The sequence below is a fragment of the Ictidomys tridecemlineatus genome, chromosome 6, assembly GCF_052094955.1.
Source record: "Ictidomys tridecemlineatus isolate mIctTri1 chromosome 6, mIctTri1.hap1, whole genome shotgun sequence".
Lineage (NCBI taxonomy): Eukaryota > Metazoa > Chordata > Mammalia > Rodentia > Sciuridae > Ictidomys > Ictidomys tridecemlineatus.
Window position 1 is genome coordinate 65,428,070 of NC_135482.1, and position 70,927 is coordinate 65,498,996.

Below are 70,927 nucleotides of genomic sequence, written 5' to 3' on the forward strand. Positions count from 1 at the left end.
TGTTGTCCTTTGGGGGAATGCCAGGCACCAGGCTGGCACTAAAGAAAGAGCAAAATAGAGTTCCTGTTTAGTCAAAGAAAATAGTTGCCCTCAGTTGCAGTCCAAACAGGCTGGATTTCCTTAACACCTCTCATCCAAAACCTTCTTGAAACATCAGGCCACATATTACTGTTCTGAGGTAAACATTAAATCGTATTTTCCAGCAAGCTGTTGAATGAGGTCAAGCCCATTGCTCTCTGCTGCAGTCAATGCTGGAATGAAAGAATTTGCTGAATTCATCCTTAAAACTGCATAAATGAGTCATTTCTGCTGATTCATCACTGAGTTCCTATGAGCAACATCTTTCCTGAGGCATTAAAAATTGAAGCAGAAATCTTTCCTTCTCACATGCTACTGGCCATGAAAGAGATCCAGAAAGACCAGAAGTGATCATTACCAAATAAAGTCTTCCACTTAACTTTGATCCCTATAAAGGAAAATAGACTCCAGTGTTTGTATTTTATTTGTCTATGGTACTAAATTCTGCAAGTGAATTTTGCACATAATGAAAAATTTTTTTAAATAAACATAATGACAGAAGTAATAAAAACTTTCAAAAGAGAACCAATATCCATGAGCCCACTACCATCTCAATAACTAGAACACTGTAAGCTCATGGTGTTCCCTTGCTTCCTCCTCTGTGGCATCCCTGTCTCCCCCACAGATGAATGTATTTATTACTGTTTTTCTTTTCCATTTATTTATTTATTTATTTATTTATTTATTTATTTATTTATTTATTTATTTGGGGGAGGTACGGGGAATTGAACCCAGAGGTACTTAACCACTGAGCCACATCCCCATCCCTTTTTTAATATTTTATTTAGAAACAGGGTCTTGCTGAGTTGCTTAGGGCTTGCTAAATTGTTGAGACTAGCTTCGAACTTGTGATCTTCTTGCCTCAGCCTCCCTAGCCACTGGGATTACAAGTGTGTGCCACAGCACTCAGCTTTCCATATTTTTTTACTGGTGAATTATAGTTGTATGTAATGATGGGGTTTATTATTACATGTTTATATATACACACAATATAACAATATAATTTGGCCAGTATCACCAGTACTTTTTACCTCTCTCCCTCTCTTCCTTTCATCCCCTTCTTCCTTGCTTTTTTAATAGTTTTGATTTATTATCTATATAAGTTGGTTAGGGTTGCCATAACAAAGTACAACCAAGTGCTCTGAATAATGGAAATGTATTGTCTCACAGTTCTGGAAACTAGAAGTCTGAAATCACAGTGTCAGCAGGGCTGGTTCCTTCTAAGGGCAATGAGGGAAGAATATGTTCCAGGCCCCTGTCCTTAGCTTATAGATGGCTATTTATTTATTTAGCATCAGGGATAGAACCTAAGGACACTTAGCCACTGAGCCACATTCCTAATCTTTTTTCTTTTATTTAAAGTAGGCTCTCACTGGGCTGGGGTTGTGGCTCAGTGGTGGGGTGCTTGCCTAGCATATGTGACATACTGGGTTCAGTTCTCGGCACCACATACAAATAAATTAAAATTCATCAACAACGAATATAAATATTTTTTTAAAAAAGTAGGCTCTTACTAAGTTGTTTAGTGCCTTGCTATATTACTGAGGCTAGCCCTGAACTTGTGATCTTCCTGCCTCATCTTCCTGAGTCATTAGGATTACAGGCCTTCCAGCAACATAGGAGATTTCTGTGAACAGATGTGTACTGGGGATGGCACCCAGGAGTATTCCATTACTGTTATATCCCTAGCCCTTTTTATTTTTGAGTCAGGGTCTTACTAAATTGCCTAGGCTGGTTTCAAATTTGTGGTCCTCTTGTCTCGGTCTTTCCAGTAGCTGGGATTACAGCAAGGCACCACCATGCCCAGTTTGTTTTCCCCTTTTTATAAGGACACCTTTCATATTGAATTAGTATTCACTTCAATGACTTCATTTTAACTTGATTCCTTCTGTAAAAATTCTGTCTCCAGATAAAGTCACATTTGAGCTATTGAGGGTAAGGATTTCAACATATGAATTTTAAAGGAAACAATTCAAACCATAAGATTGTCACAAATAGGATTCTCAATATTTTGATTAAAAAAAGAAAAAAATGAATAAAAAATAAGGTTCTCAGGAAAGCAGACAGTAAAATGGAGTTTAGCATATACAGTATTTATTAAGGCGTATCCTTAGGATCAATATCTCGGGGAAGAAGGAAAAGGACACAGAACATAGGCAGAGGGAAAGTTATGTGACGCAGGCCCAACAACTACTTTAGCTGACCCCACAGGGAATCTGAAGCAACAGTGGTCCTTCAGAGTTGTGTCAAGTTGGGCCAAGATAGATAGGCCTTCATACAACCACATAAATCAGTGACTGAACTTGGTCATTGCTTGCCCAATGCAGTTCTTTGCAGCTTAGGCAGTCTCTGAAGGGGCTGACAGCTGAAAGCATTTGCCAGAAGCACTTCAGCAGCCAGGCAGCAAGTCCCTGAGTAAAAAGAGATATGGACAGTGAATCAAGGTGTCTATAATGCTAGCTTTGAATTGTGGAAAAATGGAGGCTCGTTATATGTCTTCTGTAACTTGGTTTTCAAAAATTTTTATGCAGATATTCAGAAACCCTCAAAAGTAAAATAATACAGTTAACCTTCATATACTCATCATCTAGATTCACCAATTACCAAAAATTGCAACATTGATTCATATCTCTCTCTCTCTTTCTCTCTTTCTCTAACAGGGATTAAATCCAGTGGTGCTTAATCACTGAGCAATAACCCCAGCCCTTTTTAATATTTTATTTAGAGAAAGGGTCTTGCTTCAGGACCTTGATAAGTTGCTAAGGCTGATTTTGAACTTGTGGTCCTCTTGCCTTGCCCCCCTGGGCCACTGGGATTACAGGCATGTGCTACCAGGCCCAGCTTGTCTCTCTTTTTATTATTTCAAATCATATTTTATGTTATTTCAGCACTATATGCTTCAATTTTATGTACATATATATGTATGTATTGGGGATTGCACCCAGGAGGGATCTACCACTGAGCTACATCCCCAGCCCTTTTTATTTTTATTTTGAGGTAAGTCTTGCTAAATTGCCCAAGCTGCTCTCAAACTTGGGATTCTTCTGCCTTAGCTTTCCTAGTAGCCAAAATTACAGGTATGTACCCTTTGCATCACAGTGCAGCCTACATACTTCAGTATTTATTGTTAATAATCATGAACTTTTTTTTACATAACATCTATATCATTATCACATCTAATAAATTAACAACAATTTTTTGGTCTATGTTTAAATTTCCCTAATTATTTACTTATTGATTTATTTTATGACACTGGGGATTGAACTCAGAAGCCCTGTACCACTGAAGGCACACCCCCGTCATCATCGTTGTTGTTATTATTATTATAATTATTATTACTATTTGGTACCAAGGATTGAACTCAGGGGTGCTTAACCACTGAGTCACATCCCCAGCCCTTTTATAATTTTTTATTTAGAGACAGGTCTCTGCTAAATTGCTTAGAGCCTCAGTAAATTTCCGAGGCTGGCTTTGAACTTTCGGTCTTCTTGCCTCAGTCTCCCAAACCACTGGGATTAAAAGGAGCGCCTGATCCCATTTCTTTTTAAGCATTAACTCATCTTTCATCTCTGTTGCTTTCCATTCCATATTCCATGTTAGGAAATATTAGTAGTAAATTTCATTAAATGATTATAGATTATTGCTGAAAATATCTCTGAAATAGTGGAAAGAGTATGAATTCTAAGTTTAAATATATTCAAATCAAGAACTTTTGTGGGTTTCTGTCTTATGTGACAATATCTATTCCACATAGTTGTATAGATTAAATAAGGTAATAGATGTGAAACTCTTTGTAAAAAATAAGGCACTATACTAGTCAACATTACCAGTCAAAAGCATTTGGAAAACACTGAATTAGTGGTACTATATTTTCTTTTTTTTAAAAAAATCACTGGACGCTAACTAAATGTACATCTTGATATATAATTCTAAGAGTTGTAGTGAAGAATAAATGAGTTAATACAATTAAAATGCTTAGAACAGAGACTGACATATAGTAATAACTTAAGAAATGTTAACTATTTTCTTTCTTTTAACAGACATTTTACTTTTCCTTTTTTTTTATAACTTTTTATTTATTTATTTATTCATTGTTATGAGGTGCTGAGGATCGAACCCGGGGCCTTGCACATGCAAGCAAGTGCTCTACCACTGAGCCCTAGCCCCAGCCCCAATGTTAACTATTTTCATAGATATCTTCAAATCATTTAGCTATAGGAGTCAGAATTTTTAAATATCATTTTTCAAATAATTACCATTTGAAGTCAAATCATAAGACTTCTCATATGCAGAGACAAAGCCAATTGTTAATAAAGATTCTTTAGCTGATATCCCAGAATCCAAATGCTACCCATAGATACTTTAATGAGAAACATGTGCTGTCCCTGTGTTATGATTTAGGCATGAGGTATTCCCCAAAAGGTCATGTATGAGAAAATGCAAGAAAGTTTAGAGGTGAAATGTTGAATTATGAGTCTTAACCTGATGAGTTAATTAATATACTTGATGGATTAACTGGATGGTAACTGTGGGCAGGTAGGGAGTGGCTGGAGGAGTAGGAGCACTGGGTATGCATTTTGGGTATATATATTTTGTCTCTGGTGAGAGGAGATCACTCACTCTCTGCTTCCTAGTGGCCATGACCTGACCTGCTTTCCTCCAACACACTCTTTTGCCATGATGTTTGGTCTCACCTCAGGCTCAGAGCAATGGAGCTGACTGTGGACTGAGACCTCTGAAACCATGAGCACCAAATAATTTTTTCCTCCTTTAACATTGTTCTTGTCAGGCCTATTGGTCTCAGTGGAGGAAAAACTGACTAAAACACCCTGCAACCTACATTGCATCTTCTCTAGTAAGACACTCCCAGATATAGAAAACCTTCTGAGAAGACCTGTATCATATTACAGCTTGTTCTGTGTTAAATGGTGAACACAATTTTTATTAAGGCTGGTGCTTGAAGGTTTATGCTTACTTCCTTGCTTAATAATACTTGTATTAGCACACATCACTAAGCAAATGACTTCCTTCATTTATATGATATACAAAGTCCAGCAATATGATGCCAAGTGTCACAAAGATAGATGACTTTTCACTGAAGTTATACTGTTGACACACTTTTTTAAAAATATATTTATTTAGTTGTAGATGAACATACACTATCTTTATTTATTTTTGTGTGGTGCTGAGGATCGAACCCAGTGCCCCACACATAAGAGGCAAGCACTTTACCACTGAGCTACAGCCCCAGCCACAACATACCATTTTTTAAGAACCCCTCTCCTAGTGATTTTCTAACAAGTGATTAACAAGTAGCAATGAGAAAGAGAGGGGAACAGAGGCTTGATTTGTAGCATTTATGAATTTCCATGGTGCAAATTTCCATCATGGTCAAATTCAAGACACCAATGTGATGTCACTGAACACAGAATTGGGAATAGGTACATAAGGTTGGTTCTCAAAAACACAATCAGGGCAGGGATTGTCACTCTGTGGTAGAGTGCTTGTCTGTTACACATAAGGTACTGGCTTCAATCCTCAGCACATCATAAAAAAATAAAATAAATATACTGTGTCCATCTTCAAGTAAATATATATGTATATATACACACATATGTGTGTATATGTATATGTGTATATATATATATATATATATATATATACACACACATATATATATGTATCACTTACAATCAAGCTCTAGCATTAATCACCTGTATGTGACTATTTCCTGTTTTCTGCCCAGTGTGCATGTAAGAAGAAAAGTATTTTTAAAAAATATTTTCATTAGATTTTAATGGACCTTTATTTTATTTATTTATTTATTTATATGTGGTGCTGAGAATTGAACCCAGTGTCTCATGCATGCTAGGCAAGCGCTCTACCACTGAGCCACAACCATGGCCCAAAAAGTATTTTTTTTTAATTTAAATTTTTTTAGTTTTCGATAGACCCTTATTTGTTTTATTTTTTATTTATACAATGGTGCTGAGAATTGAACCTAGTGTCTCACACATGCCAGGCAAGTGTGCTACCACTAGCCCCAGTCCCAGCCCCAAGAAGAAAAGTTTTTTTAAAAATTATATATATATATCAACTACTCAGGAAGGAGGCAGAGGCAGGAGGATCATAAGTTCAAGGCCAAACTGGGCAATGTAATGAGATCTTGTCACAAAATATAAAAATAAAAAGGGTTGGAGATATAGCTCAGTGTACAAGGTCCTTGGTTCAATCTCCAGTACTTCCAGAAAATTAAAAAATTAAATCAGTCTTTGTTCTAAATATATCAACTAAATGAACTTTTTAATCATGCAAAGGAAATGCAAGGATTTTATTCTAAAATGAAGATTTTGATTCAGTGTGGCTCTCAGACACTGAACTAAGCTCTGGTTAATGTAAAACACTGTAGTCCTTCAGACTAATCTTTTTTAAAAATATTCTTTCTAAATTATAATTTAGACCACATGGTCGCTCGTTCCCCCAAATGATCTCTTGTTCTTATTCAATAAAGAAAGGAGAAGAGGAGAGGAGATGAATGCAGGGTGACTCTAGGGGCAAATAATTGTCTAAAAAAAAAACCCCAAACCTATCAGGTTGACTAAACTAGGATTCCTTTTTTTTGGAGGGGGCAGGGTACATGGGATTAAACTCGGGGTACTTGACCACTGAGCCACATCCCTAGCCCTATTTTGTATTTTGTATAGAGACAGGGTTTCACCGAGTTGTTTAGTGCCTCTCTTTTGCTGAGGCTGGCTTTGAACTCGCAATCCTCCTGTCTTAGCCTCCTGAGCCACTGGGATAAACAGGCGTTATGAACTAGGATTTCTGAGCCCAGTAGGAGCCATCCATCTATAGATCCCACAGGGTGTTATTCCAGATTAAATAACCTAGATTTGAGGAAATCCAGGGAGGTAGAATTTTTAGACTGTAAAGGATTGTCCTGGTAGGGTCCTTTGGAAGGCCAACCTTAGACTAAGCAGACATTTTGGCACCATCCCATCCTATAAAGCAATAGAGGGATTCCACAGCCTGTGCTCTTCACCTTGATACAATATTGTACTACACAATATATTTTCATATTGAAAACATTCTTCCTTAAACAAAACAGAATAATTGTTGAGAGTTAAAAACTGAAGCCAGACAGAAGCAGGTTTAAATGTTTGCTTTGCCATCTATTAGTTGTAAGAGACTTTGGGCATATTATTTAACTTCTCTGAACCTGTTTCCTCAACTGAGGAAAATAGTGAATACAACTGTACCTATCTCCTAGAATTATTTTGAGAATTAAATTAGATAATAAATCTTAAGTACTTAAACTTCATTAGGTATTCATAATACTCAAAACAATCAGACTTTCTTTTAGAGTCTAGGTGCCAGACATAAGTATATGTTTATGTCATCTCAATATTAATCTTTTCTAAATCTGAGTTCAGATTTGTAATTGTTTCCAAGTTCAGAGTTGTAACCATCTATTTCTGGGAAGGAGACATGCAAGAACATAAGTCTGTGTTTGTACAGGATGGCTTGAGTAAGTGGGTTGTATTGATTTGTGGAGTTAATCTAAGAGCCAAGATGTCTAATTTTGAAAGATAATGTCAGTCATTTCTGAGGAGGACGATGATATGGATCTTTAACTAGTATCTTCGGGAATCCTATTATGGAAATAGTACCATCAGTTGTACCATTGTCTTAGTGTACATTTAAGGTGATCTCAAGGTGTCAGCAAATGTTGAGGACCACACTGCTTGAACTGGAAGTCACCTAAGTCTGATAAAATCTTTCCTATTTGTGCTCTTGGCTTTAGATTCTCCCCCTCCCCCTGCCTTCCTCCATACTGGGGATTGAATCCACTGCGTTACATCCCCAGCCCTTTTAATTTTTTAAAAATTTTATGCAGCAAAAAAAAAAAAAAAAAAAAAAAAAATTGATGCAGGATCTCACTAAGTTGCCCAGATTGGCCTCAAACTGATGATCCTCCTAACTCAGTCTCCCGAGTCACTGGGATTTTAGGTGTGCACCACCATGCCAGGCTCAGATTCTTTTTTAAAAAAATTTTTTTATAACTTTATTTTATTTATTTACTTTTTATATGGTGCTGAGGATCGAACCCAGTGCCTCACCCATGCTAGGCAAGTGCTCTACCCCTGAGCTATAACCCCAGCCTCTCAGATTCTTTATTATACATTTACTTAAAGCTGGAGACACCAGAATATACATCTTATTTTCCTATTTCAATTAAACTATTCCCTGATATCCTCTCAGTGTTTTACACTGGAGAACTGAAGTTCACAAATAAGCTGAGGATAAATTCTTTGTGTGAAGCTTCCATTTTACACTCATTTTCAACTGAGCACAAAATGGACTGTTTGCTGTAAAACCAGTGGGGATAACAGGAGTGGGATTTTTAAAAAATATTTTTTAATTTATGTATTTTTTTCAGTTTTAGGTGGACATATTATTTTGTTTTTATGTGGTGCTAAGGATCAAACTCAGTGTCTCATGCATATTAGGTTAGCATTCTACCACTGAGCCACAACCCCAGGCCCCAGGAGTGGGATTTTTTGCAACGATTTTTATCTCTGGTGTTTCTGGCACTAACTTAAGGTTTCAGGCAAATAGGTCTATGAGGACCTAGCAACAATCACTGGGGAGTTTCCTGGTTGCTAGAAGTAGTAAATACCACAGACACACAAAGACACAAAGACTCAGCCTTTCACATGCACACAACAAAACCTGGCACCGGGTTTTTTATGTAAGATATCCCAAAATTCTACAGGTACAGCATAGAAGATAGCTTATATGACCATCTTGCTTCTAAATTTGAATACTTACATTCTAACTTCCCTCAGAACTGCTACTTTTTTCCTATTTTAAGGAGAAAATGGAAGAAAATAGTGTTGTATATCTGTCTTCTGAATTTTAAATGTGTGCCTTGTTTGTAATTGCCATCTTCTATTGGAGTTACTATTGATCTCTACACTTCTGGATATATTTGTGAATGCTGAAGGATCTTCCTCTCCAATTTGATTTGTTTTTAGAAAAGATAGAAGCATCCAGAATATGAAATTCAGCACTAGCAATTTAAGGTTTTTCTGTGACTCATTCAGGAAATTGCATAATAGCTTTTTCCCTGCCAAACTCACATACTCTTTTCAAATACCTTGCTATTTTCCTTATTTTATTCCCTTATTCCAAGCCTCTGGCTCTCTATCCTTTCTATATACTATTAACATTTTTTTCTCTTCTTTAAAGCTGTAAAAGTCTCTAGGATATAACTGTGAAGGAGATAACTGGAAACCAAAGTACCCCCCACCTTGCTAGTCTGTCTCCTAGCAACTGAATGATAGGTTGCTTAGTAACATGAGGGGGAGGGTGTAATCTCTCTTACACATCTAAAAACACTGAAATCATTTTTAAAAGATTAAGAGTGGATTTATTTATTAAAATTTACTATATCCAGAGACAATCCTACAAAAGAGGGGACTTATTTCAGGCCGTGTTATCTTGAGTAAACCCCATAGCTCTTATAAACTGTATACTAGGGGCTGGGGATGTGGCTCAAGCGGTAGCACGCTCGCCTGGCATGCGTGCGGCCCGGGTTCAATCCTCACCACCACATACAAAGATGTTGTGTCCGCCAAAAAATAAATATTAAAATTCCCTGTCTCTCTCTTTAAAAAAAATAAAAATAAAAAAAAAACAGATTATGGGCTGGGGATGTGGCTCAAGTGGTAGCATGCTTGTCTAGCATGCATGAGGCACTGACTGGGTTTAATTCTAAAAAAAAAAAAAAAAAAAAAAAAATAAACTGTATACTAGAATAACAGACTATAGCCAGGCACAGTGGCACAGGCCTGTAATTTCACCTATTCAGGAAGCTGAGGCAGGAGGATCATGAGCTTCAGGACAGCCTGGACAATTTATTGAGACCCTGTTTCAAATTTTAAAAATAAATATATTAACTAAAAGAGTTGAGGATAAATCTGCATCAGTTCAATCTCCAGTACTACCAAAAAAAAAAAAAAAAAGAATAACAAATTGTTGTGCATATAAACAGGTGAAGGGAAGAAAGGAAAAACCTGCAGCCTTTTTCTTCTGCAAGGTTTCACACATGCTAGCAAAGCACTCTACCATTTTGCTACATTCCTAACCCTATTTATTTATTTGTTTTTTGAGACAGTGATCTCTCTATGTTACCCAGGCTGGTCTTGAACTCCTGGGTTGAAAAAATTCTCTGTCTCAGTCTCTGAAGTAACTTGGATTACAGATGGGTGCCACTGTTCCCCAGCTAGAAATCTGTATTTTTAACTATTACTACAATTACTTTAGCTAGTATATACTGACCTACAGAATCATTCCAACATGTTTCAGAGGGGTATCTTCCATTTTGAACTTAGATTAATACATGTAATGCTTAAAGATAAACCTCAAAGACTGAGTACTAAATATTCTGCTACATCTTCCCCTTGCATTAGGTCCTTTGGCTAAAAAAATGGTCAAGCTTTAGATTTCTAATTTTTTCATTCTGCAAATGCTTATTAAGATAATTCTGAAAAATAAATGGCAGAATTTAATGACCAATGGAATTAACAATATGAATTAACATACATAAAATACTTATAATAGACCAGCAAGATGATGATAACAAACTGATACTGAGAATAGAAAATATAAATATAAAATGCTGAGGAGAGTAATGGGGGGGGTGACCCTAATTCTCTTTAGATTTATTTAACTTGAGATGTCTACAAGTCATCCAGGGATTAAAACCAGTATCAAATATAAATCTTGAATATGGAGGATTTTTGTATAAAACATTTAAAAAATGAATTCTGGCTTTTTATGTGTTTAGCTATATATTGTTTTAAGTCAAGCCTAATGCATCAATAAACACTTTTGCAAACATTAAATGTTTTTTTTATTCACTGGTAAGTCAATCTCACCCAGGTTTATCTACAAGATGGAATTAATTAAGACAAGGATTTGAAAGAAAAGAAAGAAACCTACATTTGGATGGTTGGGGGAGGGGACTCTGGAGCTTCTTTTGATTACTATTAAATCTCTGTAGCCAGTGCACCATGGCAACCTTCCAAATCTGCCACCTAATTTCCATCTGCTTCAGGAAAGGAAAGGGCCTGGACAGAGGTGGTTCAATGTGCATTCTTGTAAGTGTGTGTAATTTGGGTCAATGAAATGTAACCATATTATAAACTGTTTCATTAAAACTGATATTATTATCTTCGCCATTTCCTTTTCGTTCTCTTCTCAGAATGTCTTTGAGCCTGTTTAAGTTTTGTTCACTTTCTCAATGTCAGATTTCATCAGTAAGCTTGGGTAAATCACTATCCCAATGTACCAGAACAACATTATAAATTAAAATGTGTATTTTAGCTCATAAATGTTTTGTTAAAAAGAGTAGTACAGTAAATGACTAAACATTCATGAGTGACTTCAAAGCATTATATTACAATCTGGGAGGTACATTTTTATACTACAGAGTACAGTTATATATTGTGTTATTTAATTTTTTGTCTTATTTCTCAAATAGAAATTTATTTACTATTTATTTTTTAAAAAATATTTTATTTGAACACAGTAGCTTTATTATTTATTTATTTTTTTAATGTGGTGCTGAAGATGTTAGGCAAGTGTTCCATCATTGAGCCACAACCCTAGCCCCTCACTAATATTTATTTCTGTTATACACATAAAAATCCTTCCCTAGCAGAATACAACAGTTACTAATATGGCATTATGTAACCGAAGTGATTCTGCAATCTGTATACGGGGTAAAAATGGGAGTTCATAACCCACTTGAATCTAATGTATGAAATATGATATGTCAAGAGCTTTGTAATGTTTTGAACAACCAATAAAAAAAAAAGAAAAGAAAAATCCTTCCCTAAATAGATAAAGCTCAGTAACCAGAATGACTATAGATAATTCTTTTTTGTGGAGAGGTACCAAGGATTGAACTCTGGGGCACTCGACCACTGAGCAACATCCCCAGCCCTATTTTTATTTTATATATATATATATATATATATATATATATATATATATATGTTGTTGATAGACCTTTATTTTATTTATTTATATGTGGTGCTGAGAATCGAACCCAGTGCCTTACACATACCAGGCAAGTGTGCTACCTCTGAGCCACAGCCACAGCCCCCAGCCCTATTTTGTATTTTATTTAGAAGCAGAGTCTCACTGAGTTGCTTAGCTATTGCTGAGGTTGACTTTGAACTCTCAGTCCTCCTGTCTTGGCCTCCTGAGCTGCTGGGATTACAGATGTGAGCCATCATGCCTGGCTAATAATCCTAAAATGAAAAAAAAAATAGTAATATTTTATTGTGTTGACCAGGGTTTGAGGGATAAAACAAAACAAAACAAAACACGCTAAGATTGGGGCTGGGGTGTGGCTCAAGCGGTAGCGCGCTCGCCTGGCATGCGTGCGGCCCGGGTTCGATCCCCAGCACCACATAAAAACAAAGATGTTGTGTCCACCGAGAACTAAAAAGAAAATAAATATTTAAAAAAAAAAAAAAACACGCTAAGATTGAAATAAAATTCTGAATTCTAGATTTTTAGCATTGGAATTTGGCCAAGGTGAATTCAGTAGAGAGTCTTTTAAGGGCACACATAGTGAAAGCCAGTTCACTCAACACATTTATGGTTACTGGACCCTGAATTGAAGGTAAATGTAAATTCATTGTGTTAGAATAATCATGTTCATTCCCTTGTTTAATTTAGAGTTTGAGATATATTTTGTTAGAGAATTTTAAGGGGTACTTAAACATGCATCAGGAAGTGGGTGTGAGATGAACACATATGGTCATTTCACAAAGGACGCAGAGGCGATGATGAGACAGTGGGCACCACAGTGGAATGAAGTTGGGAAATGTAAATCCACAGCATTTCAAAAACCAGGCAACCAGCCTGTCTTTGTGTTTGGTTGATCCTGCTCTGATCTCTATCTTACTACATTCAACATACTGTATTTTTAAAAAATATTTTTTAATTGTCAATGGATCTTTCTTATTTTATTTATTTATTTATATATGGTGCTGGGGATCGAACTCAGGGCCTCACACATGCCAGGCAAGGCTCTACCACTGAACCACAACTGCTGCCTCAACATACTGTATTGTAATAACAGTTTCCATCTTTGGGTCTTGAACAACTATGAGACAGTATACATTTTTTATATCTTTCATGACAAGTCCTTGCTATTTCCTTTACTGATTTCCTTGTTGCTAAATCTAATGAACACTCTTCTGTCCTTATTTAAAAATAAGTATTTTGGCATTGGAATTTGGAGTATCCAATCCAGTATGAAATCTGCAGTATTCAGAAATATTCACCTCTTGCTGGGGATTGACCTTGAACATGCTAAGCACACATTCTGATGCTGAAATACACTCCCCGCCACAGCCCTCTTTGTTGACATTCGCCTTTGTTTCTGTAATATCAGCATCTGCTGCTTTTCCTCCTCCTTCATTTCCTTTTCTGACACTTCTTTTTTTGCAGTCCTTTACTGTTTTTATTATCATCATTGTCATTATTTTGGTGCTAGAGTTTGAACCCAAGGCTATGAGCATGTTAAGCATGTACCCTACCACTGAACTTTACCCAGCCTCTATTTTTAATACATATTTTATATTCTATTTTTAATAAACATTTTTAATATTTGTTAAATTTTTTTTTAAAATATTTATTTATTTATTTTAGTTTTCGGCAGACACAACATCTTGTTTGTATGTGGTGCTGAGGATCGAACCCGGGCCGCTCGCATGCCAGGCAATCACGCTACCACTTGAGCCACATCCCCAGCCCTATTAAAATTTTTAATAAATAAAATTTTTAATTAAATTTGTTCCTAAATCTGGTAAATCAACATCCTAAATATTACCTGAATCTATCTCTTTCCCATTCAGTGGCATAAACTGAAATTCTGGATTACATTTGGAAAAAATCTGTTTTTTATAACATATCACCAGCATTAATTAGAACAATGCAATTGTCATTTAAACTCCAAATACACATTTCCAACCCTCCAGTCCTGATCTTTTGTTGAACAGTGCCAATTTCAGATTCTCAGTGGCTTCCAAGTCTTCTGGCTTTAACCCCTCTATGACTTCAAATGGTATAACATAAGACTTAATTGTCATGCCCTCAACACCCTTCTCTCAATACATACACAAACACGTTTCCTGCTCAGACTCGAATCCCTTTTCAACTTCCATTTTTCTATCTGCCGCACCTTTACCGTGTCATTCTTATAGTGTTCTAGGCTAAAAACTTTAAGGGTTAATTTTGACTCCTACTTCTTTGCCACATGTCCAACCAGTCACCATAGCGTACTTCCTTTGAATAGCATTTTCTATTGTCCTTTTATATCCATTTTCACTGTAAGTAATGATGATCTGAGGCCTTTTGCTTCGATTATTCCAATAACCTTATGGTCTCTTTGTCTCTAGCCTTTTCCCCTACTTCATGCATCTGTCAGATTAATTTTACAAAAATGCTTTTTTTTCACACAATTTTTCATTCTTTTCGATTAGAATGTAAAGGCTTCACATTTTATGGATTCATGCTCAAACTCCTTTAGAACAAAGTTCAAAATACTTTGTCAGGGTCTGGGGTTATAGCTCAGTGATGGAGCACTTGCTTAGCATTCATGAGACTCTGGGTCCTATCCGTAGCATGGTAAATAAATAATAATTTTAAAAGTCCAAAGAATTTACCATATGATCAGGACCTAAGAAAAGATACCAAGTAATAGCATATAAAAGGATTTTGAGCTTGGGAATGGATGCGCTTGCTAGCCACTAAGAATGGACGAGATCATGTATACAGTACAACAAAATGAAGTAAAGGTCTGAACCTTGAAGAATTTCAACATTTGAAGATTAGGGAAAGGAGGGAGAACGAACAGAGACTGACTAGAAACAAAATGTGGGAGGAAAACCCAGAACACAGACTTTGTTTTGTTTTTGTGAAGTAGTAGATTAAACTTAGGGCCTCGTGAATGCTAGGCTCTACTACTGAGCTATATATCCCCAGCCCTTTTTATATTTTAAGACAGGGTCTCACTAGATTGCCCAAGCTGGCCTCAAACTTGTGATCCTCCTGCCTCATCCTCCAGAGTAGCTGGGATTACAGGCATACACACATAGGTTTTCTTTTGTGGTGCTGGGGATTGAATATCCTTATACCTTTTTATTTTATTTTTTTAGTTGTAATTGTATTTTATTTATTTATTTACTTAATGTGGTGCTGAGGATCAAACCCAGCACCTCCCACATGTTAGGTGAGCGCTCTGCCACTGAGCTACAATCCCAGACCATCCTCAGCCCTTTTTCTTTTTCTTTTTTTTTTTTTAGAGAGAGAGAGAAAAAAAAGAGAGAGATAATTTTTTTTAATATTTATTTTTCAGTTTTCGGTGGACACAATATCTTTATTTTATTTTTATGTGGTGCTGAGGATTGAACCCAGCACCCCGCACGTGCCAGGCGACTGAGTTAAGGCTTGAGCCACATTCCCAGACTCTTTATTTTTCATTTTGAGAATAGGGTCTTGCTAAATTGCTGAGGCTAGCCTGGAACTTGCTATCCTCCTGCTTCAGCCTCTGGAATGACTAGGATTACAGGTGCATGTCAGCATGCCCAGAAAGTTTTTGAGGTCAAGGGAAGAAACTGTCTCAAGAAAAAGAAACTAGTGGACTGTGACAAAGGTTATCATGAGTTAACAAGAACTAAAAAGTATACAGTGAATTTAGCAACAAACATTGGAGGATTTTGGTTTCAAGGAGTGGTAGGAGTACCATCAAGATGGAAATGGGTTTAGAGATGAATAAGAGGTGAATAAGTAAAGCAAGTCTCTTGCTTCCTATGTAAGTTATGATATGTGGGGTCATGTAATGAATCTGACAAAGTCCCTCTTCATACACTTACAAACACCTTGTTCTCAAATCTAATAAATGTATATTCTTAATTATTTCCCTAGTTCAGAAGATTATAAAGAAAAGAGACCTAGCACCTAGTGTGGTGGCACATGCCTATAATTCAGGAACATGACACAGGAGAATCACAAGTTTGAGGCCAGCCTTGACAACGTAGAGAGACCCTGTTTTAAAATAAAAAATAAAAAAGACTGAGGATGTAGCTCAGTAAGAAAGTACCCCTGGGTTCCCTAGTACTGAAAATTAACAGCAATACCAAAAAACAAAACAAACCAAACAAAGAAAAAAGAGACCATGCTACTACCTCTGAGTTTCCCACTAGTAAAGATGGCCCTGGGTTCACTACAGAAATGCAGTAAATGCTTGTTACATATACACAGTAAAATACTTTATTAAATTACTAGCCATGAAAATGTTTAATTCAGCAAACATTGGTGGGCATGTTGGTATAGGCCTGTAATCCCAGCAACTTGAGTGGTTGAGGCTGGAGAATCTCAACTTTGAGGCCAGCTTCAGAAATTTAGTGAGGCCCTAAGCAACTTAATGAGACCCTATCTCAAAATAAAAAATAAAAAGGACTGGGGATGTGACTCAGTGGTTGAATGACCCCGTTCAATCCCTGATACCAAAAAAAAAAGCCTAAAACCATAAATAATGCCTAATGTATGCAAGGCATTTTAGCAGGAAGTAGGACTTACATTTTAATGGAAGAAAGGTATAGACATGCAAATAAATAATTAAAATTCCACAATAAAAATATTTTGTTTATACTGTCTACAGAATGAATCTGTTAACATAATACTCATGTATGTATATGACATAAATTAAAGAAATTAGTCATAAAAATAGGATAATAGTAATTTTTTTTTTTTTACTTTCCATAGTTTGAATGCTATTAAATCAGATGAGGACTAAAAAGTACAAATTGGGTAAACTGGTTATTTCCTTTGATCTTCCATTTATATATTTGTGGATTATCAGTGCTTAAATAGTCTATTTCTGACCTAGATCTTATTGTTACTTATTTCCAAGGGGAGGAAAAAAATCCTCATTTACATAAGGAACAGAATGGCTCTGAGATAGAATTACAAAGAATCAATTGCATGAACCCTCCTCTTATTTAATCCTCTGTAAAATGCATAAAGAACTCACTATTGGGGAAATAAATGAAATATTCCTTATTTAGTCTTTTATATCATAAAGAACACTATATTCAAGACTGTGCTTCTCTTTCCAAAAAAATTCCTACATTTTACCATGGTCCAGTACTGTCTGATTTTTTCATTATGAAAATTGTGAAGAAATACTTTAAATGATCTGCTTGTTAATGCTTACACTCTATAGGGCAATTAATTATTATTTTTGTTAAATGTATTTATAAGTTAGAAAGAAGTATTCAAATCATCTTTAATCTTCCTCTTTCCTGAAATATACTTTTATTTGCTAGAGAGGATGGAGATTATTTTCCCCATGTAATATCCAAGAAGTAGAAAATTTGTGTATTGGGTTTTATTTTTTTCTAGAAAAAATGATTGCAGCAAATTTGAACAAGCAAACCTGAGCTGGGATGGTAGGCTAGAAAAATCCATGGCTGCCATTGTCACACCACAACCTGCAGCAGCTGTCTTCTCAAGTCCCTCCCTCCCACACCCTGCACTGTCTGCCAACTAAACGGGAATGGATGGGCTCTGCAGAGCATTGTAAATGGTGCTGCAGACCCTGAAAATGCTGGTTAAAATCAAAAGGAAAAATGTCGGTCAAAATCCAAATTTTCAATTTTGGTGGTCAAACAAACCTCATTACTTCTGAAATTTCTTCAGCGATGTTAAGTGGTCCACAGTTCAGAGCCTTATTCTGCATAACCCATCCTTGCTGATAATGGAGCCTTTCTAAATAGCAAAAGAATGTTACTGCAATCCATTTCCTAGGGGTGAAAGCAAAGCCTTTTTGTCCCAAGGGGCAATTGAGCAACCATTGCAGTCTCTAGTTGAATAGCAAGGGTGTGAGGCAGCTACAATTCCCACAGTCAGAAGCCCAACCTCAGAAGAGGCTATTTACCAAATTCACATAGGAACTGCATAAAAGTGAAATGCAGCTCAGCTGAGGTTACACAGTGGTCTGTGGATGGAGACAATATAACAAAATAGTCTTCCTTTTACTTTATGTTATATAACTCTTTAAAATTTGGTGCTTCGAACGTTTTTGTTTGATATTTTCTAGAAAAGAGAGTAATGCAGAAATATAACTAGTACTAGCTTCTGAACTGAATTCCTTCTCCTTGTATTTTCCCAATTCTATATCAGGAAAGATGATTCATTTATAGGGACAATGCACCACACAAATATATTACATAGAGTTCTGGTTAAGGAATATCTCTGGTAAACTATTTACTGTATATACATTAGCTCTTATTATTGCATATTAGAACAATTTGCATTTTCTAATTATCATATTCTTTCCATTTTTCACTTTTTTTAGCTATTTGGTGCATGCAAAGGTCTGAAAATAAATTATTTGAACTTGAGAAACCATTTTGAATGACTATGCTGCATCCTTTCTAAAAAAAAAAAAAATCATATTCACCCAAGTCATTTTGACCATCACTCCCATCTTCTAGTCTTTATTTTTAAAGCAATTGAGATCTTTCATCTTAACCAAATATAGTCGAGTTTAATATACTATGAGGAAAGGCTGGCAGTAATTTTCCATAATTATTTAATCTCAACATAAATTCTGTGACCAAATGTAGGGAAAATACGTAGATGATTTTAACTGTAGTTTAAGGTTTAAGCAAAAAACCTTCAAATCCAACCCGTTTTCTTTCTTCCCTTTCCGCCCCTCCCCAACCCCACCCCATAATGGATGCTCGGTTGACTGCCTTTGCACGGTCTCTTTGTCTGAAGGATGCAAACAGTCTATGGATGCTAGGGAAAAAGGGGTGGGGGAGAGATTACCTCATCCCATGTCGTTTGCACCAATCACCACTCTCCTGTCGTGGCTTCTCTGGGCAGATTGAGGGGTCTGGACCAACAGGAAAAGGCCCTGGCCCATCCCCATGGTGACTGAGTTGTATATAGGGAGCCGCATCCGCCTTTGCGCCGCAGGTTCTCTTACATCGACCGCCTAAGAGTCGCGCTGTAAGAAGCAACAACCTCTCCTCTCCTCTCCGCCATCTGCTCTGCAGCCGCGAAGCAGCAACCATGGTAAGAATGTGTTTTTTCCGGCTCTTTTTGGCCAGTGGGTGGAGTCAGAACCCTGGGATATTCTTGGAAAACCTTAAGCTCTTTTCTTTTGTAACCTCTTTGGGTCCTGGTAGTCTTACGCAGTGTGAGGTTTAGCTTTGTTCTACCCTAAATACTTAAGCCCCGCCGCCGACGCAGTGCGGGAGCTGAAACCCGGGTAGAAAAGTGTCCAGGACGCTAGAGAATCATGGTGAAGAGCAAAGGCGGCGCGAGGGGTTTTTGAACCCTACGGGACCACAAGCAGTCCATCTGCATTGCGGGAAGGGTCTGGGGCCGGAAAAGGCGGTGGTTGTGTCCTGTACTGGGCCCTTGCATTTCTGAGCCAGGATTCGTTTAATTCCAAGAATCCCTTTTCTTTCTCATTTTGCTCCCAAGAGCAGGGAGGGGAGGAGGAGGAGTCTAAAAAAAGAGGAAGAAAGAAAGAAAAAAAAAACCTTCACATACCAAACGGGGCTGGCGAGTGGTGTGGAGCTAGGAGATTGAGGGGGCAGGAAAACAGACAAAACTGAGCCTTGAGTTGTACAGAAAGATCCCTCGCGGGTTGTTGGCATTTTAGTAAGAAACCCATGTATTAACGGGAAAATAAATAATAATAATAATAATGATAAAAGGTTTAGTTTTCTGTTTGAGCCCTTGGCAGCCGGTGTCAGGGAGGCGCAGGGGCGGAGTTGTTTGTTTCTTGCTTCCCTGGCGTTGGGCGGGGTTCGCCTCACTAAACCTCTTCTGTCAGGAAAGAATTATAATAAAAGTCTTTCATCATTGTGGAACTGTGGGCTTCAAAAGGTATTTTAATTCACTATTAAAACTTAGATGACGTTTTTTCTTGAGCAAAAATTCACTTGACAATGAGGATGACCCGCCCTGAGAAAGAGAGACAGAGATCGAGAGACCTAAACTGTAGAGGCTGCATGGATATAGAGGAGAGAGAAAGCCCACTTTGTGAAGCCCGGGGTATCCCAAGTGTCCAGACTAAGGGAAACGCCCTTCCCCGCTCCCCCGCCCCCTTAAGTCAGTGAATAGACAATGAAAGTTGTAGCCCTTTAGGGGCTATAATCTTTAGATTATAGAGAACGTTTCTATAGAATATGAATGTTAAGGGGAGGGTAGTGATTCTCAGAATGGAAATACTATTTTGTTTTAAATAAATATTTCATTATCTTTTCACCGGACTTTAATTTCTTTTGTTTGGTAGCATCTTGTGTGAACTTAGGAATTGTTTCTTAAAAGTACTAATAATTTTTCAGTTTTTTGCAGTGGAGAAGATTCAGGGAAATTTTTTTTTAAAAGAAAAAAATTGCTGCAAAGGAGAATTATACTTCATCCAGCTGTCTTTTGTTCTAGTGCATCTTTATTAATTCATTTCAATTCAGGAACACGGTCCTAGGCTGGGTCAGAGGAGGAACACTGGCAAAGCAGCACAATGAGATCATGTGGGCAGTTGCTGGAAATAGAGCTGTTCTGTTAAATAATGTAGCAAAGAGTACAGGCCAGCACCAGGCACAGCAAATACAGCAATGCAGCAGTACAGCAGTGCAGGAGGCCAACCTTGTCTTTCTTCTAACCCCCTAATGTTGATGGATTCCGATTCCACAGACAGACTGCATAGGGTGTGGCTTCTAGCCTCAGCTGTAGTACAGATGTCCATGTTGAAATATACTAAGTCCTATTTAGAAGAAACCTTCATCTCTACTTAAAGGAAAAGAAAGCAATGAATTCCAATTACTATTTGAATGCAATTTATTTCATTTTACAAAATTTGTGCTTTGACTATTTTTTAACATAAAAAATCTTCCATTCAACCATAGCTGTAGGAACAATGGGCTTGCACCATGTGCTAAATTGCGCCAAGGTGACATTATTATTCAGACCACACATATTTGCAGCATTTGTAGCAGGTGCTTTTCATTAACCGTTTTTCTCTTATGACTCAAATAAATTTGAAAAATACCTGTAAATTACTAGAAATAATTTTTTAATTTACTGAAAATTCAAAATGCTAATACAGCTTAATTTTATAATTTTTCTTTCTGTCATAGCGTGAGTGCATCTCCATCCATGTTGGCCAGGCTGGTGTCCAGATTGGCAATGCCTGCTGGGAGCTCTACTGCCTGGAACATGGCATCCAGCCTGATGGCCAGATGCCAAGTGACAAGACCATTGGGGGAGGAGATGACTCCTTCAACACCTTCTTCAGTGAGACAGGCGCTGGCAAGCATGTGCCCAGGGCAGTGTTTGTAGACCTGGAACCCACGGTCATTGGTGAGTTGATGGATCTGTCCTGGGTTCTCCATTGATCACATAAACATATTGTCTTTCTTACCTCCCATCCCCTCACCAGAGTTGAGCAGGCTTGTGCAGGTTATTAATGAGGAGTGACTGGTTTCCTTTCCAGATGAAGTTCGCACTGGAACCTACCGTCAGCTCTTTCACCCTGAGCAGCTCATCACAGGCAAGGAAGATGCTGCCAATAACTATGCCCGAGGCCACTACACCATTGGCAAGGAGATCATTGACCTTGTCTTGGACCGAATTCGAAAACTGGTATATTTATCCTTGATAATATAGTAAATTAATGATCATAAGGAAGACATTTGAAACAATGCTGTTTATTATAAAAACAAATGTAGTGGTTAGATAAATTATTCCTTTTTAAAAAAATTCAATTAAAACATGAACTGTTTAGAATCATTTTGTAAATATTTAGGTTTTTCATTTAAGAAATATTGAGTAATTAAGAATGTCTACATTTTTCTTTTCTTTTTTTTTTTTAATGGTGCTGGGGGTCAAGTTCAAAGCCTTATACATTTCAAACAAGTACTATATCACTGAACTACCACCACAGATTCTTTACACTGTTTAAAAAGCATTTGTCAATGGGGCTGGGAAGTAGCTCAGTGGTAGATGTGCTTGCCTAGCATGTGCAAGGCACTGGATTCAATCTCTAGTATGGTAAAGAAATAAAAATCATTCTTCAAAATAAGATCTAAAATAAAAGTTTATTTACTATGATTATAGCACAAAAATTAAAAATTTATCTTTTCTTTATTCTTCTCTTTTCTAACAGGCTGACCAGTGCACAGGTCTTCAGGGCTTCTTGGTTTTCCACAGCTTTGGTGGGGGAACTGGTTCTGGGTTCACCTCCCTGCTGATGGAACGTCTCTCTGTCGATTATGGCAAGAAGTCCAAGCTGGAGTTCTCCATTTACCCAGCCCCCCAGGTTTCCACAGCTGTAGTTGAGCCCTATAATTCCATCCTCACCACCCACACTACCCTGGAGCACTCTGATTGTGCCTTCATGGTAGATAATGAGGCCATCTATGACATCTGTCGCAGAAACCTTGACATTGAGCGCCCAACCTACACTAACCTGAATAGGCTGATAGGTCAAATTGTGTCATCCATTACTGCTTCCCTCAGATTTGATGGAGCCCTGAATGTTGATCTGACAGAATTCCAGACCAACCTGGTGCCCTATCCCCGCATCCACTTCCCTCTGGCCACATATGCCCCCGTCATCTCTGCTGAGAAAGCCTACCATGAACAGCTTTCTGTAGCAGAGATCACCAATGCTTGCTTTGAGCCAGCCAACCAGATGGTAAAATGTGACCCCCGCCATGGTAAATACATGGCTTGCTGCCTATTGTACCGTGGTGATGTGGTCCCCAAAGATGTCAATGCTGCCATTGCCACCATCAAGACCAAGCGTACTATCCAGTTTGTGGATTGGTGCCCCACTGGCTTCAAGGTTGGCATTAATTACCAGCCTCCCACTGTGGTTCCTGGTGGAGACCTGGCCAAGGTACAGCGTGCTGTGTGCATGTTGAGTAACACCACAGCCATTGCTGAGGCCTGGGCTCGCCTGGATCACAAGTTTGACCTGATGTATGCCAAGCGTGCCTTTGTTCACTGGTACGTGGGTGAGGGGATGGAGGAAGGAGAGTTTTCTGAGGCCCGTGAGGACATGGCTGCCCTAGAGAAAGATTATGAGGAGGTTGGTGTGGATTCTGTTGAAGGAGAGGGTGAGGAAGAAGGAGAGGAATACTAAAGTTAAAATGTCACAAAGGTGCTGCTTTTACAGGGAAGCTTATTCTGATTTGAACATTGAAAAGTTTTGGTCTGATCAGTTAATTTGTATGTAGCATTGTATGCTCTCATATATAATTACTGACCTATGCTTTAAAACATGAATGCTTTGTCACAGACCCAGGCTGTCCATTTCTCTGATGGGTTTTGAATAAAGTATTCCCTGTCTTAAATGAGTTGTCTTGTGTTTTCTATTGGGTGTCTGATTTTTTTTTTTTTTTTTTTTTTTTAACCAGGAATAGAACCCAGAGGGACTAAACCACAGAGCTACATTCCCAGCCCTTTCTATTTCTTATTTTGAGACAGGGTCTCACTAAGTATTTAGGGCCTCAGTAAGTTACTGAGGCTGGCTTTGAACTTGTGATCCTCCTGCCTCAACCTCCCAATCCTCTGAGTTTATAGGCATGCACCACTGCACCTAGCTGAAAAATTTTATGTGTTCAGTACATTGAGAACAAAGGATACCCTGCTAGTGGTTTATGCATATACTATTAAGTACCTTTATTTTATTTTAAATTATTCTAGAATATTATAACTTTTTTCCTTCCTGAAATTTTTATTTTTAACTGATAGACAAAAATAAAAGTTGCAAATATTAATGGGTTATTGTGTAATGTTCAATATGTGTATACACTGAGTAATGTTTAAATCACATCTTTTATCTTCTCATTTATCAATTTCTTATGGTGAAAGCTTTCAAAATCCTTCTTCTAGTTTCTTGAAATATACAGTACATAGTTATCTATAGTCACAATACTAGTGCAATAGTAACCCCAGACTTTCTGCTTATAACTAACTGTAGATTAGTACTCACTGATCAAACTTTTCCCAACCTTCTCAGGATTTTAAAACTTTTTAAATAAAATATAAAATGTATATCTATAGATTACCATTAGAGAGTCAGGTGTGATGGTGTACCCTGCAATCCCAGCAAATTAGGAGGCTGAAGCAGGAAGATCACTAGTTCCAGACCAGCCTCAGCAATTTAGCAAGACCCTTGTGGTATGTGTGAGGTGGGGTGGGAGTGGGAGGCATTACCATTGGATAGCATCGCATACTATTTTTTTAAGTTTTGACTTCAGTATAATAAAATTAAACTGATAGTACTTTTTAGAATTTAAAGTTGCTAATACATAGCCAAAGTCATCTTGTTGGCTACTGAATCTCTTATTACTAACAGATAAATAGTGAATATTTCAAATATATCTAGTCATAAGCTTTTCATGCCCTTTCAATTCCTTGGCATATGTGTATGACATATGCTTTCTCTGCCCAGGGGTTCTCAGAAGAAGTCCTCTCTCTCCAAGTAAGGGCCTCCTATTTTAGACGTAGATGTTCATCTATTTTCTAAACCTGCTTTTGGCTGAATATCATGTTGTAAAAGCTTAATAAATTTGTTCACTCTACTGTGTTAATTACATATTTGAATGTTAATTTGCCAAGGATATTCTTATTTTAATATGAGCTAAAGAACAAAGCTCTAATAGTGCAGTTGCAGACATCAGTACCAACATTTAGAAACAGTTTTGGACTGAGAATTTCTCCAAAAATAGACCTTTGTTGCCAGTCCAACTGACTAAAAGGCTTTTTCTTCTCAACAACAGCCAGTTGTCTTCCACCTCATTTTCTTTTTTTTTTTGTTTGGGGTGGGGGATCTGGAGATTTAACTCTGGGGCACTTTACCACTGAGTTAATCCCAGCCCATTTTCCTTTTTTTGTTTTTTTAATTTGGAGACAGTCTCACCAAGTTGCTGTTTAGGGTCTTTCGAAGTTGTTGAGGCTGACCTTGAACTTGCAATCTGTCTGTCTCAGCTTCCCCAGCTGCTGGGATTACAGGTTTGTGCCACCATGCCTGGCACACATTTTCTTGTTCTGGATGAATATCGAGTGGTAATGTAATAATTTGGGAGGGCTGGGGTCCGCCCAGAAGTTTTGTTTAGTGGGCCCTGGTGACCACAGGTGCTGGTTTCATACATGATTCCTTTGAAGCTAAAACTTCTTAAAAACACCTGCCTCACAAAGCAACAGTGCTGTGGTACTGTCCCCTCTCCTACCTGGCCTGAGATGTTTACCTCCTGTCACTCCCTAGTGTGCACACACACATTACAAATGTAAACTCCATGAGGTTATACACTACTGTTCGCTAAGTATATGGAAGAATGTCTGGCCCATTTTATGAAGGTCTTCAGTAATTGCTGAATGGATTAACACAAGAGTAATAAATAGGTAATTCTTCTACCCTTAAAAAATTCATTGTCTAGTGAAAAAAGAGGAAATGTAGGTATTGATTCTTTTTTTTTTTTTGGTACCGAAGATTGAACCCAGGGGCGCTTAACAATCGAGACACATCCCCAGCTCTTTTTAAATATTTTATTGAGAGACAGGATCTTGCTGAGTTGCTTAGGGTCTTGCTAAATTCCTGAGGCTGCCTTAGCTTCTTGAGCCACTGGGATTATGGACATGTGCTATTGGGCCTGGCTTGATTCTTATTTATTGCCCATTAACACATTAAATCATCCCTTTCTAACCTGATGGTCACTTGGTGGAGAGTACCAAACAACCAAACACTGCATCATATGGGATAATTTCTTTAGTAGAAAATTATCCAAACAACATGATGAAAAATCTAGACTAGGGTGACATTTGTGATTCTCACTTTATGAAACTACTTTTTGGAACAGAGAAAATAGACACAGTGCTACATTTTGCTGCAAAAAAACCACATGTAGATCTGTTTGTCTGGGCTTTTGAGTTTATATATATTAATGTTCTCATGAAGCCATAATGGAGAAGTTTATTTATGCCAGCACAGATGAAGTTTATAGAGATAGTCTTAATAATTTTTAAAAATATTTATATTTATTTTTTAGTTGTAGGTGAACACACAATCTTTATTTTATTTTTATGTGGTGCTGAGGATCAAACCCAGTGCCTCACATGTGTTAGGCAAGCACACTATCACTAAGCCACAATTCCAGCCCTTGATAAGGAATTTGATGAATCATCACCCAAACACCTATAAATCATCATCCAAAGGAGCTCTGAGTGTTTCATAGGACATTACTGGGAATAATACAAGTAAATAGGAAAAGCTGTATTCGTGGATCAGGGCTTCAACCAAAAAATTTCCTTTATGCTACTGATGTAGCTCTCCCAAAAGCATTTCTTACTGTCCTTAAAAGGAGAAAACAAGTGAAATTTATAGCATCAGAACCAATTCTGAAATGTCAGTTGTCCAATTTGCCAAAGAACTAATACAACTGATAAGAGACCAGTTCATTGATTATGTTATGAGTTATTGAATGAAGTCAGAAAAAAATCATATATTTGAATGAAAACCTAAAATGTCTTAGAATAAAGGAATAAAAGAAAACAATTGAGTGGTGCAGAGAACATTTTCACAACTGGAAGAATACAGAAAAAGCATTAGAATCCTTTCCAATACAACTACCATTTAGATAATCAATGTAGTTTCCAAAGAAGAAAATTACCCTACCTATGAATCAAGTGACCAGGGCTGGGGTTGTACCTCAGTGATAGAGTGCTTGCCTACCACATGTAAGGCACTGGGTTTGATCCTCAGCACCACATAAAAATTTTAAAAAATATAAAGGTATTGTGTCTATCTACAACTAAAATATAAATATATTTTTTTATATTTTTAATATTTATTTTTTTTTAGTTTTCGGTGGACACAACATCTTTGTTTGTATATGGTGGTGAGGATCGAACCTGGGCCACACGCATGCCAGGTGAGCACGCTACCACTTGAGCCACATCCTCAGCCCTAAAATATAAATATTAAAAATAAAAAAATAAAATAAAATAAAGACATGTGTCTATCTACAACTTAAAAAAAAAAAAGGAAAGAAAAAAGAAAAAGAAATCAAGTAACCAAATGAAGAGCTGTATTTTCATTTGGAATTAGATTAACGACTTTATTATTAAATTAAAGTGCAAAGTACCATAAGCTTTGGAAGAATTTCAGTATTGGCACAGGATTTAAACGTCAAAATTCTTTCAGAAAATTTCTCTGGAAATTAGAAAATAGTATGCATAGACTCTCTTCAAGGGTGGGCCAGGAAAGAATCTCTTGGTTCTAAGATCAAAGACAGATAGTGGTGCTGGATGGACGGATGGTCCCAGTTTCCCAGCCTCTCCCAGTGCCTAGAAAACTGCTCAAGTTTTCCTTTTTGGGCAAAATTGGATGAATATTATGCTCTATTTCAGCTCTTTTTAATTTCGATTTTTTTTTTAAGTTGGACACAAATCTTTATTTATTTATTTTTATGTGGTGCTGAGGATCGAACCTGCTGCAGTCTGGCTAGGCCCAAAATCACGAGCCACTCAAGCAGGAACAAACTTTATTTTTTTTAAACTGCCGCCAATGCCTCGTTCACCCCGGGAAGAATCCCGGAACCCCAAAGGAAGTTCCTCCTCTGGAATTCCCTCCTACTGTACTTCCCCAACCAATGGGAACTCTCCAGGAGTCCCGTAGCAGGCCCAGGTGAACAGCAGGAGTCCAATATCCATATGAATGCAAATCTTAACATAATCATATCATCTCAATGGCTAGCTGGCGTCACCTTTCAACTAAAAATGCCATGCATCATATTACTTGGCTGTGGCTCTTAGCATTTCCCCCCTTCTGTTTAATTAAGCAACAAGCAATGTGGCTAGGGACCGTTCCTGTTAGGTTTGTCCAATTCAACATATGGTTCTTACCCATCATTGGAAAACTGACCTCTAGGCGTTAGCCTCCTGTCTTAGGTTGATACTACTGCAATTGGATCATACCCGTCACTGACTACGGGTCCAGCATATAGCCATACCTGTGGATAGGGCTATGCACCAGGGGGGTGCTGAGGTTCTTTGCCTCACCTCTGTTGGCCCCCAAATTTGGCCTTGGTGCCGGTGGGGGGCTGAGGTTCTTTGCCTCACCTCTGTTTGCCCCCAAAATTAGACCATCACTAGTAGAAGGGAGGAGGATACAGAAATGCCACAACACTAAGTCAATTGACGGCTCTTTAGGAAAAATTGCAACACTGGTGACACATCAGCAAAGCACTACCATAATTCGCTGCATCAACAGATACAGCACAATGCATACAAGTGATACATAGTCCAGGCAAGTTTTGTAAGCAGTTCAAAGCGGAGGAATCTATCAACATGTCCATTTCCTCCCAAAATAAATCGACTCAGTAATTAACCATTACTTGTTGAGTTATTATTCATTGATGCACCAGTTTATACAGTTTGTTGTGATAACTATCGAAGAAACTGTAGTTTGGTTTCATCTTGTCTTCACCGGCACTGGCATGAAGATAGGAATTCTGACAATGATGCTAAAAAAAAAAATTATGTAACATTCCAACAGGTACTAAGAAAACAATTTTTTGAACAATTTACATTATCCTGAACAGAATTATTAAACATAATGAAAAGGAAAGGTGAAAGTAAACAAACAGATCTGTTAACCTGCTTATTTGTACACATATTAAAACAATCCTCAACAGCTGTTTACTCAATTTAAATTAAACCATTAAAATCACGTGAATAATAAAAAAAATTCGGATCCATTTATTCATGAGTGTTCCTCATATATGATATATGGACATACGCACATACAGACATACAACACAAAACAGAAGTGTGCACATGTAATATACAACACATAAGACAATAGTAAAGGCCTTGTAGCTTTACCTAGGTGAAATCTCCATTGCAATGTTTAAAAACTCCATAGTCAAAAAATAAAACTGATCAGAAAAACATTAACCTAGGTCTGTATGAGCTCAAAAATAAAATAGAACTTTATGATGTGGGAAAAACCAATAATAAAATAGATATTGAAAAAAGCATCCTGGTTAATCACTGTCACAGATGTAAGAATAGCCAAGCTGGAGTTCTGGATATGTGCTAGGCGAGGGCTCTACCGCTGAGCCACAACCCCAGCCCCTAATTTTGATTTTTTTATTAATTTATTTTTGGTAAGCCATATCCCCAGCTTTTTTTTTTTTTTGAGATAGGGTCTCAGTAAGTTATTTAGGGCCTCCCTAAGTTGCTAAGGCCGGCTTTGAACTTGTAATCGTCCTGCCTCAGCCTCCTGAGCAGTTGGGATTACATGTGTGCTCTACCACCTACCATGCCTGTTTGTTTTATTTACTTTTATGTGGTGCTGGGGATGGAACCTAGTGCCTCACATGTAAAAGGCAAGCACTCGACTGCTGAGCAATAACCCTAGTCCCTATTCAGTTGTTTTTTTAAGGGTCTAAAGTTATGCTATAGTTGCTTCCACAGAACAAAATGGAATTATATCTAGCACTTTTTAATTTTTGATAATTTTTAAAAATTAAGTAAAATGTTTTTTTAAAACAGTACATAAATTTTCTCTATATATTTTTAGTACTGGGGATTGAACCACCAAGTTATATCCCCAGTCTTTTTATATTTTATTTTGAGACAGGGTCTTGCTAAATTGCTTAGGGCCTCACTAAATTTCTGAGGCTGGTGTTGAACTTGTGATCCTCCTGCCTCAGTGTCCTAGGTCAATGGGATTACATGTGTGTGCCACTGCACCTGCTAAGTTTTCATATTTTCAAAATCAGTTGTTGACCTTTATATGACCTTTGCCAGAGAAATTTTATCATGTATTTTTAGTTTTAAATGATTTTACTTTAAAATTGTCAGTATTTTAATGTAGAATTTGACATTTTAATGTGTGTAATATATTTTTTTTAGTTGTTGATGTACCTTTATTTTTTATGTAATCATTTGTATGCTGTGCTGAGAATTGAACCCAGTGCCTCATGCATGCTAGGCAAGCACTCTACCACTGAGCTGCAATCCCAGCCTTAATGTTTGTTTTTTATTTTTTTGTAGAAAAAAATTTTTAAATACTTGTTTGTTTATTCTTAGTCTTTGTCCTAGAGACTGTAAGATGATTTGGAAAAGTAACTGGATATTGGTTTCAGAAATAGAAAAAAGCTGGTCGACCCTCTGATTATTAAGAACATATATTTCAAAGCTGGCAGCCTTGGATCACAGGACACATGGGCTGGAGCAGTAAGCCTCAATGTGGAATGTATGGCCACTAGAACTCAAAGAGGGGGCTGGGGATATGGCTAAAGCAGTAGCACGCTTGTCTGGCATGCGTGCGGCCCGGGTTCTATCCTCAGCACCACATACAAACAAAGATGTTGTGTCCGCTGAAAACTAAAAAATAAATATTAAAAAATTCTCTTTCTCTCTCTCACTCTCTCTTAAAAAAAAAAAAAAAACTCAAAGAGGCCTACAAAGCACTGCTTCCTTCTTTGTGGAAGAGGATATAAGAAACAGCAATTCAACTTACTTTGGGGGGCATGTCCTTGCACACCCTGATCATTAGACTCCTAAAAACTTTATTGAAATGGCAAGTCCTTGAATCATCATTGGATTTGTCTTCTTCCTAACTTCAGTGATGAAAATGAATTATCAAGACCACCCATATACCTCCTTTTAATGCTGCCTGGTGAGTACAATGCCATCATTATGATAGATCCATGTGATGTTCTACAGGATGTTCAGAAGATCCAAATCTCCTAGGAAAACAAAGCCAGTTCATACATTCCTGAGGTGAAACTAAGTCCATCTGGCTTTTTTTGTTTGTTTGTTTTAAAAAAGAAGGAACGCTTTATTTGGGGCTCACAGTTTCAGTGGTCTCAATCCATGGTCAGTTAACTCTACTCCTCTGCATACAAGTAGAGGCAAAACATCCTGGCAGAAAGGAGTCATGAGGGAAAACTGCTCAGCTCATGATGGCCAGAAAGGGTTGCAGAGGTTTCAGTCTACAGACAGACAGCTTCATTCACCAGGGCTCCAGATGAGGCTGAATATCATGGTGAGAGAGTGTGGCAGAGGGAAGCAGCTCACAGGATGATCAGAAAGCACAGAACACATCTGGCTTCTTATCTTTCATGACCAAGTAGAAAAGTACACATTCACCAAATCAATGGTTGAATACCATGTTCCAGGAGCCTCCTAATATGCCTCGCTAAAAAGATGCCACATGGGCACAAGAGCTGCCATGAGAGTAGCTGCTTGATTCAGCTGGCAGTTGTCTGCAGTTGTTCTCCAGGGTTTACCCAGTTTTGACAGGGACTAGATTAGTGAATTTTAAATGGATATATGGTAGGTAAAAGCAAATGAAAGAGAATACAGAAAGTAAAAGAAATGGAGGCAGACCTCAACAGATCAGAAATGCTTTATTAAGCAGCAGAGGGGCACATTTTCAAGAGGGAAAATGGAAATGGGCTCTAATAAGGATCTGAGTTTTATAGGGTTTAGAGGGGCTGAGTCTTATTAGGAAATATGTTGGTTATAGCTGGAGGAAGATCTTGGGCAGTCAGGAAACAGTCGTAGATAAAGTCCATTACTCTCCCTTTCTCCTAGGGGTTTGTTATTTCCATATTCTTCAGTAGAGACCAACCTCTCCATCTTTGGAATCCTCAAGGGTGATCTCATCCTCACCATCTCCAACATGCAGTTTGATTTCCATTTACTGTCTTGGCTAGGGGAGTCGCCCAGTTGAGAAAGCTCTGTTAAACTAAGACACTGATTGGAAAAACCTAGGACATGTATATAGGAGTATGTGATGAATGTCTTTAAATATCTTAATGCTAATATTTTTAAACTATTAAGTCTTGAGTTTGGTCTCAGGCCTTCTATTTTATTTTTTTTAAATCTAACTCAGGTGATAAGGTGCTCAATTAGTTGTCACTTGTTTGTTATTATGCTCAACTTCTCCTTTCCCTTCTGTAGGTGCCATTACAATTTAGTAAAAAACAATCAATGCCATTGCCCTATAACTTGTTCCCTGAATTTTTCATACTCAAATTACTGCAACAGCCATGGCAGTATGGTCTTCCCCACAGGAACACTCTCCCTAGTCACTACACATAGTTTTAGCTATAGACCCCATTTTACATAGGGGTCTATTCATGCCCCACAACCTATTCAGAATGATCACCTATTCTAGTGATCAGCCAGGCAGAAAGTGATCCAGCTCCAAACTCATCTTACCACCTGCCCTGTTGGATCATTCTTGGAATCATCTATGTTGGATCCTCTGGGAAGCAGGACTCAGAGTTTGAGGTGCAATTAATTTCTTAAATGGGGAGTGGGAATGGTAATACCTGTGAAATACAAGGAAGGAATGTATATGGGCAGGAGAAATCTTGAGGTTGTGATGCAGATCTAACAGCTTTAAAAAAAAAAAAAGAGAGAGAGAGAGAGGAAGAAGGGCTGTTAAAGAAAGCTTCCAGCTATGATGCAGAGCCAACAGAATAGAATCTCAACTAACTCAATAGGGAGCTCCAGAACAACATCACCTGTTAGAGAATTTCCCCACTGGGTAGAGATGGCCAGGCTCTTGGATGTGCTCATTCAATTGGCTAGGTGAAACAAGAGCCAAAGACAATCTGAAGGCATTACCAGGTCAACTAACTGCCCTCTTGGCAGCAGAGCGGCAACCTCTTTCTGGAAGGGAAATCCAAGGGAGATCTTCATAATTGCCATTTGGGGGCCTTGGGGTTCATTTGCTCCCTATACATACTTTTAACCAAAAAAAAAATGATTTTTTGAATCAGTTGCCTATTTAATCTATTTTTCCCTTGACATTGACAACTAAGGGCGTATAACCACTGAGCTACATCCCCCCACCCTTTATTTTTCTTTCTTAATTCTCAGTCAGGGTCTCGCTAAATTGCCCTGGTTGACCTCAAACTTGTGATACCTTTGCCTAAGCTTTCCAAGTAGCTGCAATGCATGTGTTGCTGTGTCTGACTCATAGTGAGATATCTTAAAAGAAAAGTTAAAAAAAATGTACAGTTTTTAGTAAACATGGTTCTAGTAATTGTAGTGAGCTTATTTAGAAGCTGTTACATATTAGAATAAATCAAATAAGTAATTAATTAATGTTATTGGTATATAAGAACCTTGAACCAAGGCACGGTGGTGCACACCTGTAATCTCAGCAACCGGCAGGAGGAAAGAGGCTGAAGCAGAAGGCAAGTTCAAAGCCAGCCTCAGCAACTTAGGAGGCCCTAAGCAACTTAATGAGACCCTGTCTCAAAAAATAAGAGAAGGCTGGGGGTATGGCTCAGTGTTAAGCCATCTGAGTTCAATTCCAAAAAACAAACAAACAAACAAACAACAACGACAACAAAACACCCTTGAAAGTTACTATATTATAGATGGTCAAGAAAATAAAGAGTTGGGGTTATAGCTCAGTAGTAGAGTGCTTGCCTAGCATGCTTATGTACTGGGTTCAATCCCCAGTACTCCCCTCCAAAAGAAGAAAATAAATTTTAAGTAATGATATAAGGGGGAATGATTCAAATCAGAAGTTGGATATGGTGGCATAAACCTGTAATTCCAGCTACTCAGGAGGTCAAGGCAGAAGGATGACAAGTTTGAGGCCAGCCTGGGCAACTTAACAAGACCCTGTCTCAAAATAAAACGAAAAGGGATGGGGATGTAGCTCAGTGATAGTGTTTGCCTACCATATTGAGGCCCTCAGTTCAATTCCTAGCAGTGTGTGTATGGGATTCAAATCAGAATTCTGAAGATGAAAAAAAAATGTACTGAAAGGAATTACAAGTAGATTAGACCCTAAAGAAAAAAGATTAGTGCTGGGTACAGTGGCACACACCTGTAATCCCAGAAGGTTGAGGTAGGAGGATCTCAAGTTCAAACCCAGCCTCAACAACTTAATGAGGCCCATCTCTAAATAAAATATATAAAAAAGGGCTGGGGATGGGCTGCGGATGTGGCTCAGGCGGTAGCGCGCTCGCCTGGCATGCGTGCGGCCCGGGTTCTATCCTCAGCACCACATACAAACAGAGATGTTGTGTCCGCCGATGACTAAAGAATAAATGTTGAAAAAGGTTCTCTCTCTCTCTCCTCTCTCTTTAAAAAAAAAAAAAAAAAAAAAAAGGGGCTGAGGATATGGCTGGGGATTGTTAAGCATCCCTTAGTTCAATCCCTGGTTTAAAAAAAAAAAAAAAGTTTGCAAAACTTCAACAATGAGATTTTAAAGGTCATTTTATTTTTGTAATAGCAAACTACTTTCAACATAAAACAGTGCAAAAAATAATTTTAATGTATATTTTAAAATAAATTTTATCAGGGCTGAGATTGAGGCTCAGGGGAAGAGTGCTTGTGCTCAAATGCATGAGGCACTGGGTTCGATCCTCAGCACCACATTAAAAAATAAAACAAAGATATTGTGTCCACCTATAACTAAAAAAAATAAATAAATGTTCAAAAAATAAATTTTATTTGTATGTGAAGTACTTAAAATATATACTTAAATCTAAATATAAAATATGTAGATACATAAAATTATATCTATAAAGAAATATTGATTAGAAATTACATAATATTAGGGGGCTGGGGTTGTAGCTCACTGGAAGAGCACCAGTGAGGCACTGGGTTTGATCCTCAGCACCACATAATAATAAATTATGTCCATCTACAACCAAAAAAACATTTTTTAAAGAAATTACATAATATTAAAACATTTTTGTATAACATAATATATATATATAATGTATACATATATACGCGCGCGCACACACACACACACACACACACACTTGTTATTTTATTTTATTTATTTATTTTTTGCAGTTCTGGGGATTGAATCTAGGGGCACTCTTCATTTGAATTACATCCCCGTGCATTTCTGTTTTTGTTTTTTTGAGACAGTGTCTTGCTAAATTATTGAGGCTGTTTTATGGGGGGTTTGTTTGGGTACTTGTTGGGGCACTTGACCACTGAGTCACATCCCCAGCCCTATTTTGTATTTTATTTAGAGACAGGGTCTCACTGAGTTGCTTAGTGCCTTGCTTTTGCTGAGGCTGGCTTTGAACTCGTGATCCTTCTGCCTCAGCCTCCTCAGACACTGGGATTACAGGTATCACCACTACACCTGGCTTGAGATTGGTTTTGAATATACAATCCTTCTGCACCAGCCTCCCAAGTTGTTAGTATTATAAACATGCACCACTGCACTCAGATATATACATTAATTTTATTTGACTTGTCACTGAGGTAAAACACATATAACAATATTTACTATGTTAAACTTCTTTTGGTGGAGGGTACCAGGGATTGAACTCAGGGCACTGGCCCACATCCCCAGCCCTATTTTGTATTTGCTTAGTGCCTCACTTTTGCTGAGGCTGGCTTTTGAACTCAAGATCCTCCTGCCTCCGCCTCCAGAGCCGCTGGGATTACAGACATGTGCCACCGTGCCCAGTTTATGTTAACGATTTTTAAGTGTACAGTTCAGTTGAGTATACTCATATTGTTATGCAACCAATCTCCAGAACTATGAATTTTGCAAAAGTAAAACTTATACTCATTAAATAACTCTCCTTTTTTTCTTTTCTTTTGGCAGTACTGGGGACTGAACCCTATAGGGCTCTACCACTGAGTTATATCCCCAGAGACTTTTTTTTCCCCCAGTTGTAGTTTAATTGGAAACAATACATTTATCTATCTATTTATTTATTTTTATGTGGTGCTGACAATCGAATCCAGTGCTTTGTATGTGCTAGGTGAGTGCTCTACTACTGAGCCACAACCCTAGCCCCCTTTTTATTTTTTATTTTGAGACAGGGTCTCACTAAGTTACCAAAGCTGGCCTCAAACTTTTGATTCTCCTGTCTCAACCTCCCAAGTCACAGATTTACAGTCACTCATCATCATGACATTTCTGACTCCCTTGGCTCCTGGAAATCACTCTATGTGGTTTCCATGTCTATGAATTTGACTATTCTAAGTATCTCATATAATTAGAAAAAGATAGTACTTGACTTTTTCATGACTGGTTTATTTCACTTAGCACAATGTCCTTGAAGTCCTTGTAGCATGTGGCAAAATTTATTTTCTTTTTAAAGCTAAATAATATTCCATTGTATGTGTATACTACATTTTAGTCACTCACTCATCCATCTATTGATACTTTAATAACTTCCACTTTTAGCTACTGTTAATAACACTGCTATGAACATGGGTATGCAAATATTGCTTCCAGAGCTTGCTTTCAATTCTTTCAGGCATATATTTAGAAGTAGAATTGTTCATAGTTCTACTTTTAATTTATTTTATTTTATATTTATTTATTTGTTTGTTTTTGTAGTGCTGGGGTTAGAATACAGGGCCTCACAGCATGCTAGGCAAGTGCTCTCACTAAGCTGCATCTCCAGCCCTCTATTTTTATTTATTTATTTTTTGACCACTGAGCCACATCCCCAGCCCTTTTTTCCCTATTCTTAACTGAAATGTAGCTTTGGGCTTTTTTTTTTTTTTTTTTTTTGGGTGCTGGGGATTGAACCCAGAGCCTATGTGCATGCAAGGTAAGCACTCTACCAACTGAGCTATATCCTCAGCCCATCTTTGGCTTTGAGAATTATGTTCTATAAGTTTTTTCTCAGTATATAGAAAGTATATAGTATCTCAATGTAAGAACATTTATTTTATGTATTACAATTTTTACCAGCATGGATGTTGAATTTTATTGTGTCTTTTTAGCAATATTTGGAGATTAACATGATTTTTCTCCTTCAACATAAAAGATTTCCTAATCACTACATATTCATCATAAAAAAAACTTGGTCACAGTGGTTATTTTTCTAATGTGTTACCAAATTCTATTGGTAATGTGAAGTTTTACTCCCATCAGCAGAGTACAGAATTATAGAGCTTAGCTTTATAATATTCCTCAATATAGACTGTGGCATCACACTGCAACACCACATGGTGGCATTTTATATTATTCTTCAACATACACTGTGGAATGTACCCTTTTTTTTCCAGGAAAAAAAAAAAGTCATTTCAAGCCTGATCAGTGTCATTCTTGCAAATAGGCCTTTGGTCGTCTGACTTACAGAATTTAGAGTACCTGAAGCAGGGGTTCATTCTTTTTTTCCTTAATAATGATTTCTTTCTTTTTTATTTTATTTTTTAGTTGGACACAATACCTTTATTTTATTTATTTATTTATTTATATGTGGTGCTGAGGATTGAAACCAGGGTCTCACATGTGCTAGGTGAGCGCTCTACCTCTGAGCCCCAGCCCCAGCCCCAGCAGGATTTCATTCTTGATAGCTAGAAGTGGTGAGAGCAGATCTCCTTTACCATTAAGTATGATGTTAGCTCTTAGTTTTTCACAGATGCTTTTCATCAGATTGAGGAAGTTCCCTTCTATTTCACGGTTATTTTGGTAAATGGATATTGGATTTTTCAAGTTCTTTTTCTGCATGCATCTAATAAGATGATCACATATGTCTTCTCCTTTTGTCTCTTAACATGGTGAATCAGATGCACTGTGGTTTGTTTGGCTTCCCCACCACCACCCTGGGATTTAATCCAGGGGCACTTAACCACTGAACCATATTCCCAGCCCTTTTTAGTTTTTATTTTGAGACAAGCTCTTGCTAAGTTACTTAGGGCCTTGCTAAGTTGTTGAGGTTGGCTTTGAACTTGCATTGCCTCTGCCTCAAGTTGCTGGGATTACAGGCATGCACCACCATGTGTGGTGCATTGTGTTTTGAATATGAAACCAAACTTGCATTCCGGGGTGAACTACACTTAGCTTATATTTTAAAACAACCCTAAGCTCAGAAAAGTATGTCACAGATGGTTCTCATGGGTTGATAAACTCAATTATATGAACGTATCCATAAAGAGAGTTCTGTGTGAATATGGGGCTGGGGATGTAGTTCAGAGGTAGAGAGCTTGGCTAGCATGCACAAGTCCTGGGTTCAATTGGCAGTTGCATGAAAAAAAAAAAAAGAAAAGAAAAGAAAGATGAAGAAAGTAAAAGAAAAATCTGAGAACTGGGCATGATAGCACACAGGAGACTGAGGAGGCAAGAGGATTGCAAATTCAAGGCCAGCCTCAGAGGTTTAATAAAAAATAAAAAAAATAAAAATAAAAATGGTCAGGCATGTAACTCAGCAGTAGAGCATTGGCTTGGCATGTGTAGCACTGGGAATTGAACCCAGAGCCACAAAAAAGAAAAAAAAATCTGTATGAGTACAGTCTTGATAAATTTTCTCCAAAGAAAGCTACTAACTATCCCTTTCATCCTTGTAGGTACATGCTACTTCTTCTGTGGAGAGTTAAAATCATTTCCCCTCTCCTTAAATCTGAACTAGCCTCATGACTGCTTTAACTAACAGAATGTGGCAGAAGTAAAGCCGTGCCAGATCCAGGTTAAGTCTTTAAGAAGCCTGGCAGCTTTGTTTTCATTCTTTTAAAAACAAGTCACCATGTAAAGAAGCTCAGTGGCAGAGTACCCCAGAATGGGTTCAATCCCCAGTACTCGGCGGGGGGGGGGGGGGGGGGGGGCGGGAGAAAGAGGAAAAACAAGAAAAAGAAAAAAAATGATGTAAGCCCTTTTTAAGTTCCTATTTCCACATGTGCCATAGTGCCTAGCTCACCTGGCACAAGAGAGGCCCTGGGTTCGATTCTCAGCACCACATAAAAATAAAATAAAGATATTGTGTCCAACTACAACTAAAAAATGAATATTAAAAACAGAAAAAAACTAACATATATACACCTACCTCACATCATATACAAAATGTAACTCAAACTGGATCAAAGATTTAAATGTAAGAGTTAAAACTATAAAACGTTAGAAGAAAACACAAGTTTCAGGAATCAGAAGGATCACAAGTTTGAGAACAACCTGAGTAACTTATGAGAACCCATCTCAAAATAAAAAATAAAAAGGACTGGGGATGTACCTCAGCAATAGTGTCCCTGGGTTCAATCCCCCAGTACCAAAAAAAAAAAAAAAAAAAAAGTTAAACATAGGGCCTGGAAGTATAGCTCTGTGGTAGAGCATGTGGTAGAGCAAACATAACTTCTGGTTTTAACCCACAGTACTCTCAAAAAGTTAAGTTGGACCCTAGGTTCAAACCCCCCACCTCAAAAACAAAGTTAAGCTGGATAAGATGTAGTGCACTATGACTCCAGCCTCTCTGGAAGCTGAGGTTTGGAAGGAGCACTTTAACCCAGGAGTTCAAGACCAGCCTGGGCAACATAGCAAAACTCAGTCTAAAATAAATAAATAAAGTAAACTTTTAAAAAAGGAAGAAAGAAAAATAAACATAAAAGTCATCTACAAGATCCTGAGTTTGGGCTGGGATTGTGACTCAGTGGTACAGCACTTGCTAGGCATGTGTGAGGCACTGGATTCAATTCTCAGCACCACATATAAATGAATAAATAAATAAAAGGTCCATTGACAATTGAAAAAAAAATTTAAAAAAATAAAAGACCCTGAGTTTGGTCCCTGGCACCTCAAACAAAAGAAAACAGAATTAACATATGACCCCAAAATTCTACACTTGGATGTACAGTCAATAGGAATAAAAACATAACCACACCTTGCATAAAATGTTCTTAATAGCATTATTCATAATAGCCAAAATGTGAAAATAGCTCAAATGTCCATCAAATTGATGAATGGATAAAGAAAATGTGGTAGATCTATAAAATGACATCTTATTGGCAATAAAAAGAAATGAAACACTTATATACACTACAAAATGAATGAACCTTGAAACATCATGTTAAGTGAAAGAAATGTGTCATAATAAGCCACAACTCATATAATTGCATTTATATGAAATGTCCAGAATAGACAAATCCAAAGTAGATTAATAGTTTCTAGGGACTGGGGGTGGGTATAAAAGAGGATTAACTGTTAATGGGCCTGAGTTTCTTTGGGGGTACATAGTTTGGGGATGTGGCTCAGTGGTTGAGTGCCCCTGAGTTCAATCCCAGGTAACATATAACCACACCTTGCATAAAATGTTCTTAACAGCATTATTCATAATAGACAAATTATGAATAATGCATGTGGAGTAAATGCATGTGGAGTAAATAAATTGTAAATACATTAAAATAAAATTTTTTAAATCACTACAGGATTGAGGGTGTAGTTTAGAGACAGACAACATGTGCTTAACCTGTGTGAAGCTCTGGGTTACATTCCCAGTACCACTTAAATAAATAAGTAAATAAAATTATCACAAATCCTACCACTCAATACTGAGATTCCCATTTTCCTTTCATGGAGGAACCATTAGTGTATATGGTATTTCCATTTGAAACTAGTTTACAAATTATTTGTTTTCTCCATTTCCAAAATATTTTTTGAATCTTTTTTTCTAAAGCAGGTTGTGCATATAAATTCAGATCATGGCTGGTTTCTACTTAAAATCTCCTCCTTAATCCTCTTTTAGTTATTAATGGTACTTTGTGTTCATTTCTTTCAAAGTGCCTTGTTACCAGTTCAATTTAACCTGAAGAAAATTTAGCCTTCTGTTCTTATTTTCTGTGTAGAAGATTTAGGTGCTCAGTTGTCTATAAGTATACAGTCCAATACAGTAGCTACTATATACATGTGGCTACTTAAATTTAATTAAAACTTAATATTCAACTCCTCAGTCACACTAACCATATTTTAAGTGGACAGCATTGTCCAAATATAAGTAGTATTTTCTTTTTTTCTTTCTTTTGTTGTGGGGGTATAGGGTAGGGGGTATGGGAATTGAACCCAGGGCCTCACACTAGGCAAGTGTCTATCACTGAGAAATATCCCTAGCCCCTCATTTTTTTTTTTTTTTTTTTAATTTTGAGACAGGTCTCCTTAAATTGCCCAGGCTGGCCCTCAACTTTCAATCCTCCTGCTTTAGCCTCTCAGGTAAGTAGTATTTTTAAAAGCTTTGATGTGTGTGATACTAGGGATCAAACTCAAGGCTTTATACATGCTAGGCAAAGGCTCTACAACTGAGCCACACATCCAACCCCCTATACAAAGCATTTTCTTTCTTTATTTATTTTCAATTTTTTTTGGAGACAGGGTCTCACTATGTTACTCAGGGCCTCACTAACTTGCTGAGGCTGTCTCGAACTTGCAATCCTTATGCCTCAGACTCCCTAGTCACTGGGATTACACATGCGCCATTGTGCTTGACTTCCAAAGCATTTTCTTGCTTTTGCTGAGGATGGCTTCTGGCTTCAAACTCTTGATCCTCATGTCTCAGCCTCCCAAACTGCTGGAATAACAGGTATGCACCACTGCACCTGGTGCAATCAAATATTTTTGATCTGAGTATTTTGATATACGAGTATGTTCACTTTGGGTTAATTTATGAAGCTGAATATGTAAGATATCCTTTTCTGTATGTGGGTTATTATGTCATATTGCAATAAAAAATTTACAAAAATTTTTATGAATATCAAATATTATTATTTGTTGGTAACAGGGATTGAATTCAGGGGTGCTTAATCACTGAGTCACATCCTTAGCCCTTTTTTTAAGTTTATTTATTTATTTATTGGGTAACAGGGATTGAACTCAGGGGCACTCAACCACTGAGCCACATCCCCAGCCCTATTTTGTGTTTTATTTAGAGACAGGGTCTCACTAAGTTGCTTAGCACCTCGCCATTGCTGAGGAACTCATAATCCTCCTGTCTCAGCCTTCCAAGCTGCTGGGATTACAGGCATGTGCCACTGCAACCAGCCTCAGTCCTTTCTTTTTTTATTTTGAGACAGGGTCTCACTAAATTGCTTGGAGCCTCACTAAATTGCTGAGACTGGCCTCAAACTTGTGATCCTTCAGTCTCAGCCTCTGGAGTCACTGAGATTAGAGGCACACACCACCACATTTGGTATACCTATTTATTTCTAAACAATAATACCTATGCTGCTATTTCTTGATTTATGAATTTTATTTTACTTATTTGTTAGTACCTGGCATTGAGTCCAGGGGTGCTTTACCACTGAACTACCTCTCCAGTCCTTTTCCTTTTTGTTTTTTATTTTGAGACAGGGTCTTGCTAAGTTGCATAGTGCCTTGCTAAATTTCTGAGATTGGCCTGGAACTTGCAATCCTCCAGCCTCAGCCTCCCAGCGTCCCTGGGATTACAAGAGTGAGCCACCGTGCTCAGCTAATCAATTTTAGACATCATCTGTTTACTTTCCAATATGTTAGTTAAAAATTTAGTTATTTTATATTTTTCATACTTTACTTCCCGGTCATCTCTCCAATATCATTTTAATTTAAATAAGCCCAGAGACTCAGGAAGCTCCCAAGATTAAGGCCAGCCTCAGCAACTTAATGAGACTCTGTCTCAAAAATAAAAATTAAAAAGGGCTGAGGATGACCCAGTACTGTAATCCTAATGGTTTGAGAGACTGAGGCAGGAGGATCACAAGTTCAAGGCTAGCGTCAGCAATTTAATGAGGACTTAAACAACTTATCAAGACTCTTTCCCAAAATAAAAAATACTGGCAATATGTATCAATGATCAAGCATCCCTAGGTTCAATCTCTGGTACCAAAATAATAATAATTAATAATAATAAAAAATATCTCCCATATAAAACAAAGCAGCTGGGGTGGTAGCTCAGTGGTAGAGTGCTTGCCTAGCATGTGTGAGGCACTGGATTCCATCCTTAACATCACATAAAAATAAATAAATGAAATAAAAGTATCGTGTCCATCTACAACTAAAAAAGTTTTTTTTTTTAATTCTCCCTTTATTGAACATCCTTATCCAGTTATCCCAGTTATTACACTTTCTAATCCCTTAAAGCAAAATTTCAGGAGATTCCCCCAATCCAATACTGGGGATTTAACCCAGGAACACTCACTAAACAACATCCCCAGTTCCCTCTTTTTTTTTTTTAAGAGAAAAAAGGATAAATTAGACTTTACTAAAATTAAAAACTTCTGCTCTTTAAGACTCTTTAAGCACAATAAAAAGTTGAACCACATATTGGGAGAAAATATTTGCAAAGCCTATATTTGATGAAGAATGTATCCTGAATATATAAAACTCAATAATAAGAAAACAAACAATGGGGCTGGGGATATAGCTCAGTTGGCAGAGTGCTTGCCTTGCATGTACAAGGCCCTGGGTTCAATCCCCACCACCACCAAAAGAGAAAAAGAAAACAAATAACATGATATATTTTTAAATGGGCAAAATAATTGAATAATAAGTTAATGAAAGAAAGTATATGGATGCCAAATAAGCATATGAATAGATGTTTACCATCATTATAAAAAAGGGAATTAAAATCACCAGATACCGCTACATACCTATTTGAATAGCTAAAATTAAATTTAAAAGACTGACCATAAAAATGTTGACGAGGATAAATAAGAACTGAAATTTTCATACACTGGTGATGGGAACAGAAAATGATCCAACCACTTTCAAAAACCCTTTGAAAATTGATTAGAAAGTTAAACATATTCTACCCATATGATCCAGCCATTCTCCTCCTCCATATTTACTCAGTAGATAAGGATGTCTCTTCCACACAAAGATTTGTCCTGGTATGTTTCATCAGAGCTTTATTTGTAATAGCCAAACACTGGAAATTTTGGGGGGTCATTCTGCATCAAGCATGGTGGATAGTACTTGGGAGGGACCCTCTCAATGAATACTAGTGTCTTTCTCCTCTACTAAGCTGCTTATTCCCATCCCCCAAGTATCCCCCCCCTTTTTTTTGGTGGTGCTGAGGATTGAACTCAGGGCCTTGTGCATGCAAGGCAAGCACTCTACCAACTGAGCTTTATCCCCAGCACCCACCACCCCAGCCCTTTAAAAAAAATTTTTTTTTTTTTTTTTTTTTTTTGAGATAGGGTCTCCTTAAGTTGCCCAGGCTGGTCTGGAACTCACAATCTTTCTGCCTCAGCCTTCCAGTAGGTGGGATTACAAGTATGTGCTACTGGGGCTGGGGATGTGGCTCAAGTGGTAGCGCGCTCGCCTGGCATGCGTGCGGCCCGGGTTCGGTCCTCAGCACCACATACAAACAAAGATGTTGTGTCTGCTGAAAACTAAAAAAATAAATATTAAAAATTCTCTCTCTCACTCTCTTTAAAAAAAAAAAAAACAAGTATGTGTTACTGCACCCTGCTCAAGAAGTTCCCCTTGCATTCTATATTCTGTATTGAACCCACCCCAAGCAGGCTTTCCTTTTTTGTTGTTTTTTGTTTTTGTTTTGTTTTTGGTAACAGGGATTGAACCCAGGGGCACTTAAACATGGAGCCATATCTCCAGCCCTTTTTATTTTTTATTTTGAGACAGGTTCTTGCTAAGCTGCTTAGGGCCTAGGCAAGTTGCTGAAGCTAGCTTTGAACTTTTGATCCTCCTCTCTGCCTCAGCCTCCTAAATTTCAGGGATTACATATGCCCCTGCTCCTACCTAATCAGTCAGGCCTTCCTTTATCCCTACTGTTCCATTGCAGGTAATTGTGCCAGCAGCTTGCGAAGCTCAGGCAGGAGGATTGCAGGTTTGAAGCCTGCCTCAGCAACTTAATGAGGCTGTAACCAACCTAATGAGATCCTGTCTCAAAATAAAAATAAAAAATTATAAAAGGGCTGGAGGTGGGGCTTAGTGGTTAAGCACTCTTTGGCTCAATCCCTGGTACCAAAAAAACAAAATAAATAAATAAATAAATAAAAATAAAATAGACTGAGGATGTAGTATATCCCTAGGTTCAATCCCTAGTACTTGATGAATAGGGGACTCTACCACATAAAACAGTTTGAGGAAGAAAAATCACATTTGAACCAATAGATGTAGAAAAGCATATGATAAATATAAAACTCTTTCATGATAAAAACCTATCCTTAAATGAGGATAGGGAACTTCCTCCATCTGATTAAAAAAAAAAATCTATAAAGACTCTACAGCTAACACCATACTTATTGGTGATAAACCAGCTTTCCTGATAAGATCAGGAATAGGTATGGATGTCCCCTCTCACCATTCCTTTTTTTTTTTTTTTTTTTTAAGTACTGGGATTGAACCCAGGAGCACTTAACCACTGAACTACATCCCCAGGCATTTTTATTTTGAGACAAGGTCTCACTAAGTTGCTAGGGTCTTGCTAAATTGCTGAACCCTGAATCTCTGGGATTACAGATGTGAACAACCATGCCCAGCTCACGCTCCTTTTTAGTTATAGGTGGACACAATATTTTATGTAGTACTGAGGATCGAACCTAGTGCCTCATGGATGCTAGCAAGCTCTCTACCCCTGAGCCACAACCCTCATATTCCTTTTTAACACAGTATGCTAGAAGTCCTGGATAATTCAGTCAGAAAAGAAACTAATTGAGAAGAAGAAAAGTTTGTTAGCAGATGACATGATAACTCTGTGAAGCCACAGCAACTCTCATTCATTGCTGGTGGTAATATAAAATGGTAGTCACTTTGGAAGACAATTTGACAGTAGTATTTTATAAAACTAAACATACGTTACAATTCAGCAATCATTCACCTTGGTATTTACATAAAGGAGTTGAAAACTAACATTCATACAGACTCTAAATGCAGATGTTTATAGAAGCTTTATTCATAATTGCTACTACTTGGTAGCTACCAAATAACCCTCCAAGATGTAGGTGAATAGATAAGCAAACTATGGTATATTCAGACAATGAAATATTATTTAGAGCTAATCAGAAATGAGATATCAAACCAGGCAAAAGATAGAATTGAAACTTAAATTTATATAATTATTTTTTTCTTTTCTTTTTTGTGGTGCTGGGGATTGAACTCAGGGCCTTGTGAATGTGAGGCAAGCACTCTACCAACTGAGCTACATCCTCAGCCCTTAAATGTATACTGAATGAAAGAAACCAGGGGCTGGGGCTGGAACTCAGCAGTAGCACACATGCCTGGCATGTGTGAGGCACTGGGTTCAATTCTCAGCACCACATATAAATAAATAAAAATAAATAAAGGTCTACCAACAACTGAAAAAAAAAAAAAAGAACCAATCTGAAAGGTCTATAAGATTTCAACTATACAACATTCCGGAAAACTCAAAACTATGGAGACAATTTTTTTTTTTTTTTTTAAATCAGTGGTCGCCAGGGGTTTGGTAAAAGAGATGGATGGTTAGGAAGAAGACAAGATTTGGAGGCAGTGAAAGTACCCTGTGTTATACACATGTCATTACACATTTGTCAAAATCAATACAATGGCTGGGCATGGTGGTATATGACTATAATCCCAGAGAAGTGGAAGGCTAAGGAAGAAGAATCACAAGTTCAAGGCCATCCTGGGAACCTAGTGAGATCCTATCTTAAAATAAATTTTAAAAGGACTAGAGATGTAACTCAGTGGTAAAGTGCTCATGGGTTCAATCCCCAGTACCATATACACTAAATAAACAAACAAACAAACAAATAAAATAAAACATACTGGGCTGGGGATGTGGCTCAAGCCGTAGCGCGCTTGCCTGGCGTGTGTGGGGCCCAGGTTCGATCCTCAGCACCACATACCAACAAAGATGTTGTGTCCGCCGAGAACTAAAAAATAATAAATATTAAAAATTCTCTCTCTCTCCTCTCTCACTTTCTCTTTAAAAAAAAAATAAATAAATAAAACATACTAAGAAAATTATAATGTAAGCTATGGTCTTTGGGTGATAACACTGTGATAATGTAGGTTCATCAGTTGTAATACCATTCTTGGTGAGGGAATAATGATAATGAGGAAGGCAACACATATGTGAGGATAGGGGATATACGCGAAATCTTTGTACCGTCCTTTTAATGTTGCTGTGAAACTAAAACTGCTCTTAAAAAATATCCATTTTTAAAAAAACAGGTCTGGGAATGTAACTCAGTAGTACAATAAAGCAAACTAACTATAACCATGCATCAGGCCCTGGGTTTGATCTCCAGCACTGAAAAAACAAAACAAAACAAACAACAACAACCCAAACATATACACTCAATCTCAGAGCTCCTTTGCTCTGCTTTGAATTTGATTATTCTGTGGATGCCCAGGTTCTTTACTTCAAGATATTCTACTGAGGTCACCACTTTCCCAGCTTTATACATTCCCCATGAGTGTTCTTATCCATTCCCATGGTTTAATAACCATCCTCATCTATCCCTCTCTCCTCTCTCTGTATCTGCATATATGTCTGCTTAACAGACATCTCCAGGCATATGTACCATAGACACTTAAACTCAAAATGTTCAAAAGCTGAATGCTATCTGGGCATGGTGGGGCATGCCTGTAATCTCAACAATTTGGAAGGCCAAGGCAGGAGGATCACAAATTCAAGGCCAGCCTCAGCAATTTAACAAGGCCCTAAGTAACTTAGTGAGATTCCATCTCAAAAAAAAAAAAAGGACTGGGGATATGTGGCTCAATGATAAAGCACCCCTGGGTTCAATCTCTAGTACCAAAAAAAAAAAAAAAAAAAGCTGAACTGCTAGCTTATTCTGTCCCTTTTTCACTTCTCACCTACTTCTTCCTTTAACATTCTAATATCAATGAAAAACACATTAACCTTCACCCAGTTATTTAAACAAAAAACCTGCAAACTAACTAGAAAGTCCTTGCTTAGTATCTGGATGGTCATCTTAAGTGACAACCGCCATTTTAAGGAAAAAGTTTTGCTTTCCCAACCAAGGGCATTTTTGAGAAAGACTCACCACTCTCTCACACCAACCCAACCCCTAACCACCTGCATTAGGACTCTTGTGGCTCTGATTCCTGAGCCTTCCCTTTAATAGTCCCGGAACCCAAACCTGCTTTGCCTCTCTCTCCTATAGAGATATGGCCTTTATTTGTCAGCTCTGACAAAAAATTCTCATGTGTATCTCTGCCTGGTCTTCATCTTTCATTTCTTGATTAGAATTGAATCCAGTCCTATCTGCAATCAAATCTCGTTCCTCCCTTTCCCTTCACTAACCTTCATTCCTTACTTTATATCACATCTCATGACCAAGTTCAACATTAAACAAATTTCATATTAAGCAACTACTATGTGCCAAATATTGTCCCAGGCACAGGGGATGAAGCCTACTCAAATAGCTTAAATATAAAAACCAACACTGGGGCTGGGATTGTGGCTCAATGGTAGAGCGCTCGCCTAGCACGTGCGAGGCCCTGGGTTCAATACTAAGTACCACATAAAAATAAATAAATAAAGGTATTGTGTCCAACTACAATTTAAAAAATAAATTAAAAAAAAAAAGAACAAACACTTATTGTTTCCTAAATAAATCTGAAGATGGGTGGTTTTAAGATTGGGTCAACAACTTCACAATGTTAGACCACTGAGTTGGGTTGGCATCTCAATGATTATCTGTGCATTAGTCCCTTTTTGGTACCAGGAATTGAACCCAGGGCCACGGAGCCATCTCCCCAGCCCTTCTTTATATTTTATTTAGAGACAGAGTCTCGCTGACTTGCTTAGGACCTCACTAAATTGCTGAGGCTGGCTTTGAATTCCTGATTCTCCTGCCTCAGCCTCCCAAATTGCTGGGATTACATGAGTGCACAATGATGCCCAGCAACCAGCCCATTTTTTATACTTTATTTTGAGACAAGGTATTGCTAAATTGCTCCTAAGCACTAAATTGCTGAAGCTGGCAATCTTGCTGCTTCAGCCTCCCAAGCCACTGGGGTTACAAGCATATACCACTATGCTCAACTACATTAGTCTTGGATCTATGCATTAGTCTTAGATCTAGGCATCATATCTTCACAGGACATTTTCTTTTTCTTTTTTTTGCTCCTGGGGATTGAACCCAAGGGCACTTAATGGCTGAAGTACATCCCCAGTCTTTTATTTTTTTATTCTGAGGCAGGGTCTCATTATGTTGCCAAAGCGGGCCTCCAACTTTAGCACACAAGTCACTGGGATTACAGGCATGTACCACTAGCCTAGCAACACACTAGTTTCTTTCTTTCTTTCTTTCTTTTTTTAAAGGGGGGGGGAGAGAGAGAGAGAGAGAGAGAGAGAGAGAGAGAGAGAGAATTTTTAATATTTATTTTTTAGTTCTCGGTGGACACAACATCTTTGTTGGTATGTGGTGCTGAGGATCGAACCCGGGCCGCACGCATGCCAGGCGAGCGCCCAGGCGAGCGCGCTACCGCTTGAGCCACATCCCCAGCCCCAACACAGGACATTTTCAAAGGCAAAAAGAAAGCAAGGAAGAAGAGTGAAACAAAAGGGTAATTAAAAAAAAAAAAAAAAACCCAACAAGGGAGCAATCTCTTTTCATCAGATAGAAAAACCATTCCCACAACTCTCCAGCTGACTTCCTTTTATGTTCCATTGGTCAAAACTAGGTCCAATTGTATAGGAGACTGAGAAAGCAAGTATCTGGAAAAGGGAAACAAGTTTCTTCTCTGGGACTAAAAACATGAATACCCTTTTTTAAAAATGGGGTTCTCTTCAATCCCTAGCACCACAAAAAATGGAGGGGGTTCTCTTACCAAGGAAGAAAGCAAAAAGGTGGGTTTTGTAAGGGTAACTGCTATGATTTGGATCATAAATGTTGCCCAAAGGAACATACATTGAAAGCTTAGGTCACCAGTTGCACTGTAGAGAGAAGTTTAGGTCAGTGGGGACATGTCCTTGAAGGATATTTTAGGACCCTGACCCCTTTTCTTCCTCTCTCTCTTTCTGGCTGTCATGAGCAGCAGCTTCTGCCAAGCAGTCCCACCATGATGTACTGCCTTGCCAGAGGCCCCAAAGCAACAATAATATGGACTGAAACCTCCAAAACTGTGCCTAAATAAACTTTTCTAAGTTGATTACCTCAGGTATTGTATTACAATAACAAAAAGCTGACTCACAAAACAACGAGGATCCAGTTACTAAAAAGAAAGATAGTGGTTACATAAAGGGAAAAACTTTAAACAAGTAAATAAATGTACAAATAAAGTATTTTCAGATGTTCTGATAACTGTGAAATAACAGGGTGACTGATAACAAGCAGCAGATATATTCTGATGATGAAGTGAACAAAACTGACTAATAGAATTGAATATATGATAAAAAATGGTTTAAGTTAGTAATTCTCATTCATAAATGAAGTTCAAGAAAGTCAATTAAGGGTCTAAAGACAAACCATTTATAACAAAATTAGAACTGAATCCAGTCCTATCTGCAATCAAAGCCAATTTTATTTCCCCTATATCATTTATCTATGGAAAAAGTAGAATATGAAATGGCATATATAAATTTAAAACACTGGGATAAATAAAAATAAAGACTAAGTATTTGTAGTTGATGCTTTGATAAGTTGTTACTTGTTATTTTTGTTTTTTTTTTCCTTGAAAAACTGGTATAGTGAAGAAAATACTTTGTAAATTTCTGTTTCAAAACCAAAATATGGTACTATTAAAAATAGTTACTCATTGCTTAGAACAGTAGCCAATGGTCATGATATTATGTAGCAAACATGGGAGCAGCTCAAATTGTAACAAAGGATTTCCCATTGCAGCAAAATCTCAAAGCAGATATTTACAGGCTCTGAAAGAGTCCAAGGAAAGAAAGACTTATATAATCAATTAAAATGCTTCACCTTTGGGTAGTACTTGTTTATGTTACAAAGATAACCATGTTATATTTGTTAAATACAGATAAAATGTATATACACATATATAATATAAACAAATCCATCCATGAAGGTTTTAGTATGGGTGAAAAAGGAATATCTGTCCTTTCAGGTACTAGAGGAAACAAAATAAATTATCACTATTCAATATTTTTCTAGCATAAAGATACCATACTAGATTATATTTTTAAAGGTCTCTTAATTCCATTATTCTGTGAAACCTGAAGTATCATTAGAGACCTTAAAAAAAAAAAAAAAAAAAAAAACACTCAGGAACTTACTCATTCACAACAGAGGAATATAAAGATAACAAGACTAGCAAAGCTAATGATTTTAGGAAGGCATCTGGGGAGACATATAGGCCCCTGGGAGCAAATCTCTGCAGTGAAAGCTCTGATTTTCTGCAGAGCCAAGAGGGAGGTGTCTGCTTTCAAATGGCTTTCATCCAGAGCGCAGAGCAAAATGGAGTTCAACAGGGTGGTTCCCTAAAATTCATTTTTCTAGTTAACACAAGCTAAGTATTTTCAGACTCCTTTTTAAGAGTAATTAAGAGGAAAAAAGAATAAGCAAAAACAATAAATCTGTCCCTTCAAACCAATCTGGGAAATTCAAGCAAATTTGGATTTTGAATCAAAACCCTGTTAATAGGACTTCAAAAAATATTTGTCAAAAAAAAAATAAGAATATCCTCTTTTTCATGCTAGGTTGAAATGGAGATATATATCCTTACAAAATGCACTCACATATTGACAGTGTATATTAGCTACTTGTTTGAAACAATGGGTGAAGGTTTTACCAAATCTGAATTAGGTGATAACTGAATATGAACTACAAATTTTTTACTGACTTATGCTTACCTTTTTTGTTATTCTTAGACTAACTTGGGGAGGACATTTTGAATAACAGCAATAGGTTTCAATTTTAAAGCCATCCTTTAACTCTAACCACACCATGAATTTCCAAGGCTGAGTAATGCAGATTATGGTCCTGGAATATATCCCCCCCCACTCCCACCCCGCCTCCGGGAGCAGGGGAGAGAACTAGCCTATTCACTATAATCTGGGCCTCCTTGTAGTAAACTATAACCCATTTTATGCATCGTGACATAATGCCAAGCAATCTTCTTTAGAAAATTCTAAATAGCACAAGGAATCCCTTTATATCCTTGCGTGAAACAATTTCACTCTTCATAAATTTCCCCTCTTTGAATCAGCTACCATTTAAAATATTTTTAAATCTTTTTTAAAAGCCCCTAGAGCGGTTGCATAAAGTTGGTGGCTTGCATCTAAAGGTGTGGCCTACACTGCCATGTTAAGAGCCTCAATCTTCCACGCTCAGGTTCTATTCTTTGAATAACTGAAATATTTGTTTCGAGCATTTGGTATCTTAGTTTCGAGAACAAGCCATTAAAATAAATCATCCAGGTTTTCTAAAGCTTGAATCCTCCACATTATCAGGTAAGTACAGACGGAAGTAAAGGAAGTAAGAAAAAGGCAAAACTCACTGACAAACTGGAAACATGAAAATAATCAGCTGAGCTATCCGGACCAGAAATTTCTGCATTTTAGGGTATTTCATCTTTAAAACTGACTGGACCTCTCAGGACTCCCATCCCCCAGGTGGGTTTCTCGCGGTCTCTGCACCCGCCCTGCCCAGCCAGGAAGCGGCGCACTGCAGTCTGCAGCATTGGCACGCGGGTCCGCAGCGTGGCGGTAGAGGCCCCCGCGAGGGGAGGGGGCTGCGAGCGCCGAGCCCGCCTCTGCGGTGGCCAGGCCCGGCGCCGAGTGGACGCCTGTGTAGGGGGAGGGGCTGCGGCCGCCGCGCCGCGCGTGCCCGCCCGCCCCTCCCTAGCCGCTACTTAAGAGGCTCCAGCGCCGCCCCCGCCTCAGTGCGTTACTTACCTCGACTCTTAGCTTGTCGGGGACAGTAACCAGGACCCGGTGTCTGCTCCTGTTGCCTTTGCTTCCTAATTCGTAGCCACCATGGTGAGTGGACCGCGCCGCGGCGCCCTGAGATGTTCGGGAAAACCGGGGGAAAACGAGCGGGAGAGGTGCGAAGGGCTTCTAGCTAGAGAAGGCTGGGACAAACGCCATCCCGTTGGAGAGCAAAAGGCGAGGCGGAGGCGGGGGTAGATGAGATCCGGGGACAAGGGCTGGGGACCAGATAAAAGGGGGCTACGGGATTTCACCTCGGGCTCTGGGGGTAATGGCGAGGCACCCGCCCCGCGGTATCTGGAGCTCGTAGCGTTAAACTCGGGCCCGGCGTCTCAAGACCCTACCCTTTCCCGCGCGTGCCCTTCCCCCATCCTAAACCCCTCAGGCGGGTGCGCGCAGTCACCCCGCCCTCACTTCCTCCGGAGCGCGAAAAGCGGGGGCGGGAAGAAGCTGGAGACAAAGCGCAGGCGCGACCGTTACCTTCCCGCCCGAGAGCGGCGGGAAATTACCACTGCAATGTGCGCATGCGCACAGAGGTTCTGCGGCTCCGTGACTGCAGGGCGTAGCCCCTGTAACCCATGGAGTTTTCTTAACACTGTACAACACTACGCCCCAGCCTATTAAGACAATTAACATCTAACAGCTTTCAGAGAACCTGTCTCCACTGCACTAGGAAATCCTGTGGGGAGCAGGTGGTGGCAGTGAAGAATTTGGAGAGAATGGAAATCTGCATTGGGGCCTCTGAAACAGATGGGGAGGTGCAGGGCTGAGCCCAGTGCCTGCAGGTATTGCGGGCATCTGCAGCTGCGCACCCCCGCCTTTGAGCGCAGCAGTGCGCGCTCCCTGAATTGCTCATTCATCTAGTGCCGCAGAGCCCCACCCCTTGTCCCTGCGGCCAGACATTTTCTTTGCACTCCTGCCATGTGCTTCCCGTGCTGAGAGCAGTCCGGAAATCTGGCCAACTGTACTGAAGTGGGGTTCTGGGCCTGAGCAATGGGTGGTGGATGAATTTCTCACTGCCCTGTGTTAAGAGGAACCTGTCTAAGCATTCTTACAGGTCTCAAAATAGCACTTCTCGATTTAAGGGTCGGAGGGGAAAAAATCATTCTCTACTACGGGGGGAAAAAAAAATACGACATTTTGGATTGTTTATTTTATGGTGGAGATTGAATCCAGTCAGGGCTCATCACTGAGCTGTGTCCCCAGCTCAAATCATTTTTTGCAATACCGGAGAATACTCTTCCACTAAGCTACATTCCCGACCTTTAATTTTTGTTCTAAGACAGGGTCGCCTGGATTTGCCTAGCTGGCTTGGATCACATGTGATCCTCTTGTCTCTTCCTAAATTGATAAGAATTACAGGCATGTGCCTGAAAAAATAATTTGTGGTAGTGGGGGCTTGGTAGCACACCTGTAATAGCAGCGGTTTAGGAGGTTGGCGCAGGATTGCAAGTTCTAGACAACCTCAGGAACTTGGTGAGACCCTGTCTCAAAATTAAAAAAAACTGAGTGTGTAGCTCAGTTAGAAAGTATCCTGGACTCAATCCAAGCACCAAAACTTAAAAAAAAAAAAAATTAAAAAAGGAATTTGTTTTAAATTCCATGACTTCCCCTGTCCTTTCCACAGCGTGAGTGCATCTCCATACACGTAGGCCAGGCTGGTGTCCAGATTGGAAACGCCTGCTGGGAGCTCTACTGCCTGGAACATGGCATCCAACCTGATGGCCAGATGCCAAGTGACAAGACCATTGGGGGAGGAGATGACTCCTTCAACACCTTCTTCAGTGAGACGGGTGCTGGCAAGCACGTACCCAGGGCAGTGTTTGTAGACCTGGAACCCACGGTCATTGGTGAGTTGACTGGGTATGTCTTGGGTTCTCCATTGTCCTTCCCACCAGAGTTGAGCAGTTTTGTGCAGGTTATTAAGTGAGGGTGCTGGTTTCCTTTTCTTTTTCAGATGAAGTTCGAACTGGGACTTACCGTCAGCTCTTCCACCCTGAGCAGCTCATCACAGGCAAGGAAGATGCTGCCAATAACTATGCCCGAGGCCACTACACCATTGGCAAGGAAATCATTGACCTTGTCTTGGACCGAATTCGTAAACTGGTAAAAACCTTAAATGAATATGTATTTTAAATGGGGTGAGAGGCTCCAAAGCAAATTGAATGGACTGACCTAATGACTTTGTTCTTTGGTTCCAGCAAAGTGGAATAGGCTGCTTACTATATTAATTAATTAGACTTCTTTGCCAGTCAGTCCCTAGCTGTAGAATAATTTGTGGTGTGTCTGTTAGCCAATTTTTTAATGCTATCTGGATATGGTCATGATTTAAAGAAATTATGAATAGTTCTGTAGAAAATCTGGCCAGGCGCAATGGTATGCTTCTGTAGTCTCAATGTTTGTGGGGGGGAGGGTAAAGGGCTGGGGGATGTTAACTCAGTGATAAAGTGCTTACCTAGTTTGCACAAGGTTCTGAGTTCAGTCCCCAGTGCATGCACGCAATTGAATTAGCATTAAAATATTACATTTCCTTATTTCCTTTTTCTTCCCCTACAGGCTGACCAGTGCACAGGTCTTCAGGGCTTCTTGGTTTTCCACAGCTTTGGTGGGGGAACTGGTTCTGGGTTCACCTCCCTGCTGATGGAACGTCTCTCTGTCGATTATGGCAAGAAGTCCAAGCTGGAATTCTCCATTTACCCAGCCCCCCAGGTTTCCACAGCTGTAGTTGAGCCCTATAATTCCATCCTCACTACCCACACTACCCTGGAGCACTCTGATTGTGCCTTCATGGTAGATAATGAGGCCATCTATGACATCTGTCGCAGAAACCTTGACATTGAGCGCCCAACCTACACTAACCTTAACCGCCTTATTAGCCAGATTGTGTCTTCTATCACTGCTTCCCTCAGATTTGATGGAGCCCTGAATGTTGACCTGACAGAATTCCAGACCAATCTGGTGCCCTATCCCCGCATCCACTTCCCTCTGGCCACATATGCCCCCGTCATCTCTGCTGAGAAAGCCTACCATGAACAGCTTTCTGTAGCAGAGATCACCAATGCTTGCTTTGAGCCAGCCAACCAGATGGTAAAATGTGACCCCCGCCATGGTAAATACATGGCTTGCTGCCTGTTGTACCGTGGTGATGTGGTCCCCAAAGATGTCAATGCTGCCATTGCCACCATCAAGACCAAGCGCAGCATCCAGTTTGTGGATTGGTGCCCCACTGGCTTCAAGGTTGGCATTAATTACCAGCCTCCCACTGTGGTTCCTGGTGGAGACCTGGCCAAGGTACAGCGTGCTGTGTGCATGTTGAGTAACACCACAGCCATTGCTGAGGCCTGGGCTCGCCTGGATCACAAGTTTGACCTGATGTATGCCAAGCGTGCCTTTGTTCACTGGTACGTGGGTGAGGGGATGGAGGAAGGAGAGTTTTCTGAGGCCCGTGAGGACATGGCTGCCCTAGAGAAAGATTATGAGGAGGTTGGTGTGGATTCTGTTGAAGGAGAGGGTGAGGAAGAAGGAGAGGAATACTAATTACCTATTCCTTTCAGCCCTGCAGCATGTCATACTCCCAGAACTTCAGCTTCAGCATTAGCTAACAGGCATTGAAGTTTACTGATTAGATTGTCTTCACTCAATCATGAACATGTCTGTCTTTTTCCATGTGTACCTGTAAAATTTTTCCATCATGTCTCAAAGTAAAGGCTTTAAGGAAAAGTGCTTTGTCTCCTGTGCTTTATTGTAACGCATCCAATATGGAATCACTGCAACACATTGTCAAAGACCCTCACTACCTATCTAAGTTCATTTTGCTACCTTGAAGCATAGTGGACTGGGCTCAATCTGGAGCACCAAAGGAATTGAGTTATTGTCAAAGTTATATGTGGTTTTAAATAGCCTATTAATGGCTGCTATTACCATTACCACACACAAAACCTCAAAAAGACCCTTGAAGTAGAAAAGGGTGATAAGCTGTTTCAGCTCTAAAAATGCGAAAAAAAGTTGCAGGATTTATAGTAATCAACAATAGCCCTAGGAGGTATGGTGGCACATTTTACCCCTGTGACTTAGGAAGCAAAGTCTGGAGGAAAAAGTTCAAGGTTACCCTCTACAATTTTGCAAGATCCTGTCTCAAAATGGACTGGGGATGTAGCTAAGTGGTTGGGTGTCCCTGGGATAGAGAAGAAAACCAAAGATTGAACAATAGGCCATGTGCATTGGAGAGGGGGGATTGCATTACAAGATGTAATGGCAACAACTGTAAATGGTAGGATGAGGGGTCACACTATGTAACATCTGGCATGATTTGCATTATTTCAAGCATATAGTTCAATTAAATCTAAAGGTCTGATAATATGTAGCACTTGGCATGGTTTACATTCTTTCAAGTTTATAGTTCAATTAAATCTAAAGGTCTGTTAGAGGGGCTAAGGATATAGTTGAGCCATAGAGAGCTTGCCTAATATGTGGGAGCCTCTGGGTTGGTGGGTTCAATACTTAGCACTTTTTTTTTTTAAATATATTTATGCTAGCACACAATGAGCTTCATATTGTTATTTTTAAACAAATATGCTTATGATATTTTTTTAATATTTAGTTTTTTTAGTTCGACACAATATCTTTATTTTTTTTCAATTATTTTTTGAAAGAGAATTTTTTAATATTTTTTTATTTTTTTTAGTTATTGGCGGACACAACATGTTTGTATGTGGTGCTGAGGATCGAACCTGGGCCGCACGCATGCCAGGCGAGCGCGCTACCGCTTGAGCCACATCTCCAGCCCCCAACTTAGCACTTTTAAGAAAAAAAAAAGGATCCAAATAGAGGATTTAACCTTGGAGAAAATTACTTCACATACAAAAAGCACAAGGATAAATCTGAGGAGGATGATATTTTGTTTTGTGAGTTTTTTTTGTTGGTTGGTACTGGAGATTGAACCAGGGGTGCTTTACCATGGAACTACATCCCAGCACTAATTTATTTATCATTTCCTTTCCTTATTGGTAACAAGGATTGAATCCAGAGGTACTTAACCACTGGGCCACAAGCTATATCCCAGTCCTTTTTACTTATTAATTTATTTTTTTATTTGTTCTTTATAGTTATACATGATAGTAGAATGTTTTTTGACATACATATATGGATTATAACTTCCCATTTTTGCGGTTGTACATGATGTGGCATTACACTGATTGTGTATTCATATATGAACACAGGCAAGTTATGTTTGATTTATTCTATTGTCTTTCCTGTTCCCAACCTCCCTCCCTTCCCTTCATTCCCCTTTGTCTAATTCAATGAATTTTTATTCTCCAACCCCCCACCCATTGTAGCATCTGCATATTAGAAAACATGTTGGGCCTTTGCTTGTGGGGATTGGCTGGCATTTTATTTTTTACTTAGAATTTTTAGACAAGATTTCACTAAATTGCCAAGGCTAGCTTTGAACTTGTGATCCTCCTTCCTCAGCTTCCTGAGTTCCTGGGATTACAGGCATAGGCCAGCACTCTGGCTGTTCTCCTTCTTGAAGACACTATTAAAATAGAAGGAGCCCAGGGGCTTGGAATGTGGCTCAAGTAACAGCGTGCTGTGGTAGCACGCTTGCTTGGCATGTGTGAGGCACTGGGTTTGATCCTTAGCACCACATAAAAATAAGATAAAGATATTGTGTCCATCTAAAACTAAAAAATAAACATTTAAAATAGGAGGAGCCAGGGCTGGGGATGTGGCTCAAGTGGAAGTGCGCTCGCCTGGCGCCTGGCATGCGTGCGGCCCAGGTTTGATCCTCAGCACCACATACCAACAAAGATGTTGTGTCCGCCAACTAAAAAATAAATATTAAAAATTCTTTCTCTCCTCTCTCACTCTCTCTTTAAAAATAAATAAATAAAATAAAATAAAATAGGAGGAGCCCTGCCTTATTCTACAGGTGATAGATTTAATCAGTAGAGAGCAAAGGAAATGGTATCACAGTTCTGTGTCCTGCCTTGTAAGACTGGAGCCGTAAATATTGTTTGCTAAAAAAAAACAAAGGAAACTGGGTCCCCCACCCCAATGTGGGGGACCCAGGTTGTGATTTAGACTGAAATGCTTGAGTAAGGCTATTTTCTCCACTCAATCCCACCAAACTCATAGCAAATTCTTTAATGTCCTGCAGATGGCACCACTAACAAGGAATTCTCCATCCGGGAAAGCCTAATTCACATTTGTGAACTCTGTCCTTGCAGTCACCTTGGAGCTAAGCCTAAAAGATGCACAACAAACAGGAAGTGACTGACCTGGCATCCCTAGCATTCACATGCTTGTCACTTTTTTGTTCTGACAATTACTGGAGGCAGCTGGGCCTTGTGCTAGGCCACTCAATCAGGCAGGCAGCCAAGGGAGACCCCACATCCAAGGAGTTTCTTGAACTCAGCCTTCTAGAGTATTTTTCCCTGGGTGGGATAAATAAAAAAACATAGCCTTAGGGTCAACATGTAGAAAGGGAGGAACACATTGTGACATCTAAACTCAATACAAAGTCAATAACCACCTGATGATGTGGTCATCATCGTGTAGATAGGGATGTCGTTGTGTTGCTAAGACCAGCTCCTTCTCTGCCATCTGGTCCAAAAATCAAATAAACGCCTTACCCCATCCACCTGAAACTGACAGCCTGCTATATTTTACTGTGTCCAACTGTGACAGAATCAGGCTCATGACATCATTCCTGTGTGGGTCCATCAAACACATTCCTCCTTTGCCTATAATACCTCCTCCAACCAAAACTGCCCAAAACTGCCCTCAACACATTTGTCCACTCAACTCATACTCTTTCTTCCATGATGGAAACCCAACTGTCATCTCATTTAAAGACTTGGAGACTAGGTCAGACTAGGTCAGATTCTATACTACATAATATTTCATATAACTTTCTACTTACTCTCATATCATTTATATTTTGTAATTACATATTGGTGGTGTGATTATTTAGTATTCTTCTCCTTTACCAGATTTTATTTTTTTCTCTACTAGGGCCTTGGCCACTGAGCCGCATGCTCAATCTTATTTTGTATTTTATTTAGAGACAGGGTCTCACTGAGTTGCTTAGTGCCTCTCCATTGCTGAGGCTGGCTTTGAACTCGCAATACTCCTGTCTCAGCCTCTGGAGCTGCTGGGATTACAGGCATGAGCCACAGCACCTGCCTCCACCAGATTTTATAAACTCCATGTTTCATGTGCCTATCATTGTATCACAAAGTATCTAGCTCAATACTTAGTATACAATTAATGCTTGATACTCAAGAATTAATTTTGGGCAAGGGCAGAGATTCCAATTTTTTTTCTTTTTGTACCAGGGATTGAACTCAGGGGCCACTGAGCCACATCCCCAGCCCTATTTTTTTTTTTTTTTTGTATTTTATTTAGAGACAGGGTCTCACTGAGTTGTTTAGCACCTCACCATTGCTGAGGCTGGCTTTGAACTCATGATCCTCCTATCTCAGCCTTGTGAGCCACTGGGATTACAGGTATGTACCACTGCACCTGGGTAGAGATTCCAGTTTTTAATTCTCAAAGCTAGAAAAAACTACCCCTCCACTATCTTCCCCCTTTCAGACTAAACCCAGGACCCAAATATATGAAGAGCCTCAGGAAGAGTAGAGGGTGGGTAATGACATCCAATGGAGGTGGAGAGGAAGGTTTCTTCTCTGTTCTAATGATTCTTCATGAAGAAGAGATCCTTCAGCATCTTCTGGCTCAGTTCAGTGTCTCATGATACTGGCATGTAGGCACTTCTGTTGGCTCACAATGACCAAATGAATGCATGCCATGAAACTAGGTGTGACCCAGAGCAGGCTGATGTCACCTTAGATATTCCTTGTATGCAAAAGTGCTCAAAATAGCCAGGCATGGTGGTACACACCTAAAATTCTAACAACTCCAGAGGCTGAAGCAGAAGGATCTCAAATTCAAAGCTGGCCTGGACAACTTAGTGAAACCCTGTCTCAAAATAAAAACAAAAAAAGGACTAAGGGTGTTGCTCAGTGGTAGAGCACCTCCAGGTTAAATCCTCAATATAACACACACACACACACACACACACACACACACACACACACACATACATACACTGCTCAAAACTAGGCAGGTTAAGTATTTCTCCACCATCTTCAGTGGTCATCCTACTGAGAAGTCTGTTATTCAGTTCTGTGTAGTTGCTTCAAGAGGAACACGGATAAGTAAGAAAGTGGTGTGGTAAGGGTTACTAGATAGAAAAACTCAGAGAATTGAGGATATTTAGCTTAGAAAAAATAAACCTCACAAATGCTGCTATCTGGAACAGCAGTAGATTAATTCCTGTAAATCCCAGAAAGCACAGCAGAAAATGGGGAAGAATACTACAGTTCACTTTCTAATAATTAGGGAGAATCAACAATGGGCTATGTACTATCAATGTCTTGAAGGGCAAACAGGATTAAACCCAGGGCTTTGTACATGCAATGCAAACACTCTACCAACTGAGCTATATCCCCAGCCCAAGATTTCACAATTTTTACTGCAGTCTCAAGCCAACATTTCATTATGATTATTCTAAATATTTGGGGGGGAAGTCAGAGACAGATAGGGACAAAGGAATAGAATCTTTTAAATCTATTAAACTCTTCTCCCCTTTTCCTAAAACCCATTCACAATAAAAAGTTCTCAGATCCTGGGAGGCCTTGTTAAGGGAATTCCTGGTTTTCTGGCTTCCCTGGCATCCTAGACAAGAAGGCGATTCCAAAATTGACAGTTCATTTCTAGGAATTAGCCCTGTTTCTACCAGAGAGAAAGAAAACAGTTTTTATCTATAGTATTTTTCACCTCAGAGCTGAATGAGCTCAAAGACCAGGAAGCTCTGGGAACAAAACCACCCTGAAAGCAGTCTTATTAGAGTGAATTTTTCTATACTTATTATATTGTTGTTGCTTTGCTTTGTTTGGTTTGGCATTGGGGATTGAATCTAGGGGCACTTTACTACTGAGCTACAGCCCCAACCTTTTTTTCTTTTTTTAAATTGTAGATGGACAGAATGCCTTTATTATTTTATTTTATTTTTTTGTGGTGCTGAGGATCGAACCGAGTGCCTCATGCATGCTAGGCAAGTGTTCTACTGCTGAGCTACAGCCCCAGCCCTATTTTTCTTTTGAGACAGCCTCACTAAATTGCTGAAACTGATCTCAAATTTGTGATCCTCCTGCCTCAGCCTCCAGAGTTCCTTGGATTACTGGAGTGCATACAATACCATACCTAGTGCTTATTGTGTTTTCTGTGGGAAAATTAGAACATATAGGAAAGCAAAGAGAAAATAAAAGTAATCCATATTTTGAATGGACAATTTCTGAAATCTTCATTTAAAGAAAAAGGCACTGTGTATGGTGGCCCATGCCTATAATCCCAGCAACTCCCAAAGGAGGATCATAAATTCAAGGACAGCCCTCAGCAACTTTTGTAAGACACTGTCTCAAAATAAAAAATAATGATTGTGAATGTAGGTCAGTGGTAGAACACCCTTGTGTTCATTCCCTACCTTCTTCTTCTTCAAAAAAAAAAAAAAAAAAAAGGCAGCATATCTTAATCCTTCTATCCTCTGCCCCTGTCTTGCCCCAATCACCTTTGGGAGTGGGTTCTCCTGAATCTTATCTTCTGTCTATTCCACTCAATAATAAGTCAAATCATACAGAATCACAAAGGTTGCCTTACAAGAAGGGGCAGAACAGTGAACCTTTTAGATTCAGATGGGAGTGTGTTAGTATTACTGAAAGCTTGGTCCTTATACATGATGCCAATCCAATAATGAGGATATAGTTTTGAGAAAAAGGAAAAAAAATATATTGTTTTGCTAGCATAAGAGAAACTCAAGGGACTCCTATCCCAGAAGCTGTGATTCTCTCCATCAGTGGTACAGAATTTTTAAAGAGGTGATCCAGAAGGACTCCTTTCCTGAGATTAGGGAGGCAAGATTAGGGAGGAGAGAAAAAAACATGTCCATATTCAAAGCATAAAGTGGATGGATCACTGTTACATTAAGATTCTCAAAGTTCAAGCTTTACCTTTTTTTTTTTTTTTTTGGTATGGTATTGAGAATCTATAATTTTTAATTTTAAAAATTAAATTTTAATTAATTTTTATGTAGAGACAGGATTTTGCTAAGATGCACAGTTTGACCTCGAACTTGCAATTTCTCCTGTCTTAGTTTCCCAAGTCTGGGATTATAGGCATGCACTTCCACATCCTGCTGTTTTGTTGTTGTTGTTGTTGTTGTTGTTTGTTTTTTGTTTTTACCTTTATTTTATTTATTTATTTTATGTAGTGCTGAGGTTTGAACCAAGGGCCTCACACACGCTAATCAAGTGCTGTACCACTGAGCCACAACCCAGCCCCCTGCTCTTTTTCCTTTTATTGCAGGAATGGGGATTAAACCCAGGGCCTTGGGCATGCTGTGCAAGTACTCTACCACTGAATACATCCTAGCTCCTAGCTCCCCACCCTCTTTTTTTTTTTTTTTCCTGATACTAGGGATTAAATCCAGGGATGCTTTACCAGTGAGCTTCTTCCTTCACCAATTATAATTAGACATTGGGAAGAAAGTTATTGTGCTTCGAGTGGATTTGTAAACAAGTGCTCATGGACTTGTGAGTCACTAAAATCAGATTCCTACTAGGTTCAAAACTACTTCGTCAAAACTGGGTACAGTGACACACACCTGTAATCCCAGCAACTTGAGAGACTGAGGCAGGAGGATTGCAAATTCAAGGTTAGACTAAGTGAGGCCCTAAGCAACTTAGTGAGATCCTGTCTCAAAACAAAGCAAAACAAACAAACAAAAAGTACTAGGGATGTGGCTCAGTGGTTAAGCACCTCTAGGTTCAATCTCTGGTACAAGAAAGAAGGAAGGAAGGAAGGAAGGGAGGGAGGGAGGGAGGGAGGAAGGAAGGAAGGAAGCGGGGAGGGGAGGGAATGGAAGGGAAAAGAAGAGAAGGGAGTGAGAAAAATAGAAGAAAAATGGAACTGGGGTTGTAGCTCAGCAGTAGAGTGCTCGCCTAGCACATTCGAGGCCCTGGGTTTGATCCTCAGCACACATAAAAATAAATAAACAAAATAAAAATATTGTGTCCAACTACAACTAAAAAATAAATATTAAAAAGATAAAAAAGGGTCTGGGGATGTGGCTCAAGCAGTAGCACGCTCGCCTGCCATGCTTGTGGCCCGGGTTCAATTCTCAGCACCACATACAAACAAAGATGTTGTGTCTGCCGAGAACTAGAAAATAAATATTAAAAAAAAAATTCTTTAAAAAGATAAAAAAGGGCTGGGGATGTGGCTCGAGTGGTATTGCGCTCGCCTAGCATGCGTGAAGCACTGGGTTCGATTCTCAGTACCACATAAATGTAAAATAAAGATATTGTGTCCACCTAAAAAAACTAAAAAATAAATATTAAAAAAATAAAAAGATTTTTAAAAAGCTATGTTAAAAAAAAAGAAAAAGAAAAAACACCCTTCTTTTTCGAGGAAGTCTTCTAGTTCTTCCTTCCTGTTCTGAGCTTGAATTTGGATTGTATTATGTAGTTCTGAACTGATGTATGTATTGATATTTTGCCTTTGAAAGTTCACTTCAGTTGTTTACATCTATACATTCAAGAAAATAAGTCTCTAAGCAGAATCCATGTTTATCAGTTGTTCTAAGAATCAGATATAGCCAACTGTGATGGTGCATCCAATTTGGGAGACTGAAGCAGGAGGCTTGCAAATTTGAGGCCAACCTCAGCAATTTAGCAAGGCCTTAAGGAATTTAACAAGACCTTATGTCAAAATTTAAAAAATAAAAAGGGCTGGGAATGGGCTCAATGGTACAATGGTACAGTGCCCCTCCCTGTGTTCAAACCCCAATACCAAAAAAAAAAAAAAAAAAAATCAGATATAATTGTCCATGACAGAAGAGGCCACAGTACTTCATTAAACTATGAATATGAAATTAATAGATTTGGAAGCAATCTACAGGTGAAATGAGATGAAGTGAAGTGTAGCACAAATGACAGATTACTAGAACCAGAACCTAGCCCTTCTGATTATTAGCAGTGTCTACCATCTTTTCTCCTACATTTTTGTTTGTTTGTTTGTTTGTTGGCACTGGGGATTGAACCAAGGGATGTTTAGCCACTGAGCCACATCCCAAGCCCTTTTAAATTTTTTCTCATTTAGAGACAGGGTCTTGCTAACTTGCTTAGGATTTTACTACATTGCTGAGGCTGGCTTTGAACTTGCAATTCTCCTCTATCAGCCTCCCAAGCTGCTGAGATTACAGGCATGTGCCATCATGCCTGGCTTCTCACTACATTTGTAAATGTTTGAGTCTCTATCTGTATAAGACACCAGGTTAAAAGCTCAGGAAATCACCCAGTTCAAGATAAATATGATTCTTTCTCTGGAGAAGTCTCCCCCTGCTCCAGAAGTCTATAGCAGGGAAGGCCAAAAGTAAACATAATTGTGTGTCAAATAATAACAAAATTAGGCTGCTTTATATAAGGTAGTGGTGGGAAGACTCCTTTAAGCAGGGAACATTTAAGCCCAACCTGAAGGCTATTGGAGCCAGCCAAAAGTAAACTGGAAAAGAAGGGAAGAGGAGAGGAGAGCTCTATTGGGCAGAGAAAATAACAAATTTAGAACCCTGGGGTGGGGAAAAGAACTTGGCAGGGTCTACCAGGGATCAACTGAAGGTCAGGATGAGGATAAATCCAAGTTACAATGGAGAGGGCTTGGTCAAGGGTCTTAAACTCAGATATAACTAGGCAATATAAATAAGAAAACTGGTGAGACGTAAAATTGAGTAATAGGGGAACATCTTGCTCCGTGCCATAGGTCCTTATTGCCCAGCTCTGCCAGATCCAGATCTCTGTTTAAGAGACAGATATCTGATTTTTGGGGGGGTTGGGGGAAAGTACAAGGAATTTAACCTAGATGTGCTTTACCACTGAGCCACATCCTCAGTTCTTTTTTAAAATTTTTTATTTTTGAGACAGGGTCTCGATAAATTGCTTAGGGCCTCACTAAAGAGATAATCTGGAATTTTAACAAGACATCTCTTTTTTTTAATTTATTATTATTTGTAGCACTAGGGATTGGATCCAGGGATGCTCTACCACCAAGCTACATCTGTAGCCCTTTTTATATTAGGTAGGTTACTCTAAGTTGCCAAGACTAGGCTCCAACTTGTGATCCTCTTGTCTCAACCTCTCAAATCTGGAATTACAGTTCTGTACCACCTTGCCCCTCCACCTTTTCATTTGTTTAGTACTAGGTATTGAACCCAGGGCACTTTACCATTGAGCTAGTTTCCTAGCCCTTTTTGTATTTTTATTTATTTATTTTTGGGTGCTAGGGATTGAATCCCATGGGTAATGAGCTACATCCCCAGCCCTTCTTATTTTTTTTCTTTTATTTATTTATATGTGTTGATGAGAATCGAACCCAGTGCCTCATACATGCTAGCAAGTGCTCTAACACTGAACCACAATCCCAGCCCCCTTTTATTTTTATTTTTTATTTCGAGACAGGATTTTGCTAAATTGCTTAGAGCCTTGCTAAATTGTTAAGACTGGCCTTGTATTTGTGATCCTTCTGCCTCAGCCTCCCAAATTGCTGGGATTATAAGCATGCACCACTCTGTTTGACTTTCATTTTTAAATGTTGGTTTAAATCTGTTAGAAAGACTTTAAGACAAACTAAACAGCCTGTCTTATACAGCCCAAGGGCTACTATTTTATTAACTGTGAGGGCCTTCTAAGTTTATTTGAAGCTAGTATTTTTGGTTTTTTTTTTAATTTAGGATTGAACCTAGGGATGCTTTTCCACCGAGCTACTGAAGCCAGGTTTAAAGACAGGTAGTAGTTTAAATAGGGTCTGATAGAGAAAATGGAGTCCGATTTGAGTCCAGGAAAATGGAAACAGCTCCTGGGAGAATAGAATGTTCATGTCTCCAAAGCCTTTTGATACTACCCCTCCCAAAAAGGTTGTTAATTAAGCAGCTCCTGAGCAGACAGGGAGCTGCTAATCAAAGCCCTGTAGGCTGCCGCTCCCTTCCTGCCTAGCACTCTACCTAGGCCCTTCTAGCCCACCTGCTCACCCCCTGCCATTCCACCAACATCCCCCAGTCACTACGCAGGTGCAGGATGAAGGGGAAATGAACAAGATCAGGGAGAAGAAGGCAGGAGAACAAGGGAAACTTTAGATGTATAAAAGGGACAGGAATTCCTCATCCCAGAGATTCCACCTTTGGGTCCCCTTCTTCTACCTGTGAGGAGTCTGTTTTACTATTCTTTTTTTTTTTTTTAATATTTATTTTCTAGTTTTAGGTGGACACAGTATCTTTATCTTACATTTATGTGGTGCTGAGGATCGAACCCAGTGCCTCATGCATGCTAGGCGAGCGCGCTACCACTGAGCCACAACCCGAGCCCTTACTATTCTTTTTTTTTTTTTTTTTTTTTGAGAGAGAGAGAGAGAGATAGAGAATTTTTTTAATATTTATTTTAGTTTTTCGGCGGATACAACATCTTTGTTTTTTGTATGTGGTGCTGGGGATCGAACCCGGGCCGCACGCATGCCAGGCGAGCGAGCTACCACTTGAGCCACATCCCCAGCCCAATTAATCTTTAAAAAAAATTTTTTTTTTTTTTTTAGTTGTAGATGGACACAGCACCTATATTTTATTTTATTTATTTTTATGTGGTGCTGAGGATCGAACCCAGTGCCTCATATGTGTGAGGCAAGCACTCTGCCACTGAAACACAATTCAAGGCCTGTTTTACTATGTTTTAATAAAGCTCCTTACTTTCTACTCTAAGCTTGTCTTGGCATGTTTTTCTAGTGTTATACTTCAACATTTGAGGAAGCAGGACTTATCAAGGTAACCAGTAATTGGTGGTATCACTACTACTACAGATCTATTTTTTATTTTGAGACAGGGTCTTGCAAAACTCACCAGGCTGGTTTTAAACTGGGAATCCTCCTGCCTCAGCCTCCCTAGTTGCTGGTATTTCAAGTGTGGGCCACCACGCTCAGCAATAAGCTAAGTTAAAAAAATTTGGTGGTGGGGGAATACTGGGGATTTAACTCTGGATGCTTTACCACTGCGTGACATCCCCAGCCTTTTAAAAAACATTTTATTTAGAGACAGCTTTGCAAAATTGCTGAAACTGGCTTTGAACTCCTCAAGATCTTCCTGCTTCAGTCTACAGAGCCGGATTACAGGCATATATCACAGAGCCCAGCCCCAAACTTAAAAAAAAAAAATTAAATTTTGATGCAAAGAGCATCACTAGGGGGGTTAGGGTTGTGGCTTAGTGGTAAAGCACTTGCCTTGCACATGTGTTCAATTCTTAGCAACACATAAAAGATAAATAAATTAGTAAAACAAAAGTATTGTGACAATGTTCAACTAAAAAAAAATAAAAAAAAAAAAAGAGTATCACTAGGTTGCTGAGGGCCTCACTAAACTCTAAACTGCTGAGACTGGCCTTGAACTTATGCTTTTTAATACTATCACTAAAAAACAATGCTTCTCATAGTTGAAATAAATATCTGAAAAGAAGGGTTTGGCTCCAGAGCCTCCTTCTCCCAGACTAGTTGCAAGCTCCTCCAGGGTACGGCCTTCATCCATTCAGGATTTTTGTGTGTTCATTGGCTTTTTTGGTACCAGGGATTAAAGCCCAGAGCAACTTAAATCTGAACTATACCCTTAGTACATATTTTTATTTTCTGAGATAGGTCTCACTAAATTACTTATAGCCTTGCTAAATTTCTCAGCTGGCCTGGAACTTGCAATCCTCCTGCCTCCTCCTCAAGGAGTTGCTAGGATTAGAGGCATGCATCATGTGTCAGGCTTTCAGGTTTGTTACTAAAACACACTTAATAGTGGGGGCTGGGGTCATGGCTCAGAGGTAGAGTGCACTGATTTCAATCCTCAGCACCACATAAAAATAAATAAAGATATTGTGTACATCTACAACTAAAAAAAATTAAAAAATTAAAAAGGTATTGTGTTCACCTACAACCAAAAATATATATATATTAACAACAACAACAACAACACATAATAGTCCCAAGTCACCTCCCTGTGTTTTCCTTTTCTTCCTTGTAGTATAGGAAGACCCAGCCAGCTGTCTTTTCTTTGTGTCTCTCTCTGTTGGAATTCTATTCATTCCAAACTTGGTTGCTAAGAGAAATTAGCACTTCATATCCTCTCATTATCTTGCTATCATCAAAGATTAGTATATATATTATCTACACAAATATATTTGTTCACAGTTGTCTTCCATGTCTGCAGGAGATTAGTTCCAAGAACTCACCCCATAAATTTCCAAATCTGAGGATGCTCAAGTCCTTCATATAAAATGGTGTAATATTTGGGTATAACCTATGTACATCCTTGGTATACTTTAAATCATCTCTAGATTACTTATAATACCTAATAGAATATAAGTGCTATAAGTAGTTGTTACATTGTATTGTTTAGGGAATGACAAGGAAAAAGTGTGTGCATTGTTTAATACAGATGAGGTTATTGTTTGTTATTGTTGTTGTTAGGAACCAAACCCAGGGCCTCATACATGCTAGGCATGCCTGAGTTGCATCCCTAGTACCTGAAACAATATTTCTCTAAAAAAAATTTTTTTTAAAAATTTTAGTTGTTGTCGGACACAATAACTTTATTTTTATGTGGTGCTGAGGATCAAACCTAGTACCTCACACGTGCTAGGCAGGCACTCTATCACTGAGCTATAGCTCCAGCCCCTCCAAATGTTTTTGATATGAATTGTTTGAACCACAGATGTGGAACCTGAGGATACAGGGGGCCAACTGTATGTAGGTGTACGTATACAAACAAGTTTTTTAAAAAACAGGTTCTATAGCAAACCACTGGGGAGACATGGGATAAAAATAATTTAACCTGTACTGGGCAGGGGGCACCTATAATCCCAGCAATTTAGGAGGCTAAGGCAGGAGGATGGAGAGTTCAAAGTCAGTCTCAGCAATTCAGTGAGGCCCTAAGCAACTTAGTGGGACCCTATCTCAAAATAAAAAATTAAAATAAAAAAAATGGCTGGGGAGTGGCTCAGTGCCTCTGGGTTTGATCCCTGGTACCAAAACAAAACAAAACAAACCCCCCCCAAAAAAAATAAAAAAAACAAATAAAACTTGACCCAATTAAAGAAGGTACAAAATAGTAGACAGTTGTTCACAATTCCGGACTCTTAACTTGTGCTTAGATAGCAACTAGACACAAGTCTAGACCTCTAAAATTGGGCTTTTATTCTCAGGTGGGTATAGGACCGCCTCTGGCTATTTTCTAGCCTCTAGAGTTCTTGCAACACCTTCCTCTGAAGTGTTACTGTGAAGAGATAAAGGCAACAGTAGGTGGATGCAACAGTAGGTGGATGCAACAGTAGGTGGATAGTTCGACTTAGTCCTCCTCACCAGTGTATATTTTTTCACCAAGTTTCAGGTTATTTCTGTAGGGTTTGTTTGTTTGTTTCTGGTACCAGGGATTGAACCCAGGGGCGCTTAACCACTGGTTCAAATTCCCAGTCCTTTTTATGTTTTGAGACAGGGTCTTACTAAGTTGCTTAGGGCCTCGCTAAATTCCTGAGAGTGGCTTTGAACTTGTGATCCTTCCTGTCTCACCTCTGGAGCCTCTAGGATTACAGGCGTGAGCTACCATACCCGGCTCCAGGTTTCTCTACTATTCGTTCTAGTACACATTAGGTCTTTCATAAAAATGGTTTGAGTGAAAAATCCTGGGGACTGGAAGGTGTGGGAGGGGCATCCAAACACAAACACACTTTCAGAAACTGCTATGCTAAGGAATTTAGGTTACCGGACTGCTGTACCTTTTGGAACTCCCGGGTTGCTCTCACATCCTCCCTGGCTGGCCTGATCCAAACGGTTCGGCTCATTTAACCACGTTCAAACTATAATTTAGCCAGACGTGGTGGCCCACGCTTGTAATCCCAGCGACTCACAAGGTTGAGGCAAGAGGATCACAAGTTCGAGGCCAGCATCTGCAAATTAGCGAGGCCCTAAACAATTTAGTGAGACCTGTTTCAAAAGAAACACTAAAAAGAGCTGGGGACTTAGCTCAG

The 70,927-nt window shown here is 38.8% G+C and overlaps 2 protein-coding genes and 2 long non-coding RNA genes across 4 annotated transcripts; 2 read left to right on the plus strand and 2 right to left on the minus strand.

Moving 5' to 3' along the window:
* Positions 1-2,150: 2,150 nt before the first annotated feature.
* LOC110598118 (uncharacterized) lies at positions 2,151-19,139 on the minus strand. Its single transcript, XR_002483927.3, has 2 exons — positions 19,000-19,139; positions 2,151-2,489 (listed from the first exon to the last, which is right to left on the minus strand). It is a non-coding gene; the product is annotated as an uncharacterized LOC110598118 (long non-coding RNA).
* LOC101972766 (tubulin alpha-1A chain) lies at positions 19,107-23,543 on the plus strand. Its single transcript, XM_005324908.4, has 4 exons — positions 19,107-19,248; positions 21,324-21,546; positions 21,680-21,828; positions 22,352-23,543. The coding sequence occupies exons 1-4, from the start codon at positions 19,246-19,248 to the stop codon at positions 23,330-23,332; spliced, it is 1,356 nt and encodes a 451-aa protein (XP_005324965.2). The 5' UTR covers positions 19,107-19,245; the 3' UTR covers positions 23,333-23,543.
* An 8,053-nt stretch (positions 23,544-31,596) lies between these two features.
* On the minus strand, positions 31,597-52,609 carry LOC110598117 (uncharacterized). Its single transcript, XR_013422929.1, has 3 exons — positions 52,337-52,609; positions 46,667-46,773; positions 31,597-32,611 (listed from the first exon to the last, which is right to left on the minus strand). It is a non-coding gene; the product is annotated as an uncharacterized LOC110598117 (long non-coding RNA).
* A 56-nt stretch (positions 52,610-52,665) lies between these two features.
* Positions 52,666-56,489, plus strand: LOC101973055 (tubulin alpha-1B chain). Its single transcript, XM_078014743.1, has 4 exons — positions 52,666-52,817; positions 54,394-54,616; positions 54,724-54,872; positions 55,323-56,489. The coding sequence occupies exons 1-4, from the start codon at positions 52,815-52,817 to the stop codon at positions 56,301-56,303; spliced, it is 1,356 nt and encodes a 451-aa protein (XP_077870869.1). The 5' UTR covers positions 52,666-52,814; the 3' UTR covers positions 56,304-56,489.
* Positions 56,490-70,927: the final 14,438 nt, after the last annotated feature.

Coding starts and splice junctions, on each gene's coding strand:
- LOC101972766 (XM_005324908.4), top strand. Junction 21,547..21,679: donor CCTGGAACCCACGGTCATTG/GTGAGTTGATGG, acceptor TTTCCTTTCCAG/ATGAAGTTCGCACTGGAACC. Junction 21,829..22,351: donor TGGACCGAATTCGAAAACTG/GTATATTTATCC, acceptor CTTTTCTAACAG/GCTGACCAGTGCACAGGTCT.
- LOC101973055 (XM_078014743.1), top strand. Junction 54,617..54,723: donor CCTGGAACCCACGGTCATTG/GTGAGTTGACTG, acceptor TTTCTTTTTCAG/ATGAAGTTCGAACTGGGACT. Junction 54,873..55,322: donor TGGACCGAATTCGTAAACTG/GTAAAAACCTTA, acceptor CTTCCCCTACAG/GCTGACCAGTGCACAGGTCT.